This window comes from Gallinula chloropus, assembly GCF_964237585.1.
Source record: "Gallinula chloropus genome assembly, chromosome: 5".
In the NCBI taxonomy this organism is placed as follows: Eukaryota; Metazoa; Chordata; class Aves; order Gruiformes; family Rallidae; genus Gallinula; species Gallinula chloropus.
In genome coordinates this window covers 52,855,528-52,911,674 of record NC_140090.1, presented here as the reverse complement: position 1 = coordinate 52,911,674, position 56,147 = coordinate 52,855,528, and the positions used below count along the sequence as shown (strand labels likewise).

The window sequence follows — 56,147 nt, the reverse complement described above, 5'->3', positions numbered from 1 at the left end:
CTAGCTTTTCTAGCTACCTAAAAGTATGTCCAACTTACACAGCACAAAAGACCCTCTAGTTTTAAATTTCTACTGTACTATAATTATAAAATACTTAGCTACAGCTACAAGTGTTCATAGCTTCATGTTATGGAAGTGTTCTCAGGAGAAATTACTGCAATAGGCAATTCTGCAGGGGTTTGAAACTGAACACCAGAAGTGAAATTCAGGAGCTACATCATCTGCAAAGAGAAGAAAAAGCATTGAAACAAATCCAGCATTTGAAAGAGATCTGAGTTTTTCGGTTCGCACATACTAACAGCCATTTCCCTAACAACCCACTAGGGGTCGATAAAGCTGCACATCCATAACGTTCATAGTAACACGGGAGAACTCTAAATACCCTGGAACACTGATCTCAAGCATATTTATAGGTGTAACTGGAAAAACAACACACTACCACTGAAGTTAGATCTACCTGCTCATAATAGAAAGAAGCTACAGAATACAGTAACTGGTATGCTCACTGTAACACAAGTAACACTTAAAAGACTGGAATATCCAAACTTCTGGAGTTGTAGATTTAAATTTAGACTCTCAAGGATGCAACTGTCAAAGGACAGTTCCCACACTTGTGAGAGTTGTTACATAATTAAAGAATAACATACAAATAACCAAAAATAATTTACAATTCAACCCTAAAATAATGGAACAGGTAAGAAGGGAAAGACAAAGCAAAGTAAGGTTGAATCCCTAGAGTTTTGTAGGCAGAAGGCTGTGCAATACATAATGTAAAAACAACTTCGGTAACAGACCAGCTATGATAAACAGAAAATGTAACCACTACTTAGATATTTTGAATTGGAAGGAATTATTTCATCTCAGTTGGTTACACTTCTAAAGTTCAAGTCCACTGATAGCTTTTTCCATTTGTTACTACCTCAGCTACAGCCATTTCAGATGGGTACCTTTTTAATTAGGTACTCTATAGTTTAACAATATAATTTTTTCTTAATAAGGAGGTTCAAGGGAATAAAAGGTTCAAATTAATTATCCAAAATGTCTTTCACATATGTACTATAGTAGAAAGAAAGAGGTTGGATTCTGACAAAAGTCCATGCCATTTCTAAAGAACTTGCAGAATATGCAGAAATTGAGATAATCAGTCATCTCCAAACTCGGCTTCGATATCTGAGCAGCTCTTTCACCCCAATCTTTACCACCTTCTACAAGGGCTGAATACCAATCCATCAGAGACGTAAGACACCACCTTAATCCATTATTACTCTTGTCAGAAAAAAAAATTCTCAAGCATTTGTGCATCAAGTTTTAGGGAGACAGAAGTCTTAAATGAACTAATACACGTTTAGGACAAAATGAGTTGCTTAGCCACTTTCTATACCCTCAGGGTAAGATTACAAAACAGGGCTTTAAGTTCTCTTATAAGGAAAAACATTCAGCCACACTGCAAATAAGCCCGTTGAATACTTTGTTTTTTGGTGAATTCTGAGGACACTGGAATGGCAATCCAGTTGCTAAACAGACAACATTACAACAGGATGTTTCTATGCCAGCTTAAAACAAGAAATTGCAGGACCTTACAGAGATTTTGTATTCATAGAGAAACTGGTGCTGATGGTGCCATAGTGTAAAGTACTCAAAACTAAAATCAAAAAACCTGCAAATTGTCCTAGAGAATTTAATGCAAGTCTAATGCAGGACTTAACATATTGTACTAGAGCAGATTTTTGCACTTTATAGCTTAAAACCAGGAAACAACAAAGGAAAGCTTTCAGATCAATATGTATTTCATGAACTAAACATACCTTTTCAATACTTGAAGTTCAGTATAAAAGTTTAAAATTCTAGAAATGCAGTTGTATTTCACTCTATATCCAGAGACATCCCATGCAATTTCAAATGTATTCTTCCTATAATGGGAGTTGAATAATGAATCAATCAGTTAACACTTAAAGGAAAAGTCATTGAAGAATCACATTCAAGCATGGGCATTTTCTTTGTAATTCTGTATACTCCCCATATTAAAACCCTGGAAACTAACTTTAATTACTACGCACTACTAAATAATTTTCAATGGAAAGTTTTCCCATTTGTGAAAACAACAAAATGTAAATTTAAGTCCACTCCAAAAGCCCAAGCTTTCTTTTCAGTGCGTGTATATATACACACACACAGGCTCTTTATCTTTGTATACTTATAGTCTTCATAAAATCTGTTCACTATTTTAATTTTTATCCTTGAAATTAAACTGGATGAATTCTTCTTGCATTAAGATAAGAGCCGTGTGGCAAAACAAGAGTTGTGGTTTTATAAATCTAAAAAGGGAAAAGTGTAAGAAAAGGTACAATGGAGATTACAGTTATGTACAGTTATGTTTAATGACTTTCATTTGTAATGGATTAATAGGTTTTGTGTTTTGCTTTAGTTTTGCTGGCACTACAATATTAAGTAGCATGTTTGAGCGTTAGAATGTAGGAAAAAGTTGATAGGTATCTCTATCTCTGATTAAGGCAGCAAGCATGTATTACAACATGAGAAGACAGACTATTAGAATAAAGAACAGACTATTAAAAATAAAGGAACAAATAACTCTGCATTCCACAGTCTCAATGTAAGCCAATCTTAACTCAGAAGCTCATCCCACTAACCCTTATCTTCTATGAGGTGTACTATCTACTTTGACATGCATTGCAGTAGTATAAATAGGTCAGAGAAGTACTGTGCTGCTTCCACCCTTTTCTTTGAGGATTTTCATTTTGCAGACCTGGAAGGTCTTGGCACAGTCTCACCATGTACAATACAAAAGCTACTTCCTGTAACTGCAGTAGTTTGGACTCCAGTTACAGCAGGCCTGACACTGACAAATGCAATTGAAATGCTTCTGTGTTTTCTTCCAGAATAACTAATCTTTTTACACTAGTAAAAAGTACCTTACATGCTTTTTTTAGGCAAGCACCTGAGTATTTGTTTTTATAAGTATATCTTAAACCTAGGTAGCACTGACATGACAAGAATATATGAATAATGAATGACAACTTTACTACAGTACTAAAACTCCAACAATCACGAAGATCTGAGCTACTGATCACTACATAAACCCAATACTGTTAAGATCTAATACTGCACACATGTAGGGACAATCATTGTCATTTATCAACTGAATTTCTATGAAATAGATTAAATTGAATCTACAATAGGGTGATGGCTATTCCTGCTTCTCATACAAAGATGAATCTACAAAACATGGGAGCCTCTATACAAATCTAGTATAAGAACGCAGCTGAAACACTATTTCAGATTCAACAGATTAATCAGGTCAGTAGCACTAATTAAGGTACCAATAGTACTTTAAAACACTTTCTGAATAAAGAGCTCTGGTAAAGTTCCAACTATACAGTATTTTATCAGGCTCATTTTAACTATGACTTCTCTGTGTTTTTCTCATGTTTTAAGGTTAATAAGTTATACATAAATTCTGAATTTTTTTTCTTACCTTTCTAGTTCCATACCTTACTGAAGTTAGGACTTTCTTTTCTGATTCATATTGTGCAGTACAAGTATATTATACTAAAGCAACTGTTATTTAATGAATTTTTGCAACTAAAATATATTTTATTTTCAAAACCTACAATTTCGATTTTTAAACTATTTAGAGTTTAGGAATGGTAAGTGGCCTTGGCTTACTTCCTGATTCAACTAATGAGTCCACTATCAAATGACCTGCTTTGGTAATTTCCAAGTGGCTTTTTTAGGTCAAAGATGCAAAACTCCCACACCAGGAATCATCAGTAACTTATTTAGGTCTGTGAATCAGAAAAGAATAGAGTTTGTGTAAATTCTCTGTATGCAAAATTGTTTTAAGAATTTTTTCTTTGCTTCTTTAGAACATCACTTCATGAGTACTTAGTGAAGCTCTGTGCCTTGTTTTAAAGAAAAAGTCTGAAAGAACAGCTTATATTAGAGATCTTAAAAAGTGAGCATAAAACTGTCTCATATTAGCAAAATGCCACTACCACAAAAAAATCCATTTTATATTATAGTTAAATTATCTGTGGGTAGACGGGGGTTAACTACACCAAAGATAACACAAACTAAAGCTCATCAAGATATAACTGAAACCTGAATGCACATATCCATTACACCTGTTAATTATTACACCATTTCTTAATTTGTGGAAAGGTGCTCTATTCATAACAGCCAATGAAAGGCTAGCTTTTTATCTCTGAAATGGTCAGAGTCTGATTGACGGGTCAATGATCTATTAAAAAGCAGTAACTACATCAGCAAGTTCAGTTGCAGTATCTTGCACATGTAAAAGTTAAATATATCTATCACACAAAATATTATGGTACATAGCTTATTTCCCTGACCTAAAGAGTTAGACAGGAATTCCAAATTTAAAGGTTTAAAATGAACAGTCACTAACAGGTTGTTAAACTCTAGTCATTTGCAACAGAGGACAAAATTAAAAATAGCTTTAAGTATCCTCTTCCAATAGTTAAATACTCATGGAACATTGCATGATGCTACATATATGGCCTTAAACTACCCTTAAAATACTTTAGAAGTACTCATTTTTATTCCATGTTTCACTATTCCTTAGTAGTATTTATTCCCCATTGTAATCACTTTAGCATTAGGCAAAGGTAATTTAAAGAAAGTGACACTGCTTCAGCTTCACATCACTCCAGAAAATTGATGTTAGATGCTATAGTCCTGTTTAAAAGTTACATCTAAATATAGTTTCATCAAACCTTTACTTGAGATCTATATATTGAAGGTAAACCACATTAATTCCACCTCTGGGTAACAGTTTCTTTATGTCTATCACACATTACAGCTTCAAGCTATAAATACAATTGCAGAATATGACAGAGAAATGCATCAGAAGACACAGGATTAGACTTCTGCATTATATTGTTCTAACTTTTTTATCCTCCATAATCCTCATACATCCCCCAACACCAAAGGGTTTTCCTTAAAACCAGTATATTCTTTTAGCCTGCAGCTTTGCTTTGGTACAGCTTTATGATGAATATCTTATCCCAAGGTAACTTGATTGCCACAAGCTGCAAAAGCAATTATATTGACTTTGCATGCTGAAAAGATGCCCCTGTAGGTAAAGTTGGATATTATTTAAATTCTAAATTTTAATTTCTACTGTGAACTATTCCCTCCATCATTTACATACATAGTTTTACACTTCTATCTGTAGTAGAAACAAAATTAAAGGATTCTTTCACTGATCTTACAACAGAAGAAACTCAGTTTACTAATAGTCATCTTCAGAGTATTTGCTTTCTGTTCAATTCAACCTATAGGGTTAGTTGATGGTTGTTCATCCCATATGATGTCAGAGTAGAAAATTTACTAAGATACCTGCCAACCAAAGGCAAAACAGAAATAACTCTAAACAGAAAATTCTGATTACACCACACAAACCTTCTGGCACTTTTACCACACTGCTCAAATCTTCCTCCAAAATGCAATTTTATCTTTTTGAAAGACTTCTTATAGGTACCATAGCTGTACAATAACCTTAAAAGTCCTGAAGAAATAGCAAGCAGTGTAGCAATAGTTTCACACACCTAGTATCTGAAACATCTCTGGAATGAAGTGATGAACACCTTACATGTTTGCTTGCAACCTGAGCAAGAAGGGAAGGATGATCTTTATATCAACAACTCATGCTGGCACTGCAGGTGAATCAATATACCAGCAACAGCACCTATCCACCAAATCAGTAAGCAGCTTGGTCCAAATATATGTATGACGAATCCAATGGAAAGCAAAAATTGCCACAGGAAGTGATCTAGCTAAGCAAAACAATCCAGCTAAAACTATCTTATGCTCTACGTAAGAATAAGGGATGATGAAATTCCTGTAAGTGAATGGCAGCTCAATATTTAAGTGGATTGCTTCAGACCTGTATAGTGGGATCTAACAAGAAGTCGAGAACATGCACATGGGAGAAAGCACATGTACATAGGGACAACTAGGGAAATGGGTAGGATAAGTAATTACAGGTCTTATTTTTTGTTATCCTTTGTTTGGTGATGGTAACTATCACCAAATGCCTCTCACATAAATTTTAATATCAAATTTTCAAGCAAAGACTGTAGTCCTGTAGCCGACCTATTTAGTCAAAAGTAATTTTACTCCAGAATGGTTATTTGGCTCACATAACGGTTCTGGAATACTGTGTACAGTGTGGTGGTTGAAACTTGGCTAGACATCAGGTATCCACCAAGACACTATTACTCCTCTCCTCAGCAGGACAGGAAAGTGAGAAAAGTAAGATGGAAAAAACAACCCCAATCTCATGGGTCAAGATAAAGGGAGTTTAATACAGCATCAGCAAAAAGAGCACGCAGAAGCAAAGCAAAACAATTATTCTCTACTCCCCATCAGCAGGAGATGCCTGGCCACTTCCCAGCAAGCACAGACTCAGTACACACAGCAACTGCTCCATAAGACAAACAAAGAACCCACAAATACCCCCCCAAACTTCCACCCCCTACCTCTCAGCTTCTTATAGCTGAGCAGATATCATATGGTGTGGAATGTCACTTTGGTCAGTTTGGTCCAGCTGTCCTGTCTGTGTCCCCTCCCAATACCCTGCTGACCCTCAGCCTGCGGCTGGGACGGGGCGGCTAATGTCAGAGCAAGCACCTTGCTGTGTACCAGCACTCCCCAGTAACAGCCAAAACCTTGGTGCTAACAGCTGGCTAGCTACCAATACACAGCACTAGGAGGGCTGCTACAGGGAAAATTCAGTCAGACCCAATAGAGAGGCAGCTGTTGATGACCGTCGCATAGCAGGAATCCTGCTAGTCAGTATCTAAATTTATGAAAGCCACAAGCCAACATTTGCTTACAGCTGTACCCAGAATAATTAGTATAGCTATCTTCAAATGTTATCTGAATATAGCTTATTACTTACCATAAAATAATTTCTTTTAGTACCTATTAATAATGATTAGCAGCAATAATGATCTATTCAGTATTCAGTTCTTGTCACTGGCTACTACCAGAAGATTACAGTACCATTTGGCTTCAAGACAGGTACAGCTGGTTTACAAACACATGAAAGCTATATTTTTGCAGTATGTATCCATAAAACAACATGTATCCCAACTCTTTATCTGCAGCACTTTATTACATAACACCAAGTATGAAACACCTATAATTGAGACATCACAATAGAAACATTCCAAAGAACACCCACAGCATAAGCAGGTAAATTGGTAATTTAAACCAAAATCAGTGTTTTGAGAAGTTCCATAGAATCTGACCCTTTAAAAGTTAAATCAGAATACTCAATAAAAGGCTATATACACCAAGTTGTTCTTCATAATTATTCAAATTAAGAAGACAAACAATCAAATGTAACTGCTAATATTTAATGCATACCTACTTGCCTTCAGGAACAAGGAGTTGTATTCTAAAAGCAAAATATTCTCCTTGATCTGAAATAAAGGCATTTCTTCTGAATACAAGCTTGTAGCACAGAGGCATCTACTTAGCAGTTGCATCATCCATGGTAAAGGATTATTTTTTTTGGAACCAAATGATGCAAGAGCCTGAACATCAATAAAACATTTTTGAATTCAACCACTGAGATAGTCTGAATTGTTTTTGAAAATTAGAGTAAAGGTAGTAGTCTTTTGTAATGAGCTTGATAATTCTTTCCTCGCTGCCTTTGTGCCTTGCAAGATCTCCATTTAAGTAAATGCTATTTATTGATTTTTGTTTTGCAATACATAAACCCACATAATTAACGAGATGAACATAGAGCGGCTGTTACAAACAAAAGAAGTTAAAAGTTCTGAAGAACAGTGACCTTTTGAGTAGGAAAGAAAGATAAAGGTAAAAGGTCACAGATACGCAGGAGTGCTGTGCATGTTTTTAAGAACACTCATCCCCCAAACCTTTATTTCTGAGAACTATTTAAACTGCTATACCTTCTGTCAAGAAAGATTTTTCCAGGTATTTCTGCATCTTCAAAAAAAAAAAAATCACAGTATTAGAATGACATCTCAGCGTTTTTTTAGAAAAATGGTTAAGTCTGCAAAAAATATCCACAGGTACCATTACCAATGAAAACTTATTATAGAACTTAAACCTTCTGATAAACTGAGGTGATAAAACAATAAAGAACCTAAGATCAAAGTGAGGCAATTGATCAATGAGACATGATCATAATAGTCCTATTTCTATCAGACTTACTGCCTATAGATTTCATTTATTAGATAGGAAGATAAGAAACCCAAGATATCAGACTAGAACCAGCTTTTAGCTTTGGTTTTTCATTTTGTGGGGTGTGGAGGTTTTTTTGTTGGTTATTTTTAAGTCATCTTTTTTCTTAAACTGATTTCTTTTTTACCAAGCAGTAAAATACAGCTTTTTTCTAAACTGATCAACAATTCATTGAGCTTTGATTTAATGGATTTCTGCAAAAGTCTTATTTATAACAGCTAATAGATTTCAGCTCGACTTAGTAATACAAATGCCAGAACTTAGTCTTGCCAGAATGCATATTATTAATCAAGTACATCTTCCAGCACAAATCCAGTGTATTTGTCAAAAAATACTCTCATTTCAGCTCAAATTATGTGAGCTGGTGCTTTACATTACAAAAGTTATTCAAATCTGTTTTCCACAACAATTATAGACATCACTGATTAACTGGTTATAGCACACAACTATAATCAAAGGCTGTTCTCCCAGTTGCAGTTGCTTTAACAGTTTGGAAAAGATAATCTACTTCCCCATATTGTATGTGGCTTGCATGCTATGGCAAGAATATATTTACAGTATAAAGCCACCGTTTATTTTCCCACCTTGACCAAAGCCTCATTCAAAAAGATTAAGTTTCATAACAAAAAAAGGATGCTGACTGCACATTCACAGACAAAAATAGGATGTCATCAATGTTTGACAACAGTTGTAGGTAAGACTGCTTATACTATGCTACTGCAGGAGACAGGGTGTTGAAAAGGTATCATTGATAAGTTTACCAATTCATCCTACACAAGAAATCTGCTAGGATTGGTAAAATGCCTTTCACAACTTGATATGTTAGTAGTAGACTAACAAAAGCTGCACTTCCTCTTGTAGTTAAGGTAAGCAGGGTATTTTTTCATTTGTCAACAACATTAAATAATTAAAGTTAGACATCTGTTTACTAAAAAACTAACCACCTGCTTAGCACAGTCGTACTAGAAGCACACAAGTCATCACTAGACCAAGATGTGATCCAAGGCTGTGCACAAGCAGCTCCAGCAGCAGTCAGGTGGCATACAATCCCGTAAGACCTGTTTAGACCAATAGCTCAATCAGGAGTTCATTTGCCTCCATACTGTTTATTCAGGATCTCTCCAAAAGAGCAAATATTTAACTGTCCTGTAAACAGAAACAACAGTATTTTTTCACAGGATTGAACCTATAGCACCAGACCTTTCTACCTGTCCTCTACCCTGAGCTACATTCAGCACATTTTATCTACTTCTGTAGTATGCAACTACATCCTTCATGTAGTATCATTAAAGTATTGCTGGGAGGTTCAAAGAAACTGGTGATGTGTTATACTAAATAGCTGACGACCCCAGTACTTATGTATCTGAGTAAATGAAAAGCTGGCTTTGCACAAAATTTCTCTAAGTCTTATGTCTCAAAAGGAAGGTTCATAATACAAGCTTCTGATATAGGCACTGTACCCTAAACAACCCTGACAGATATTAACTACATGATAGTACTGACAAATACAGGTATCTAGTATTTTTGTGCTTAAAAGCATGAAGAAGTTTTCATGTTATATTAGGATCTTCCCCTTGCACACACTACACACACAACTGCCTCCCCCCACCCCCCCAAATACACTTTAGTCTAAACAACTGAAGATGATATGCACCTGTATCTGGAAGTTGAAAGGTTTAAGGTTTTTTTCATAGATAAAGCTCCCTTAAGGAAATATAACCTTCAGACTTGGTCCAAGCTGGCTCCACACAATAGTGAATGACACTACAAAGATCACAGATGGTTCACTGCACAGACTTGCTCTTTATTGTGGTTACAGAAGCAATGTAGCTACCAACTTTATAGAACTGTATGAATGTCAGTCAAGCAAATGCTCTCTCACAGGTATTACAGCTAAAGACTCAAGTTGTTAATTTACTGGACCACTGCAGAAAAAAAAAAAAAAAAAGATAAAAATTTCACAGTATTTTAAGCTAGTGAAAACTACAGTAAGACTTCTGGAAACACAAAGAAGGTTTAAGTCCTTTTGCACTTACCTTACAAAAAAAAAATAAGATATGATAAAGGAAGTTAGCATTAGCTTTTTAATATATAAACCTTCACATTTCAATGGTTTAGATAGATGTTAGTTTAACAACTGGTTAAGCTTTAACAGGGAACAGGTGACACTGAGTAACTATCAACACAGCTGACCAAGCCAAAGGTGCCTTTTAGATGCAAATTTCCCTATTTCAAAGAGGTACCTTTTCTCTCAGACAGAATTCTAAGTCAGCAATGCACTCACACCACCTATTCAAAATAATCTGACTGATTATACCTCAAAGCAGTAGGTTACAATTTCTATCCTACTATGTCCATAAAAGTTAAATTAAGTCACAATTGAACAGAACTTGTGAATAAAATGCTTGAGACATTCATTAAAGGCCCATACATCTATCTACCCTTTTCCATGGCAATTGAGCGGTCTGAAAACACCTCAAGCAATCAAAAAACCTAAGGTATGGTGTTAAGTCATCTCTAGTTTCTCTGCTGCTGTCAATCATAACACATAGCAACATAACCACTGATAAAAACCTTCTGTACCTATGTTCTCAGTAAAGATGCAGGATTTTCTTCACTGTTTCTATTGAAGGCCAATAGGACTATTACTGTGTACTCTCACTCAGTTATCTTTAATTTAATAACTTCTAATATCATTTTGTTATTACTTGCAGTACTACATAGTCCTCATTTAATCACAGAATACATTAAGTTCGAAGGGACCTTAAAGGTCATCTGTTCCATTGACCCTAATAGTGAAGAATTTCTTCCTAATGTCTACCCTGCTCTAGTTTATATTTATTGCTCCTCATCCTCTCACTACAAACAGCTCTTCCCTAGCTTTCCTATAGGCCCCCCCTTTTAGGTACTGGAAGGCCACTATGAAGTCTCCCCTGAGCCTTCACTTCTCCAGGCTAAACATCCCCAGCTCCCTCAGCTGCTCCTCATAGGATTTACCCTCCAGCCCCTTCACCAGCCTGGTTGCCCTTCTCTGGACTCGTTCAAGGACCTCAATGTCCTTCTTATGGTGAGGAGCCCAGAACTGGACACGGCACTCGAGGTGCAGCCTCACCAATGCCCAGTACAGGGGCACAATCACCTCCCCAGACCTACTGGCCACACTGTTTCTGATACAAGACAGGATGTTATTGGCTTTCCTGGCCACCTGGGCACACTTGCGGCTCATATTCAGTCAGCAGTCAACTAACACCCCCAGGTCCTTCTCTGCCTGACAGCTGTCTAGCTAATTTGCTGAACACACTTCTTTTGGTGCAATGCAGGATGTGACTGGCCTTCTGAGCTGCAAATGTACAGTGTTGGCTCCCGTCCAGCTTTTCATCCATCAGTACCCCCAACTCTTTTTCCACAGGGCTGCTCTCCATCACATCATTCCCCAGCCTGTATTGGTAAAGAGAATTGTGCCAACCCAAGTGCAGGACTTTGCACTTGTCCTTGTTGAACTTCATGAAGTTTGCCCAAGCCCATCTCTAGCTTGTCCATGTCCTTCTGGATGACATCCCCTGCCTCTGGCATGCCAACTGCAAGCTTGCTGATGGTGCACTCAATCCGAGTAAGTCATTGACGGAAGACATTAAACACTGGTCCCCATACAGATCCCAGAGGGTCAACACCTGTCACCCTCTCCATCTGGACATCAAGCTAGTGACCACTACCCTCTGGATGCAACCATCCAGTCAATTCCTTAGCCACCAGACAGTCCATCCATCAAACCCATTTTTCTTTAATATTGAGAGAAGGATATTGTAGTGGACCACATCAAAGGCCTTGCAACATACTAAGAGGTTGAGTCTAGCCTTATCTGCCCTACTTGAGCCAATCAGAAAAGATTTCAACATTATTTCCTCTCTCATTTTAATACTCTGCTACCCTAAGTGTCCATCCAGGTACATGCAGATACAACACGTTCACATACACCAGGAACACATGTAGAGAAAAGCACCTTTCTTCAGAGACGCTAATACTCTTGATGATCAACCTTACAATCCAACTATGTTAGCAAAACCCATGCAATAAACATGAAAGAACCACATTTTAAGTTGTGTAATTTTCAAAGCTACTGAAGTATCAAGAGTTAAGAACAGAAACTAAAGCCTTATCCATCCATTTGTCTTTATGCAAAAGCTGCTCCAAGCTGAAGTAAAAATAGAAATTGTTTCTGAGTATAGTCCGATACAATGAGGAAAGACTACAGATTCAACAAATGCTCACCTCAACTTACTGAATACTTTGTGTCCTGAAACCATACTCCTGTTTGCAAATACAATTTTTTTCTGTCTGCCATTTGTTGCAAAATCTATCCTTGATGGTTACTAGGATGGAAGCAGTATGACTGACAGTGTATACAAAGGCCAGTGTGGCTACTATTATACTAGCATAATTTTTATCTACACAACCATGTGAGCTGCTACACAAAGCTAAAAATCACAGTAGTCCTCAGAAAAGTATTTTAAAAACACTAGTTGGTAATTTTCCTATAGAACAGAAGTGGCAGTGTCAATGTTAGAACTGTAACTTTAAGAAGAGTTCCATTTAATACCCCAGTGCGCAAATAAGTTTAGTACTAAAGTAGCTCTGAATAGTCTTTTGTAGCCTGTCCTTATTCTGTCAAGAAAGACAGTTACCACTATATATGACTTACAGTACATCAGCTTCATGCACACACAGGTGAATTTTACCTTCTGTAAAAAGTGGAAAGATCATTAGAGGCAAATTATTATTAATGCAGACAGGTGATGAAATTCAGAAAACCTCCTATCCATCCCATACCAAGCTATGATTAACTCCAAATTTTACTTGCTTGTTTTAGGAAATACTGGAATATAAATTAGCTATTGTAGTATTGAGCATGTAGCAGGCAATAAGTAAATCCACATCGGTTATCCTTCCTATAAATTTCACATTAAGACCTGTTTATATGCAATTACTTTAAGATTTTAAAATCAGCAGATAAAGCAGAAAAAGCTATGACTTTAAACACATGCTTTATTACCTTTCTCCACAGATTAGTAACCTTTACAACTGACCTGAAAGGAATTAAACCAGCAGCACGGTTTCTTCTATCGTAGCTAATGTTCTGAGTTATCTGACGTCTCCTTGCAAGAACTATGACAATGCTTAAAACATAAATACAAAGCTTTATCTTGCAGCTAAAATCAATATACCATCCAAAGTGATGGTAGTTTGAGAGCCATGGGCTCATAACAAACATTAAATGAAATATGGTAACATTTCATGTTAACTATTATGAAACACCGGAGCAGAAGAAAAAAGTTAAAAATCAATAAAAATGTACAAAACCAAACTGTTAAGCTATCACATCTGTTGGTACAAATCTAAAAAGTAACAAAAGAGGTTTCAATCTATGGTATGGAAATCAGATTAAATACAGCTGAAGGAGTCTTCCCCAAAATAAAGACAGCACTCATTCATTAAGTCGAAGGTATTCAGTGACAAGTGAAAAGCAAAATATGATGCTAACTGAAAGCTTTAACAGCTGCTTGACACTGAAGTAGATTATACAGAATCACAGAATCATAGGGGTTGGAAGGGTCCTCCAGAGATCATTGGGTCCAACTCCCCTGCCAAAGCAGGCTCCCTAGGACAGGTCACAGAAGTAGGCGCCCAGACTGGTCATGAGTATCTCCAGAGAAGGAGACTCCACAGCCCCTGGGCAGCCTGTCCCAGGGCTCTGTCACCCTCACGGTGAAGAAGTTCTTCCACATATTGGTGTGGAACTTCCTGTGCTCCAACTTGAGGCCATTGCCCCTTGTCCTGTCCCCACAGACCACTGAGAAGAGGCTGGCTATTTCCCCTTGTGTCCACACTTGAGACATCTATAAACATTAATAAGATCCCCTCTTAACCTTCTTTTCTCAAGGCTGAACAGTCCCAGTTCTTTCAGCCTATCCTCATAGGGGAGATGCTCCAGTCCTTTAACCATCTTTGTTGACCTCCACTGGACTCTCTCCAGGAGATCCCTGTCTTTTTTATACTAGGGAGCCCAGAACTGGATACAATATTCCAAGTGGGGCCTTACCAGGGCAGAGTAGAGGGGAAGGATCACTTCCTTTGACCTATATATATACACAATATATTATGAACTGCACCTGCCAACACGCTGTTTAGTAGTAATCTCAGACTTTCACCACACTTCTGTACAATTCCGGTGCAATGAAAAGTTTATTTTCCACTTCAATTAGAGCGCAGCTTCCTAAGAAGGTAAGCATTATCAGATGAGAGACCATAAAAAGTGCATTGACTCAAACTTACCTTTCAAAAAAAAAATGTCACTCCTGCAGAGGGTGGGAAACCTTACTTGAGACTGAAAGAATGGTGTTTGAGCTATTCAGCTGCTCATCTTGTGTAAATCAAAACACAGTTCATCAGGGACTGAAGGTTTTCAAAGTTATCTAGGGTTTTCCAGGTTAGATTCTCAGTTTGCTCCAAGCTCCATGACAGAAATTTGCCACCACACTACATACTAATAACAGTACTCACGATAATTCAAGAGTAGTCTAATCACATTATCCAAAGGAGGAAATACTGACTTATCATATCAAGAACTAGATGTCAAGAGCAGTACCTCTGGAAGAAAGCTTGTCATTTATCTTTAAGATTAGTAGTGCTTTACAAGCAGTGATGCAATAAGGAGTTTGATCTTGACTGATTATTCTACTGTTAGGAATGATATTCTCATGCCTGAGAAGTCAGATCTCTGTCCACTGGGGTTACATTGCTGCACATGGGAAGACTAGGGAATATCTAAAATAGTGTTTGCACTCCCAACAGGCCAGTTAGAATTAAGAGCCTATGTGGTTAAAGATCTGATCTAAAGATAATCTCATCTCTAGATTGAACGGGAAAACAAAACAGGAAAAAATAAGTGCAGGCAAAGCTCAAGTTCCACTACTTTACAGAAGTTGATCTGACATTCTCGGCAAAAAGGCACAATCATATCTATGATGGCACATTCCCAAAGAACTCATGTCAACTCCAGTATCTACTTCCTTTGTTTGCTGAGTAATTTCACCTTAGTTGGCATTTTAGAAATTTTTATAATCAGATATAGTCACAGGTCAAGTTCTCTTCACCTGTCATCTAATGAAGACTTGCTGAAAGACAGATTTTTTAGACTGTAGGAAAATCCTGTAACTTATATTTTAATTATCTTCAACATAAGATGAACGTAGTTACATTAGAACCCACTCTGTTCCTAACAAGGGGAAAAACTGAGTAAATGTAATGTTGTCAGAGAGGGATATAAATTCAAGGAAAGAACTATTTTACTTATCACATAGAAATCAATCTAAGACATCCCTGTATTTCTTGAAAAAAACTAAGTTTGTCAGGAAATAAAGATTATCTGTTTAATACGAAGGAAATTCCATGAGTTCCTCATTGACAATAATTATTGACCATGCTCTGTAATTTCTGACTTATATTCATTCAAATATGAGGACCGTACCAGTTTGCATAACCAGCTTAGTTCCAAATTACAATTAATGTCTTTTTCTCTCCTATGTCTTTAAGAAGTATGGTATAAATTATCAAATGTTTTTATGCAAACTCAAGATAGGAAAGATTAAGTAATTTTCTTTGGCTCACACAGTAAGCTGAAACAAATGGAGAATGGACCTTGAGCATTTTGCACACTCCTACTTTAAACACTGCACTATCATCCCCCAATGCATAGCCCTTTGCCTTTCTGTTAAGTCACAAACCTTTTCATCTCAACTTCTCAGCTCATCTACTAAGATTTTAACATTTATCCTATTTCTATAGCTGCAATTTTCTCTTCCTGCAATGTAAGATATCTTGTGCTCCTTAGTCAAATGCTTTTATTTATTACTTTAGGTTTCAGGTGCTAACTTACCAACTTTGAATTATTTGATTATTTTACAATGATATATTAACACAGGGCATCCATTACTACTTTTTTATTTAGTTCTTGAACCTCACACACTATTTGAAAGAGGGTTTATCTTTCCTTACGTATCACGCAGAGCCTTTCCACACAACTGAGCCTTAATTTTCAAGACATTAAAAATTACTTTAAGTCCTCAAGTAATGCACTGTATTCTGATGTGATTTTAAGAATCATACTCTGAGGAAAATAGGGCGATGAGAATAACATGTTTTGCCAAATAGGGTATTTATTTTCTTTTAGTTAACAGCCCCATTAATTTCTTAGACTTCAAATAACCTTCACTGAATTAGCAATGTAATAAACAAGAATAAATTAAACCTAAAACTAAATAACGCTAATGGACTTGCACTACAAGAACAGGTTCACTGGTAGGTGAGGCGTAAAGTATACAGGGGGAACAGAACAGTGAAGGAGACTGGCTTTTTCCTTCTTTCACCTCTATTACCTTCAACAGATATTTGTCATGAGGAAGAAGCTCTCTTTCTGCTTATATAGCACAACGTTACATTTATGTAACGGCCACAACACTAGACTATAAACCTGAGAAAAACACATAGCATACATGTGTTCAAGAAAGTTTCTCTCTAGTGATAATTGTGGGCAATCTAAAAGCATATGTTATTTAGAGTTTTCCTTTACTAAATTAAAAACACACCATCTTACCTGAAAAACGGAAACAAAATCAAGCATTTACAAATTCCATCATGATTGTAACTCATTAAGTTACATGACAGCTATATAAAACTCCTTCCAAAATCAGGAAATCTGTTACCAATGATGTGCAGAGGCTCTACCTTACCAGTTTTTCAAAATAACCTTACCTTCAACCTATTGACATTCAAAGGAAAAAGCAAAGAGAAAGTAGAATTGATCATTATCTTGACATTATCTTGCCAACATCAGCAAAATTAGACCGTACTCAAGAAAAACCTAAACAGCACAATCTTCAGCTTCTTAATTAAAAGAAATGCTTATCCAAATCAGACCCTATGGCAGTGCTGACACTTTATGGTAGCAAGTGTGAACTATCCACATATCAACTGCCAATATCCCTTGAATGCCCCCTATGACACAACTAGGCCCACCCCACACTTGCTTCTTAATGTGTCCACATCAGCAATAAGAAATCCATGACAGCAAAAATGTCTCCAGAAGATATTCCAGAATAAACATAATTTGGCTGTGAGAGGCTTTCCCATAACTCCGTAAGCTGGATTCATGTCTGACACGGCTCTGCTATACATTTAACATGCCTGTCATATAGACACCTGAACACCATAAACAACCCATAATAATAATGAACTATAGCATTTCCAGAGAAAGACATTATTGACAAACCACGTTATTTAACTAGAAAACAAACCAAATGGACTGGAAAAATATGTCACTTTCTAAAAATAGTGTTTTCAAAAATTCTTCAAATGTGTTCAAGATGGGAAAATTTAATTAAAACAGAAGTATTTTATTCTGACCTATTTTCCCATTCTGAGTTTCCTCTGGGATAAGCTACATAAGTGACTTATTTCACTTATCTCTACTTCCAGTGGGCACCAAGAACAATCCTGAGATCTAAAAGATGACCAAAAAATACCATACATAGGTTTTTAGCATCCAGCATAACCAATTATTTTTTTTACATGATCCACAGCATGTTGAAAAATACCAGGCAATGCACTATTGGCCTTTTCTGATAAATAATGCCAATTTCAATTGCACCAACAAACTTGAGTGACAATTCTTAATTCCTTTGCAATGTGGGCTTCATCCCCCAACACCTTTCACAAAGGATTAAGTATTTAAGCATATTTTAACAATATGCATTTCCATAGCAGGTATTCCAAAGTTAAGTTTGCTACCAGAAATACAAACAAAAGCACTACAGGAGACTAGTATTCTCCAGTTCCTAAGAGGTTTAATGTTTGTTATTTAAACAATATGCACTTTACGTCACCAAGTTCTGATTGTCAACTGAGTAAAACAGGAAAAAACTGGAAGCCTCTGATGCTGTGATTCCAGGCTGTTACGATCACGAGGATGATTTTCAGGCAGAGCACCAAAAAGCTACCATGAGTTGTAAAAAACATTAATATCCGTTTCAAATACTTCTAGTTCACTCCTAGCAAACCATACTTCCTACTATCTGTAGTTTGCTGTGTTGATTAAAATAGAGAGTAATTCTCTAAAATATAGCATAAGTCCCAGGAAATACACTGACTGAAGTTTTTTTTTCCTTCTAACCCTATTTAAGGGTACAAAGCTTGCGGGCTCACAGTACACCCATGAAAGTATTTATGGCTCTATACCTGTCAGTTTTCCCCATAACTAGATTTTTGCATGAGCGGATTTCAAACAGATTTAACAGTTCGATGGCAATCTCAAAATATTTGGTTTGGTAAATCTATCATCTTCTTCTGTCTTTTAAACTAAAAATGAGGAAAAACTAAGCTAAAGATTACTCCACAAAGACACAAAACAGCTGCTTTAACAGCTACTCAGATACAGGAACTTAGAAAAGACTTCACATTGACCCACAAAAGCCTCTACCACTTCATGAAGGGCCATGTTGACTGAAAGGTAACTGAGATGACATTAATTTGCTACCAACTTCAGTAAGCTTCAGACCAGATCTGCAAGCTCCAGAGAAAGTACTTTTGCCCTACCCATCTGAAGTGGCAGTACAGGAAGTAAGTGGTATAGAAAAAACATATTTTATATTTCTCAGTTATATTATCTGGCAATGCCTATTAGTAATATGTGACAGTAACAGTACCAAGACATGTCACAGAAAATTTATATCTATCTACAGACCATCTAAACAAGATTGGAGAACATTATCTCCTGTATAGATGAAGAGCTTTTTATATCTCTTCTGTCACAGAGCTGAAGTAACCAGTTGGCAACCTCAGTCATCATGCACAGCAACAATATAAACAGATGGAGACACACAGTCTTTAAAGCTGATAAGCATAAGCACCACCACTTTAAGGCAATCAAATTGTATTTACTTTTGAGGTAGTTATCAGAATTTACTCAATATTTTCTGACTCACACAGCAGAATTATTAACATTTTAAAACCTCTGAAAACTGACTCTCTGACACTTGCTCTGGAACACTGGTAGAACACTTACTGAGGGTTTTTCAAGTACCTTTCACTGAGAGAATTAGGAACCTCTGAAAAGTTTACATTCCAGATAACTCATTTTAGCATTTCCTATAGGAAGACCCTACCAGGCTACACTTACCACTCCCTACTTTTACAGTGCTACAGACAGGCAAAAATATTACTATTTATACACGAGCAAGGTGCTAGCAGCTTATACTTGAGTTAAGCAAACATGATAATACTTAAAATTAATGAAAATTAATAAATCAAAATATTAAATAATCAGACCCCTGGTACCTAAGCATCTCATAACAAGGTAGTATTGGAAGCTTTAAAGTCTCAACAGGAAATAATCCAGACACCTCTTCTCCAACTCCTCAGCATTACAGAAAGCACATCTCAGATTTGCAGCATGCGCAAATCTCACCTCTGCAGCCTGTCTGGAAAACCAGCAAATTTAGGTTCATTTCTATCAAGGCAAAGGGAGCAAATAAAGAAAAACTGCTAGTCTGCTCTCCAGCTTTGGTATGGCTGAACACAGCCAAAGCTATTCATAAAGGAAAAAAGAATTCTCTCACAGACCTCAGTTAAAGGATTCTAGGTTTTTTCCAGAATTTTAAGTTCAGCTGGCTCCTCCTTAGTTTCCCAGCCAATATCTAAGTATCAATACCTTACACTGCCAGTGAAATGCCTCTGTCAGCTCTAAGTCTCTATCTGGTTGTAGAGATGACTGACAGGGAGATTTCTAGTCAGGTTTTCATTTTATAAAATTCATTTGTAACCTGTCTATATAATCAAAGTAATCTTCTGGGATTTACCTAATTCATGTGTTGCTTGCAACAGCACCTGACAGAGCCAGCCCTCTAGCAACACTGTAAAGCTAGACAACCATGCCACACTTCTCATTTCAGCCCTGTCATATTGTACACTGGCTTGGCATAAAAAGGAAAGACTATAAACAACACATATAGCACTTCAGCTCTATTTATCACTCAAATCAGAATCTAGTAACTTATTTGCAAATCTGGAATTTAAATTAGGCTCAGATTAGATTTGATTTTTTAAACTGTATTGATTTTATAAAAATACACTTATTTAAAAGACCACATGCTTTACCAACACTTTTGCCATTATTCTGAGGAATGAATGCTGGTACATTTGCCTGCAGACAGAGAAACAGACATCATCTGTTTTCAAACTCCGTATCAAAAATAATGATACATGAAGTTCTACTTTAAATCATTGTGAAGGTGGAAAATACAATCCAAAAACTAAACAATATATCAAGTTAAAGACCTGCCAAAGATTTAGATTGCTCTTTGATGGTATTTTAACATACTTTGCTACAAAATGCAGGCAGCTCTAATGCAGTAGGACTACTGAAGTCCTCCTACCCTCTATTTAACAACCCCATTCACAGGATCTCAACCAAGAGGAATATGAATAGGACTACAGTTAGTATTCCTGACAGACACCCTCTCAGCAACTATTGTACAAGATACTTCAGAAGATGCTTTGAAAGTTAAATCACGTTGTCACCCTTACCTATACTGTACGGATTTTAAATAAGAACTTATTCCAATCCATCATGTATACACACTTAAATGACCTTGCTGAAGAGCCCATGAAACATACAGACAGCTCCTACCACACAGGTACTACGAATTCTGTGTGTATCTCAGTCTTTAGATAAAGGTCTAAGAACAACATTCAGCATGAAACTTCTGGTAAAGAAGAAAAAAATTACCTTTCGATCCATCCAAGAGTTTTTTATGGTTTTTTACTCAAATGTGAATCTTTGGATGGCACCTGATATGCTACACAACAACAAAGAGGATAGTTAGTCTTTCATTACTGCAATTGCTACTTTCATACCTGCTAAAACCCTAAAGCATATGAATTTTAATTTCCTCTGACAAACAGATTTTGCTTCAACTGCCCACCACTTACCATGTAAGAATACTGAAATAGTGGCACATGACTCCTGTTCTTATTTTTCTTGAATACCACAGTGAGGCCACAGTGAGGTTACTCTTGCCTTCACAAGAGATTTTAAGCAAACAAAAATATAGTAGGGACCTGCTGAGGTTAGCAAAGTACCTATAACCTGTACACATTGCTTCATTTAAAAAAAAAAAAAGAAAGCTTTTTTCATTTACAATACTTAAAGACTAAGAATTTTAACACACTACTTGAGTTATTCTTAGCATTCAGCACACAGTTTGTTTAATATTTTGCTGAAATCCAGCCTTGCTTAGAAAAGAAAGCAACAATGGTGTTGCCACAACTGCAAATACAATTGTGTGATTCAAACTATGGAGAGATTCAATTTCTTCTCAAACTGTCACTGCCCATACTCAAATACATGCACAAAAGTGTACTGAAAACAGACCCCGATATTGCAAGCAGCCAATAATTGAGCAAACATCATAAGTTAGAGATGTATAAGTTAGAGTTGTCACTGCTGAAGGCAAGGTGAGAGCTAATAAGCATGGTAACCTCATTCCGATTTAAGCCTACACTGGAGCAAACCAGTTAATCATATTTTTCATCTATCTTTTAGACTGTGAAATAGTATTCTAAACCTAAGGAACCAGGCAAAAAGAATTAGCTGATAAGGACTAACTGCCATAACACCTTTCACCACTTTCCTTCCTACACACTTATAAAAGTTTAAGAACTTGTACATAAGTTGAGCTTTAGCTAATGAGAACCTGTGATAGAAATCAAATAATAGCTCAAAACTGATACAACCAACGAGAACACTGCAATCCTGTGAACTTAAAATGGAAAGCAACAGAAGTTCTATGTAGCAGAGACAGAAAATATGTAAATAAGTTTCTTTTTGAAACCCCGTGGAAACTGGCCTAAGAACAAGCTCCTTTCTTGCTTTTGTTTCCGTATCACTGCTATCGAGGATCTTTGTTCTCTAGGCTATGGTTACAAACCATCCTCATTACAGATAAGAGGCAACCATTGTCATTGTGACAATTTCTCAGGAATATTAGGATAGATAAATAACATGAAACCAAGATAAAATTTAACTATCAGTCGTATGAAAAGTTTATGTGCATTGAGTGCCTGTGACTAATCTGCCTGCTGACAAATATACGCAAGAGTTATATTACTTTCCCACAAGCCTTGCAGCACAGCCCTTGGATGTCCACGGTGGTTAGAGAGATTCCCACAGAGATAAAGCAACTTCCTGGTTATTCGCACTGAGGGCATCGGTCTCCCACATACCTAAAATAGAAACCAGCCTTGTAGATTCCAGATAGCAGCCAAATCCTACAGGAAGCATGCAAATAACCTACTTCTAAACCAAATCTGGCAAAACTGTTACAATACACTGTCTCTCATGCCCTGAAAGGACACATTACGCATTCTAAAATATTGTTATAGATGTACTCAAAAGCCCAAGCTACGTAACAAACACCTCCCCTTAACAGAACAAGGCCTGGTAAAAGGTGACATGCTACCGAGGTGTGAGTAGACACAACAGCTGCATTAGCAGGTAGCACAGTACCAACCTCAAGTCATGATTCCCACTTAACAAGGCAGTCAATTAAACACATGTCGATATGCTAGGCTTTCCTAACAGGCGCCTTCCAAAGTGTTCACGCAACTGTTTTTCCCAAATAACTTTGTACACACCACTATGCAGAAATACCCTTACTTGCACCTGTACTGGCGGTGTGAGAGGCCACGTTCTTTGCCCAGCTGAAGGCCAAGCCAATTCTCCTTCGGCCAGAGCCCTGTAGTGTCCCCGCCAGGCACAAACGCAGGGGAGGCGGCACTGGAGCCCAGCAAGAGGCTCGCGTTTCTGCTTTATGGGGTGCTACTCGCCCCGCGTCCTTCACCCGCAACAGCGCTTTCCCAGCGCAGGGCAAGGGAGCAGAGCACACTAAGGAGCACCGGGTCGGCAAGGGCCGGCAGAGCCCAGCTCTCCGCCTGGTAGCGGCCGTTAACGGTCACTGGCGGGAGAGGCGGCCCACAACCGCACACGAGGCGCAAGGACCTGCAACTCCGCAAGAGAGGAGAGCGATCCTTCCGGGGAGAGGCGGCGGGGCGGGGCCGCCCGCCACACGCCAGCCTACCCGGCCACCCCCTCCCGCCGCTGACCTACCGAGGCCCGCGTAGAGAGCAGCAGCGGCGGCGGCTGCAAGCGCCTACGCCCCCCTCGCAGAGCCGCAAACTGCCAGCCAAACGCTGCCCGGGGGCGGGAAGGGCTTAGTCGGGAGGGGCGGAGGGCATGCACTGCCTCCAGCGCGCATGCTCGCCACACCCCTACCGTCCCGCCCATAGCGAGACTCCCGCGCGCCGCGCCCCCTTCCTCCTCCGCGAATCCCGCCGGGGGCGGGGCGGAGAAGAAGGTGCGCAGGCGCAGTGAGGAGGCACGGCGGTCTCCTGCGCCCCTAACCCCCCCCTCCCCGCTCCCTCCCCCACCCCGAGGCCGTTTAAAGGCGAAGGCGGCGGCGCCTCGCACCTATTGTGGCTTCAGTGCCAGGACCAGCCAGCCGCTTCTCCTGTCTGCGGGCTTAGCGGAAGCGCCGGTGGCTGCCGCCATGTACCGCTACTTGGGGGAGCTGCTGGCGTCCCGCCTGGCGGCCGGCTCGGTGCTGGCGGGCGCGGAACCGGGCGGGCCGGCGGCAGCCGCCGGGGGGGCGGCAGCAGCGGCGGCATGGGGCCGGGGCCCGCGGCGACACTACTGCGAGGCGGCGAAGAAGGAGGACGATCCCAACTTCTTCAAGATGGTGGAGGGCTTCTTCGACCGCGGTGCCAGCATTGTGGAGGACAAGCTGGTGGAGGGGCTGCGCACCCGTGAGAGCATGGAGGACCGGCGCCACCGCGTCCGCGGCATCCTCCGCATCATCAAGCCCTGCAACCATGTGCTTAGCGTCTCCTTCCCCATCAAGCGCGACAACGGCGAGTGGGAGGTGATCGAGGGCTACCGGGCGCAGCACAGCCAGCACCGCACCCCCTGCAAGGGAGGTGAGACCCGCCTCCCCCCACACCCTCCACCTAGTGTCCGGGCCCGCGGAGGGACCTGCGGCCGGGCCACCGCACCCGCAGCGTGCCCTTCCCTTGGCCGGCAGCCACTCTCCCGCCGCGGGGCGGGCGGTTCCCTGAGGTACCGGGAGCCGGGGCGGGGCGGGGGTGCGACGCGACGCTTGGTTCCCCGCTGCCCGCCCGGTCTGCGGTCGTTATCGGGCGTTCCGCCGAGCGCCGTCAGCGTCGTTCCTCTGTAACTTGCGCTGTCTGAAGGGAAGGCAGGGGCAGAGCTGTTCCAACGGGTCCCGTCGGCGGTCTGCTGCCCGAGCAGCCCCACTAGTGATCTCCTGGCTAGGCGCAAGGTCTCGCTGCGGCCGGTCACGCAGCCTTGACAGCAGACACCGCTGGTCAGGCGTCAGGCAGGGTGAAGGGTGCGAGTGCAGCCCGCACAATTGCTTTCAAACCCCATTAGTGATTATTAGAAAACCTATGGAAACTCCACGCTTGAAGGCTCTGCTCTTGAGCCGGGAGCTGGAGCAGCTGTCCCTTAACACTCTGCCTGCTGTCTTCATGAAACCTGGCTGGATATGCAGGAAGAGCCAAAAGTGATTTATTTTTTCCCAGGGAAAGCTGCCTTGGTATAGGTGAGGCCAACAGCATGGCATGGCTCTGTCAGGGGACCGGGAGGGTGAATCCCACGGGAGCTGAGCAGAACTGAGCTCACAAGGGATCAGCTCTGGTCTCAGAGGAATCAAGCTCCCTTCCAGTCTAGGATAGATGGCATTTCCTTAAATAACAAATACATAAGTACTTCATAACTTAAGACAGTTAACTGTGGGAGACCATTTCGGGACTGTCTTAAACCAGAGCTTTTACAGTCTGTAAATACATCTCTCTTTCTTCTGCACACACCAGCTTTGTGGTAAATAACGATGGTTGCACAAAGCAACGTGATTTGTTACCAATGAAGACCTCTGACTTCCAGAAAAGAGTAGGAAGGGTGTTCTTGGTAATCAGTTCAGCTTGTTTGTGTGTATGACATGGGAATTTTTTTTCTTTGCAGCACAAATAGCCTGTCCTGTAAATGTGGTTCCTAATTTTCCAAAATCAAGTATATAGTCAGCATCCTGTGACAGGTTTAATTCTTTCCCAAAAGAGACTAACTCAAAATAACTTCTGGTGATTACTTCAAACAAGAGTTACAGGTATTAGGCATAGCTGTAGCTGAAGCTGGGTATGACTGAAGCCTACTCTGCGGAGCTGCTTTTTCTCAGCCATTTCTTTAACTTATTCTAAAATAACAATGGTTATTACTTCTGTTTTGTCCCTGTTTAGGTTAAGTTGCTGCTGCTTACAATGAGTATTTTTCTGTAGCCCATGTAACTCTTGAGATCCCCACGTGAATAACAAAATACAGTTCAGTGGTAAATGAAGCAACAGGATAGTATTTCATGTATGATAGCTTCTAATGTTTCACATTAGTATTGCTCAGAACTGAAAGAATGTTTTCACAATAAAGAATTCTAGATTACACTGTACACAACCAACTAACACCAGTTGGGTGATTGGATACCTTCAGTTGTAAATCCTGAACAGAATTTCTTGTTTTTCAGTAACACTTCTTATGCCTCTCTGCACTGACACTGGAGCATTTATGGAAAGTTACAACTGTACATTTCAAAGCAGTTGGAAATGACAGCTAAAGAAAATACCCTGTCTCAACACTTTGTCCTTTCCTTCCTGTGCTCCCGCCCCCACTGGGTTTAGGGAAGGAATTGCAGATGATATTTTCTTTCCACTCTTTTCAGCGTAGTGATCGTAAGTGGATTTCACCTTCTAATGCTCTCTAGGAATTTGTTCGCTATCAGATGACAGATTTGTCTTTGTAGTAAATTTAAATGGGACATGTGGTAAGAGTAGATCTACTGCTTGAAACCTGCTATGAAAAAAGGTGGGAGGAAGCAGAACATTTCTACTTAAATTGCGAAGAAAATAAATGGTAAGGATATTCCTGCCTTTATGGCATGTTGGATCTGCTGGAAATGCACCAACAACTTGAACTTTTGTGTAAAAATGATTTTTAACCTAGAATTCTAGTAGATTCCACAGGGAAAAATATGCAAAGCCCAGTGAAATGCAACTCATAGCCTGTAGTAGTATGATACGGGACAACTTGCTGAAGTGAGTGTCTCAGACACTGGGGTTCAGAGTCTGATGCATGTAATCCACACCAGCAAGACACACAGAGGGACATAAACCCACTTTTTCAACGAAGAGGTGAGATAGCATCTAGAAGGATTGCAGAACAGAGGAGTAGCAGAACATCTAGATGTTTTCAGATGCAGAATTGTGAACTTTGAATTTTGCACTTACTGAAAAGGAAATTTTGATAAGGTTCCCCAAACTATTTTTTTTTTTTTAAAGAATCCGTATCGTATACTAAGAAGGAGGTAGCTTTTAGTTACTGCTGTGTAATTGCTAGCAAGTAGGGATCTCATTCTTTTAAGGAGCATTGTACTTTATATGCTCATCTCTTATATTTCTTGAGGTTTACATGTTATAAGAATTGTAATCAAATTTGGATTTACATCTTGAAGTACATTTATAGAAACAGTATATGGTATTCCCATTTAGTACTTGCTAATACGCTGAAGGATAAGATGTTTATAAAGAACATCAAATACCATTCTGTATGAAGATTGGACAAATAATCAGAGAGCACTTTGAGATTTAAATATGGAATGCAGGAAAATATTTTTAGGTCTTTTAAAGGCAGTCTTCCTTTTGTTCCTAATTTCTTTTTATACATCCATATCAAAATACTTCATTAGTGATTGTATTAGGTCTTGCTTCAAAGCTCATTTACAGATTTAAGCATGAGCTAATGAAGAATTATACTGTAAATCAAATTAAAGAATCTTGATTTAAATGCTCTAAAAGTGGAGACAGCTCAATTACTTGAGGGAACTGAGACTAAATAAACGTTTGAATTACCTGCACTTAGCAGCACCTTCTGTTGCCACTAAATACTTTTAGCTAAACATTATAGCGATATGTTTATGTTCCTTTTGTCAGAGACATCTCTTCAATTTCTTTGCCTGCTCATTCTCTTGGATATTTCTATTCAAGAAGTACAATGCCCTCAATACCCTAACTAACAATCTAAAGCACAGTTAATAACAGTAGGAAGTCATTTAATGACTTACTCTGCTCACCTCTCTTCTCCTCAAAACAGGTGTAGAAACAACACTTAGGACATGGTGTAGAAACATTGCTTAGGACATGGTTGTCACTACATGGTAGCGTGCAGGTGATTCTTCACTGGGTCAAGAGAAGAGCCTTGCAGGGAAACTGGCACTAAGGACTGAAACATGCTTTCTTTTCAGTGTATAACTTGTGGGGGTTTCCCACCTCATTGAGATAACCCAGAAATAACATCTTGTGTTGTTATTGTTACCATCCAAGTGGAAGGCCTTGTAGTGTGTCCAGTGTGCAAGCCCAGGTTTTACAGCGTAACTCTTTGCTGGAAAGGAAATTTAGTTAGAAGCCTCCTCGTCCCATTTCAAACATGGAGATAAGCGGTTTTCTTGTGTTTTGGAGCCCAAGTTGCTTACGATCCAAACGGAGCTTTTATATGGCTGGACCAATGCTGCGTGGTGGGTGAAGTAATGCTGTGGGTCAGATCACTCTTTCCCTTGCTTATGTGGTGACTTGCGTGCTAGTGGCCAGCACTAACAGGAAACCACAGCTGCTCTTGTTCACTGCACTGACAGCTGCCTGAAGAACTAAACCAAACCAAACAAAGTACAGGAAATGAGATGGCTGAATACAGAAGGCTGTTGAAAAGTACTCTGGCCGTTCCTACTTAAAATAATGAATCATTGTAAATTTATTGGGTTCTGTGGAAGGTATAAAACTGGTTAAACTGTTTTTTTCATGTGGTTGCTGATGTATGTTTTCATTAATAGGTCAGTTCCAGAAAACAAATCTGTGAAAATACCCAATATGCAAATATGAATAAGCTTATTATGAATTACGGATAAGCATAGTAGTAGGGAAAAGATTCCATGTTTGTTAGGAAGCATTTACAGTAGGGATAAAGCTGTTAAATGGTTTTAAAACTTTTTAAAGCCTTTTTATGTTAACCAACTGTCTGACAGGTCTGTTATCAGAGAAACCAAATGAATCACAGTTGGGAAACAGCCTAACCTTTTGTTGATGCTCACCCAAATTGCCTTAGTCCAGTCTCAATGGCTCCCTCTCTTCCCAAAGGCTTAAACACCAGATTTAGTTCCAAGCTAGATTTAGTCTTTCACTTACATAGGGATTTTGAAAACTTTTGTCATATGTTACTTGAAAGTTCTCTATGTGTATATAAAGGCAGATGAATCTTTCTTTATTCAGTTGACTTGGAGGTGAATCAATCTGATTTCCTGTGTGGTGCTGCTTTGGCTAGTTAGTGGAAGAAACTAGTCCATATTGCAAAAGTTCCCTGCTTTCTGATTTAGGCTACTTTTCTTCTGTCTATCAGGACTTATCCTTCTCACTTCACATTAGTGACCATCTTTCTGTGTAAGGTGACACTTACTCATGCCATCCTTGCTGCATTTTTCCAGTTACAGAGGATGATGCAAATCCCAAAGCCCAGTCACCATATAGTCTCTTCTGTACACATTACCTTGTCTGAAACAGTATATATGTACATCACAATGGTAACCTTACTTGGAAAAGAAAAAGTTTTACCTACAAGAGTTGGACCAGTACAAGCCTATATGTTGCCTTGGCTACAATAACATTGGTTATTCCCTTTTGTAAGGAGGAGAAGTAAGAATTAGTGCTACAAGGTATCTTCACTTCAGCAGAGCTCTTTTTATCCTGAGCTCTTGTGAAAGCTCTTATGCAGTCCTTGCAGTTTCAGGGCTGTGTACTTCCCTAGAGAAGTCAGGAGCGTGGGGCACATGTGGGACAACATCAAAGAGAAAAGCAAGGAATAATTGCATGGTTTACTTTTACATGGTCCTGCAAGGTGCACAGAATTAGACTTGATGATCCTTGTGGGTCTCTTCCAACTTGAGATATTCTGTGATTCTGTGGTCCTGGGTTTGTATTGGTGGCTTTGCTTTTTAAAGCCATGTATGGAGAAAAGTCTGAGGTTGTGTCTTTGGCCCAGGGGTCTTAGAGAGTAAGACATGGAAACATACCCCAGGGATCACACAATACATGCAGCTGTAACACAGACCATTTGAAACCTGAAACAAACTGGAAGCTGGTGTAACTTCAAAGGAATATGAGAGTTTTACATTGAAAAAGGTAACTAGCCTAATTGTGGTAACACTTGCAGTGTGATAGCTAAAGCTTATATGAGTACCTTGTTTTCATAGGTTTCAGTTTTCTTATTGTAGCATACCAGACTTTACAATTAGTACATCAGTGGATATATATTTAAATTGCAAATAGAAAAAAACCCAAAAACAACAGGACAAGGAATGGGTGTCCTGTGCTTTTGCTGTCCTTTAATCTCATTGTAATTCTCAGTGAACCTGTACCAGTTTTGTGGTTTTACCTCATACTATTGCAGGAAGCAATGCTCTTGTTCTTCTGGCTGTGATTTTTTTCTCTTTCAGCTTTTTCATATAATCAGATCATACTGTTTATGCAGTAGCCAGGTTTGTCCTTGATCTTAAATAGTTGTTTTCTCTTGCTACTGTTGGCTCCTTGTCTATTTATAGAGACATCATACCTCTCTTGGCATTGGGCTTTCTGGATAAACACGTGTTGGAGGGACTGAGGAGGGGAATCTCTTCCTCTTGTTTCTTGGGTTATCCAAGCAGGTATTCCTCATTGCATGAATTCCAACAATGTCATTTTGTTAGGAAGTAGACTATTAGGCAGAGTGTGGAATTTGCTAGCTTCATGTCGGCTCTATGGTAGCTTATTGTTTTGTGGCTCTTACAGCATTTGGAGTAGCCAGGGCCAACTCGTGTGTTATTTCTGCCCTCTGCACACAGCCATGCACATGGTATTAATATCTGCATGAAAGTAGTGTTACTGCATCTCTCTCTATCAGTCCTTGTTACTACAGTGTTGAGTGCAGCTTAGTGAGCAACCAAATTCTTAAGGTAGTTCTACAGGTGAGACTCAACTTGATAACCATATTTCTAAGAGCATAAGATCAGGTGCTATGTACATACCTGGTGATATATTAAATTTGTCATATTTACATTTGAAAGAGAGGATATTACTAATGCACCAGAATTATTATTTTTACTACAGAATGTTTTCCATTTTCTTCTCTGCATGGATTGAAATAGGTTATGTGCATACATGTATAAGTATATTTCAAGTACAAGTACAGCTTACTAATCGTGCACAAGAAGTCATACACTGAAGTATTCTGAGTACCTTCATGATCACTGAACAGATACTTATGGCTATATCAGAATAGTGGGATGTGTCCATAGGGGAATCTCTCTTCTGCCCCAGGTTACAGCTGGCTAATGCTGTGTGGGAAGAGATAAATATTTTTCTCTCTTGGCAGTTAATGAACTGAATTTAGGAATGAATAATTCTTAGTACTGATTGGTGTACAGTGTTTTTGTTTTCCAGCACTGAATTGCTCATCTTGCTTTGTTAGGTTGACTGGAATTTCTTAATCTTCAGTAGTTACAAATTTGTCATTCTGATAGGGCTAAGTAGTTTACTTATAGGGAAGGCTAGATTGTTTTTCTGGATTTAGAAAAATATACTTGCTCTGAAAGAGCCTAAGGATTGATAGGAAGATCTTTTTATACCATGTTAGGCATCAGTGATTATGTAGAGTTTGATAGTAGTATAATCCCAGTCTCACTTTCTTACTTCCCAAATTAAATCTAAATGAAAATGTTACACATAATCCAGAGTTAAAACATTAAGGAACGGAGGTGTTGCCATAAATGCTAGAGCTGACACATGGATTTTGTTTGGGGATTTTGCTGAACAGTTTGCACAAGGTCAGCGTCTCCGCTGAAGCTCCTTTAGGCTCTGGATGTAATGGCAGCCTATGGACAGGGTCAGGCATGCTGCTAACCCACAGAGTCACTGCAGAATACAGCATTGCTAATTGGGAAGTTAATATGGCTGCAGTCAGTCCTAAAAGTTTTCAGAGATAATCATGAAATCTGTCTTGCTGGATGCCATATGGATAGGGTAGAATAGCTGCTGTTGATGAGCAAGCATTTTGCAAATAGAGGTGAGCAGAACAAATGCACTGTCTTAACAAGAGTTGTCATCTGTAAAGGACCCAAATTAGTTTCAAAGTTCAAAGGATGATCACATCCAGAAGAAAACACTGAAGTCAAAGCAGGACAAAAGCCTCGATTACATATTAATAATTCGGATTCAAGTCTGTTCCGTGTTTGGGGCAACTTGAGAGACTTGCTAAGATTTGCAAGATACTTAGTGCAGGAGGAGTAGTTTACCAAGTGTTTTGCTTTGAACTGTCACTATGGCAACTGTTTAGTTTGAGACTTGTTTTTGAATACTTCATGCTCATTAGTGGTGAGGGCATACGTAGATACTACCATTGAAGATCACTGCACTAGAAGATCAGGAAATAATTACACTCCCCTAAATATACGTGTTTTTTTTTTAAAGCATGCTAAAAAGGCAGTAATCATCCTTGAAAAGTTAGTGGTTCTGTGCACCATGTTTTCTAAGGAAGCATAGTAAACACACTGATCACAGAACATCCCGAAATCCATACAAAAAATCAAATCTAATAGGATGTATAACCAGTTTTCTTTGAAATCAAGATCTTTGTTACATGCCTGTTAGTACACTTCTTAGTAGAAACCTGATGATTAAAAAGACAATCTTACTGCTAATTACTGCTTTGACACTGTTTTTTAAGTGCTTGCTACCTCAATTTGGAAAAGTGAAAATTAATCTACAACATCTATCTATGAAGTTAAGATTAAATAATGAACAATTTTTACTTTGTCCAAAACAATTTTTGGACTCAGTGCAAAAAGTAATGTGGTTAAGTATAATATCTCCAAAATACAAATCATAAAATGTTTAAAGCAAAACCATTTGAATGTGATAATAAAACCTTCCCTTTATGCTGACTAGTACTGAAACAAAATTAAGATGAAAACATTTCCTCATCTAAAAGGTCTTGTGCTTAGAAAAACAAAGTCTCTCTCAGCATACTGTTTTATGTTCTTGGGGTGTGGCAAGGAAAGGGAATTCTGAACTAGAACAAGAATTTGTATGTTTTCCAGTGAAAAGTATTTTCCATGGCAATGAGTCACACTGTAACTTGAGGCTTTCTTCAAACTATTTTTTGTAGCTAGTTTGCTATGAAAGTCACAAGTTTCCAGAGACTGTGTGGGACTTGCCAGGGTTTTAAAAAAACATAAAATAATCTTGCTGCATAGCAGTGACTTTCATTTTCTTATGTATTAAGAATAACTAAAAAAACAAACCCAGTATTTTATCTGTGTATATGGTCCATTTTTAGACTCAGGCTATTGAATGTATAGTAACACTGCCAAAAGAGCCTTACAAATGCATGGCAATACTCTCCTCCTGCCAAATTAGGAAACTGTCAGACTAAATTTCACTGATGTCCAAATAGAATAGAAATTAAGTCTTTTATCTTTGTGCATCCCCTTGCAGCTGGAATGTACAGCTTCTCAGATGCCTGCTTCTCATCAGTCCTAACAGCTTAACACAAATAACTTCCCTGTCAAGAGGTGGGCCTCCTGTAGAGTAATTACAATTCTTGGAAAACAGTAACTGGCTGAATTGTGAAAAGGAACCAAATGTTATTGCATTTTAAATACCACCTACTCATGCCAGGGAAAGGAAAAATTGCCCCACCTGTCAGGGAAACTGGAATCCACACCCTAAACTATGCCTGACAGTCATGAGTGTTTTTATCAGATAAGCTGAAGCAAAGAGGCTAGTTAAGTCAGCACAACTCTCAGAACTGACTAGTCTCCCACTTAGAAAGATAAATCCAGCGGACAAGCCATTTCAATTAAAGCTGTTTAAAAGGCTAGAAAAGATGCTAAATGTTGTAAAAAATACAAAGTAGTCCAAAAAAAAAAAAAAAAAAGGACAGTTTCAGTCTTAAGTCTGAGAGTTTTCCCTATTCTGGTATATGTACCTGGGTGACAAATAGGCTTCTTTGATGAAAGCCTTTCAGTACTTGGTTAGTCTTGAGGCTTTTTCCCTAGTTCCTTTGGTATAAAAGTTTAATGTTTATTACAGTAAAGTTTATTGTAGCCCTAGACTGTAACACAAGGAAACTGGTGATGTAACTGCTTTGCACGTGTTTGAGTCTTCTGGTTAAACTGCTGCTTCTTTACCTTTTCAGATCCCATCCTCCATATGGTGTGCAAAAGAGGCTGCTCTCCCCTTTTCTGTTTCGCTTCCCCTTTTAAACTGTACAAAGTAACTATTCCTAACAATTTAGTCTCACTGCTGCTTTCCATATGTCACCAATCAACAACTTGGGTGCCTGCTGGAGTATAGCTGTCACAAAACTGCTTTGTTGCAACTTGAAGTTTGAATAAATATACGGGTTGAATAAACACACAGTGATCTAGTTCGCTGGGGGTGCAGGGGCAGAGTTCATTTCTGCCCAGCATACATCAGGGCTTCAGCAATGCTCAGATGAGACATGTCCCCAGAGTACCTGCTCAACCAAGAGGGAAAGATATCCTCAGGCAAGACAGTGCTCTCAAATGCATTTGTTCTTGCTAGGGGCTTGATGGAAGTATAACCACACCTCTCAAGGGCCAGAGTAAGACCTGTTAAGAAAGCACTTATGCTGTAACATCAACTGTTCTGTTTGGCTCTGATAGATTCTGCTTAAATCTCAAATATTACTGCCTGAATGCCCAGACATTAGCACCTTACAGCTACCTAGGTCAGAGAGTAGTTCGCTCTCGGAGGCCACCCTTCCCCATGTACACACTAACTTTAAATTCTGTTCTGCAGAGGCATAGTACTTTCTTTTACTGATTGAACTCACATGAGAAAGCAGGAGTTGGCCCTCAATTTTATTTGAGCAGCACTCAGTTCCTTTGAAACTGGGATTGTTTCCAGAGCATTCAGGAATGGCTTTCATAGCAACACAGTGCTTTAGTTTGGATAATGTATGCCGGTCTTTTTTCACTCCTGAGGACCTGAATATGGTCTTCTCTTTACATAATAGGAAATTTGTGATGCCTTGTCCTAGTACCTAAAGGACAGTCTGTGCCTGCTACAAACCACCGTGCAACTTGGCACAACCTACAGCAAAGATTTGGGGAGTAGAGGTGGGGATAATAAATTCTTCACAGCTCTGTTATATGCTCACTGATCTAGGAAAATCATAGACAGAAGGTAACCTACAGCTGTAGTGTTGGATTTTTTTCCTGTGGCCACATGACTTTGGGCACAGTGTTGGCCCTATACTAGGCTCCTGTAGTTTTGTATATGCACCCTGTGAGTTTGGTAACACAGTTTCCCACTCTGCAACTTCCTCCAGAATGTGAATTTTAACTTCAAGTTCAATCGGTTTATTGGAGAGCAACAACCCATTTTTAGAAGACTGAGAAGAGTCAGGCAGGTGACAGAACTCCCTGACTTTTTGTAATCATTTTCCACTTGGTTTTGAACTGCCTTGGTGGCTGCAACTACTGATCTTGCATCCAAGCTGCCAGCAGATCACAACAGTTTGAATTTGCATCTGGACCATGTGTCAGCCCACAGTTCTGCTGAATGACACAGAGCAGGGAGTATAGGTGTGGACTGGCTTCCATGTGGGTGCAGGATGGGTGGCCTTGTCAAACAAGCTTGCTAGGGTAGAGTTATTCCCTTAAAATGTTTTGAACAAATTTGAATCAGTGGAGTGGCTTGCTGCTCTCTTACACTGCTGTGCCTAGCAGCCAGAGCTCTAAAGCTACATGGTTTTGTTGGAACATCGCTGATGAACTGCAAGGCTCATGAGAGAAACTTGCATTACTCTAGCAAAGAGACCTTGATTATAACCTATATTGAAAAGTTACATTCAGGAACAAACTTCATCTTGTATATACAGTGAATGAAGTTCAGAGCTAAAGATCTTACAGGATACTGATGAGCTTCCTTTATCAGGCTCTTGAAAACTTTACTGCTAAGTTACCTATCAGCTTCGCTCACCTTCCTCCCAAGGAATATTCAGTATTGTTAAAATTCTTAATAGAAAATTGCTAATGTCTTGAACTTCTAAGTAAAAGATAGACATCCAAGTAGAAGAATGGGAAATTGTTCTTTAAGCCTTGAAGCAAATAAATTGATGAATTACATAACTGCATGTTATAGGTGGCTTGTCTACAATTAACATTCCCAATTTATAAATAACATGTGAAGTTGTTCAGTGAAATCCTTTTTTTTCCCATGTGTCTTTTGCAGGTATTCGTTACAGTTTGGATGTTAGTGTGGATGAAGTGAAAGCCTTAGCATCTCTAATGACGTACAAATGTGCGGTGGTTGGTAAGTGATAATTTTTCAAGCAAGGATATGATCTTCCATTTAAATCAGTACTGATGTCACTTACAGAAAAACAACTAAAGAATTAAATTAAGTTTTAGACATTAGTCTCCAACTAAAAGCTGTAGCAAGATGGGAAAAATGCATTGTGAGCAACATAATAATACATCTTTCTTCTGCTGTTACTGTAGCTACTTGAATAAAATTACATTTTCATTGGACAAGTCCAAATTTGCCTAGTTACCTCCTCCTGTAAAAGTACTAGTCTTGAACTCAAATCAAAGTATGACCAACTTGGATTAGGAGGGGGCTAGTTTATGGGGAACAGATGGAGGTTGTAAAGGATTCAGACAGAGTTGCTGTGGAGAGAGAATAATAAAATTCCTTTATGGTCATAAAGTATAATTCATACATGACTGCAATATTGTATGGGAGTTTGAGGAGAATCTGCACATTCATAGAATCATAGAATGGTTAGGGAATCATGCATTGTGTATAAGTAAACAAAATACTAATGTCTATAGAGACACTTCACGTAGGACTTCCAAAGTAAAATTGAGCTAAATCAGTAAAATATAACATAACTTATTGTTTCTACAAGTGCCAAGTACAAAAACTTGAAGCATAGAAAATTTAAATCATGAACTTGAGTTTTAGTGACCTTTTTCAAGCTGCCTTTGAAAGACTTGCAATTATAGGAGTCCCTAGGTGATATCATAGCTTACACTTATAGAGCCCTAAATGTGGCAAGACCAAATTCACTGCTAAAATCACAGATATAATTCCTCACACATAACTACTGATGCATTCTGCCTTTATTGTGAAAAAGTAAAATGATTTTCCTTTGCATTCTTGTAGATGTGCCATTTGGTGGGGCAAAGGCTGGTGTCAAGATCAATCCCAAGAACTACACAGTAAGCTTAATCATAGATAAAAATTTGGTTACCTGCAGTATTGAAGCCAGCCAATTAAATAAGCTCTTCTAAGGGCATTATTGACCACTTAAAACTTCCTGCCACTTCTGCCTCTTTTAAGGCTGAATTTAGCTCATGCATGCAATAGGTAGGAAAAGATTTGTTAAAAGATGTTTACTATTTTTTTTTCTTCAAGTCAGAAGAATACAAGTAATTTGGAACCTGATTTTTAAAAATTTGATACTGTTAATAAAGGCTTAAATTAGTCTTAGAAAAAAGTTTTGTTTATTTGGACAAATAGTTTTATGCTCCATTAAACCTTTCTATGCAGTGTTCCAGTGTGAATAATAACTAACCTGGCTTATAAAAAGCTTCCTGTAGGCTTGCCTTTTTGCCCTAATTAAAATAACTTGTACAGAAAGGAATACTAGAATACATAACAGATATTCTAAGCTGGAAACTCCTGTCAGGATTTGTGTGAAGTCATTCTGTGGTGTTGGTTATACAACTGGCAGGCGGCTCTTGCTGTCGCTGGTTATAAATCTCTTACAGAGGATATCAGATTTGTTTGCTGGAAATCTCTGCTACAAGCACAGGTGGCTCTTTCTGTGCCACACTCCTGACTTGTGGATCAGAATGTACAGAAAGAAAGTCGAATGTTTCCTTCTGCTGCCTGAATACCAAGGGTCTGTGAGGGAGTGGCATATAAATTATATAAATACATTGATCATCCTTTCTTCTAATAGAAAAGAGTGTCTTTATATATGGGCATAACTTCTAGCAAATATTCATAAACACTAATGATTTCTTGTGATATTTATTGCACTCTGTTTATAGGACAATGAGTTGGAAAAGATCACAAGAAGGTTTACCATGGAGCTGGCAAAAAAGGGCTTTATAGGTATGTTGTGTAATTTTACTATTAAAATTTAGGAATCTAATTTATGGTGCATTGGCAGTGTCCACTATGACATATCCTTAAATAATCCTGGTTTTGAGATCCGTAAATAATTTGAGTATAGACCTTTCAGCAAAGAGCCACAAAGAATTGAGTCATTCCATCTTAGTGCATTTTAAAGGGAACTTTTTTCTGTTCTATGAAAAAACACAAAAGCAGAGCTCACAGGATCCAGAATGAATCACATTTCTCTTAGAGGTGGATTGTAAAATTGTGACCAAGTTTATTGCAATTTTGATCTCTGATACCAAGCTCTTCACTGTTACTGTTTCCTGTAGTTTCAGTTGAGGCTTTTGGCAGATATCTGAGGAAACAGAGGAAGGAAATAGAAGATCCACCCCAGAGAAAGTTGATTTGGTTCACCCAAGGCAACCACAGGAAGCAAGAGAAACATAGGCAAGAAGCATAGGTGCCTGTTGTAACAGAACCTCAGCTTCTGTAATGTTAGTAGGTGTTTCATTCAGACTCACAACCCTTTCTTCACTGGAGAAAGCTGAATGTTACTACCTTGACTTGTAATGAAATGGAGGATGTTTACCTGGAGGCTGTTCTTATTCCAGTGAATAGTGAGCCATGTAACAAGTTAAAAGCCTGTTACATGTCCTGAAGTCTAACTTTCCCTAGGAACATGTATCCATTTATCTGAATTTTCTTGCTCTTCAGACAGAGTGTTTCTTATCTAAATTAAAGTTGTATGTAAACACACCTATTGAAGTTATATGGGACTAGGGTAATACTGTACACTATGCTAGCTATTGTTATTGTTAGCTTAATGACAACTAAAATGGTTTGATTAAATTTATTTTCCTTTTTGGCTCTGTGGTTAGTGCTGTACAACTTTCACAAAACTTTTAAAAACACTTAGAAAAAAGGTAGACACAGTTGTGTTTAAAATCTTGCTGAGCAAGTCCCTCTGATCTTAAATAGGTTGGGAAAATGCTATTTTTAGTCAGCTAGAAAAAACAGAATTTGCTTTTATTGTAACAGATGCATGAAAGCTCTTTAAAAGGTTTATTTCATCAGGAAGGATATAATGTCTCTTTTTTGAACTGAGGGGCAAAATCAAATTCATGTGCTACAGTGCAATGGCTAGGAACAGCCTATCGTCAGTTTTCAGATTTACCCAGGAACAAAAAGAAAATCTAATGCAAAAAAATAAAGCCAATTAACATAATGGTATATAGAAATCATACCGACATAGTGCCCCTCCAGTTGTTACAGCAATGATCATTAAAATCATATGAAAATGCTTTATTGCATTATCTTGCTCTCTTTATTGACAAACTGACCTTCATTGTACTGAATGGCTTGTGTGAAAGGTTGGAGGCTTTTGACAGCATTGGAAAAATCAGTAATATGGCACCTAAAACTGAACAATCCAGAAGAATCTGTTCCTTGCATAATAAAATGAAGATTAAACAGGAAAACAGGTCTTCTCTGCCAAGCCCTGCACAGTTCCCAAGGGAATAATGGTTGAAGATATGTTCATGTTTGATTCTTTAGAGCATTTTTCACTGTTGCCAACAGGACCTGGTGTTGATGTGCCTGCTCCTGATATGAGCACAGGGGAGAGGGAGATGTCCTGGATTGCTGACACCTATGCCAGTACCATAGGACACTATGTAAGTTTTGAACAGAGGCTTTAAAGCAGAATAGCTTTCTTGGTCTTTTTATCTAGAAATTTATTACCCTGCTGCTCAATCATATAATTTTATTTACTTATGTGGATCTAAATATATCCTTGCAAACTCTAAAAACTTATATGGTGTGAGGTTTTTAGGGTACAGTTAAGGAAAAATAACTTTAGGGCTAATGTTTTTATATTTGGTTTGAATTAAGTTTATCTGATGTAATACTGATTGCAACTGTTCAGCAAGAAGAAAATAAACTCCTACTTAATCTAGATTTGCTTTCTATTTCTACCATTTCCCTCTGTTTTTTATTAGTAGTATAATTCCTAATTTGAAGTTGTTTAAACAATTAGGTCAGAGTAGTTGGTAGTCTTAAAATACTGAAATCTTGCCATTTCAGACTGCCGAATTTACCAATGTTATTAAATAAATGCTCTGGTTTTGTGCACTCAAGAGACCAGTAAATTAAGTTTGCATTATTGGTATAAGCTAGAAAAGTATTAAAGTTGTCCATCGTCCCCTAAAAATAACAGGTAATCAGTGTAGATTTCAGCAAATTCTCCAAAATCTAACGCAAAAGGAGAGTGATACAATTTGTTGCCCAGAAGGCAATAAAAAAATAAGTTTAGGTTTTGAAAAGTTAGCTTTTTAATATAGTCCTTAATTTGACCTTTGTCTTTATGCTGCTTACTGTGTTATTTTTACCTATTTTGACTGTACCAGACACATGACTGTTGACCAGAAGCTTTTGCTGTATACTTTTGACAGTTTGAGCTAAAGAAAAACATGTTGTGGATGACTAATTATTGAAGGCTCTACTTGTCTATTCAACCCAGCCTTTATAAAATTTCTTTCACATGTTGTGTCTGCTACTCTCACAGGTTATACTTTGCTAAGGAGTTGTTATAGCTTCATATTAGTGTGTTAATATGCTAAGCTATTGTGTATTTCCCCATCCAAGTTCCTTTTGAATTGAAGAGACTTCTCTTTCTGCAGTCCCATGCAACAGTACCTCAGAAATAGAACTAGGTGTACACCTTTATTAGTAAGTCATTCCAGCCACCCCAACAGACATTTCTCTAGCACATCTGTTCAAGACACGCATGGATTTTGTGAGTCAGTCTCTTGGCAGAGTACTTCTCTTGTCCTGTCTGATGCCTTAAGCAATAGGAAAAGGGGATGGCACAGGTTATTCTAGATCTGAAATATAGTCTAAGGCATCTTATGGGGGAAGGAAAGGGAATGCTCAAGGAACAGGCTGTGGCATGCTAATTAGTTAAATTGGTTTTACAGACTAGCTTGTTAGATAGGCATATCAGTGTAAAGCATTACTTTTTGTTATTCACATATATCAACAGACATATTGTAAATAAAACTTTTCACAGGATAAAAAGCCGAAATTATTACTTCAAAGAGACTTCCACATGCAGAGTGGCAATAACTTAAAACTCCCCCTGCCATCTTCCAGTGTTTATGAAAACTACCACCTCCAAGCATTTTAAGTCTTACTGTTTAATTCATTGTGCTGCAAAGCATATTTCACTGTGATAAAACAACATTGCTGCGTTACAACTGACACAGAAGGCTCACAGCATACAACGGGCTTTAAGATTTGCTGTATTTGTTCATAGTTCACAATAGTTTTTAATAGGTGGGAAACTGAACATTGATACAGAAGATTCTTAGATGGCTGAATTTCTTATTATTTCACTTTCTCACCTCAGCTGGTTGTATAGTCCTACATATACACAAACATCAGTGACAAACAAAACCAACAACTACTCAGAATAAAAGTACCATTTGAATTATGCTGCACCACCTTCTTGTATTCCTAGGCTCTCTCTGCATGGCAGTATCTTATTCCTGAGTAAAAATAACTGAGGACTTAGGTAAATTTTTCTGAAAAGTGAATTAAAGTATTCAAATAAGTAAATATTAGCTCAATTTACATAATTTTGTTTGATTGCCTGTTTTTTACACGGAAGAGAGAATGTTAGCAGTATTGGAGCTTGTAAGCTATTGCAGAGAATGACCACGTGTAAAGAAGGGAGGTGGGAACTTTAGCAAGGCTGCAAAAAGTGGAATAATCTATCAAAACCAGTTTGTATAGGAGGATGTTTCACCTGACTGTCTAGTTGAGACACCAAGAACAAAACCAAAGATGATTAAGGAACTACCAAATACGTAGAAGTGGCCATAGAGGAAGGAGGGAAGGGAACTGAGAGCAGAAAATGGCCATTGAACAACAATGAAACCATACTTGAGAAAACAGATGGAAGCTATATGAGGGACTACATTCAGTAGAGTGGAAAGGTGAGAGGGATCTGTCTGGGAAATCTACACACCTGATAAGTCAGTATGGTCACATACAAATATGTTCAGGGAGCCTGAAGTGGAAAGGAAAAGTCAAATAACAGGGAAGTCTTCTCAAAACCTAACACACAGAGCCAGCAAGCTGGAGGGACAAGGAGGGTATTATTACAGTGTGGAAAGGGGTTAAGAAATGACAAAGTGTCTGAACTTGACCAGCAAAGTTTGTATACTATTAGTACCAATACAGAAGTTGTCAATGCTTGCCATAAGCCATTTTACAAGCTTCTCATTAAAAGCCCTGTTGTTTTATGTCCCAAGATATGTTAAACATTTTTTTGATTGACTTAACACCAACTTTTTTAGGACTTTGACATCAACACTGATTTGTATATGTGACTTCAAGATCTGAACCTGCCCTCACCTCATGCTCTGTTTTCTTGCCAAACCATGCAAATCTTTAATAACTAGCATGTTAACTGTTCCAGAAAATCCATCCTAAGTTGCTGGATTACTCAATTATATATGGCTAAAGTTTTTGATTAAATTAATCCTTTCCGTTCTTCAGTGCTTTCCTGACACATCCAACTGACTTTTGAGACATAGGGAGGGACTTAAATACATTCTGAGTATGATGGGAGACTGTATTTCTTTAAGTATCTATAAAACATACTTCCACCTTTGTGAATGAATGAAGGCTAAAATGTAGCTTCAATCTGAAACACAATGAAAACCTAAAAATACATCACATGCCAGGGCAAGTTGTTCCCGGCAAACCACCACAGACCTTGTTTATGGTGGGTATGCCACCAGAGGGAGCGTACAGCTTAGTGACAGCAATGCAGGGATATTTTGGGAAACTGAATTAGGAATGTTGTGTCAAACTACTTTTACTGTTTTTAAAGAGGGGTTGTCTTTGACTTTATATGGTTAACTCACTGTCATTTTCAAATAATAAATAGTTGCATTTCCATTATGTCTCTAATTGTCTCCTGCCATTCTGCCCCCATCTGCTTTTGTCTGCTGCTTTCCTTCCTCTCCCCAAGCATCTTGCAGTCATGCCACAGGAATGCAAATGTGTTTGGCACAAGTGATGGAGAGGAGGGAGCCTCCCAGTGAATATGTGGCTAGTGGAATAGAAATTCATCTGGCTGCTGGCAGACTCATTTCAGTGGATTCCCTTTCATCCTTACTCTTACACTTATGTTGGGTGCCAAGCCACTGTGTGACTGGGTTCCCAGAGTGTGGAGAGCATGGGAACCAGTACTGATAGAAAAGTCTAGTTCAGAATAAATTCTTTCAAATTATTAATTTCAACTTGGAAAAAAAAACCCCAAACCCTTTATTTTAAAATATTTTATCTTGACTAGCTAACATATGGAAAATTTAATTTTCTTACCACCTTAATTAATGATAGGGACTTGAGTGTATGCATTTCTTTTCTGAATAAAAATAGTAAACACTTACCTAACTTCTCCCATATGATCTTCCTATTGTAGATTGTTCTCTGAGATCAAACATCACTGTGTTTTGACATCAGGAAGGTTTCAGGCCAGTATTAGTGCTTCTAAAAAACTGAATTTGGTATAAAGGAACACTAAACACACTGTAAAGATGATCACACACCTTTAGTCCAAGAATATCCCTGAGCTCTTTAAAAGATTACAATGTCGGGAACAACGATGGAAGTTATGGTTGTAATAGGAGCCAATTTTGAGAAACACATCCCTTAAAGCTTTCTGATTTGTCAAAGGGCTGCTCTTTGCCAACAGTCAAACTTAAATGTCATAGAAACATTGCAGAGCATATTCAATATCACAAAACTTTTCCATCATCTACAGGAGTACTTCTGAGAAGCTCTTCACAACCAACCTAGAATGGAAATCGTCTCTCTAAGCTAAATGTATATAAAATATATCATGTTCTGCCTCTCATAATTGCTGTTTTCCCCTTATCTTTAAAGTGTACAAAACTTGTTCTAGCTGTTCTTTGATGATTCCATAGCTCATAAGCCCTTCACTGTTTCACAGGATATTAATGCACATGCGTGTGTAACTGGTAAACCCATCAGCCAGGGTGGGATCCATGGGCGTATATCTGCAACTGGTCGTGGTCTCTTCCATGGGATTGAAAATTTCATCAATGAAGCATCATACATGAGCATATTAGGAATGACTCCTGGATTTGGGGATAAAACATTTGCTGTTCAGGTAACTTTATTCTTTTGACTGCAGGGAAACAGCAGTAAACAAGCTTCCAATAGAGCTGCTTTTAAAAAGGCCTGCAGCACTAAATCCTGTTAGGATTTTATGACTTCCAAGTTAACCTTTACTCTCAAACTTTAGAAACACTTTTCAAGCAACACAAACGCCCTTTATTTTTTTACTTTTTTTAAGTAACTGAACTTTTGATTGCACTTTGCAGACACAAAGCTGAATCTGTAACAAAGTCTCTAAATATAAACTGCAAGGAACAAAGTGAAATACTATTACAGGAGTTCTTTAAGGCAATACACACTATTTGTTTAAGGCAATACACATTTTTCACCAAGCTGTTGCATTGTTTCTGCCTACACAAAATTTGTTGCCCTGATTTGTAACCAAAAAATTTAGGGAGGGAAGGAATTGGGGGCTATGTTCTTCCACTATGGTATGAGCAGTTGGAAAAGTAGAAAACAATCTCTAAATTTATAGGGTTGAATGCATGTTTTTAGGGTTTGTGAGACTTCAGGATTTATGTAGTTGCAGGTTTTGGATTCAGTAATACATGTTGTTCTTAAAATTTTGAAGAAATAAGTTGTTCTGTTCAGCTTTGAACAGTAAATGAAGGATTTGAGAGATTGCTGTGTTTCATTGTTTCTAATATGAGCGCACTGGTTGTTAGTATTAGCAGGGTAATTGTAACCTCCAAGTTGTCCTCTAGTTAACCAGTGGGCTGAAACAAACTATGCCCTGCATGGACCCAGCAGCACACTCCTCTCCCTGCACTTTGGCATTTTCATGCCTGACAAAGGGCTAACCAAAAAGCACTTAAGCGTAACTTAGACTGAAAACATGGCCAAAAGAATAGCTGAAGATTCCTTTAGGAAAATGAAGATACAGCATTACAAAGAAAACCAGTGCATAACAAACTGTTTTACTGAAGTTTTTACCAACACATTCCTAAATCTAATCAGAGCTATGTTATACAGAAATTTAATATTCGGGATTTTTTTTCTGACATAGCATTTTACTACAAACTTTTGACATGGATCATGGGAATTTAGTCTGCTACTTCCTTATTGTTGAATAATGGCCTGGAAGTAGGTTTTCTACACCTGTAGGGATGTAAAACGTGCTAATTAAATGCAAGATTGCCTAAATTTAATTTCTGTTTTGTAAAGAACCATTTCAGAAAAGTACTAAAAGTTACATAGCTTCCTACTAGTTTGTATGTTTACTGTGAAGATTTGTATTGCTGTTTAATGCTTTGCATTCTAGAATGGTTTTACACTTTAAAGCCTTCCATATCCAAATTACATTAAAATATTCCTGACCTGCAAGGGTTAGTCAAAATCTTCAAATGGTCATACAAAAATCTGTGAATCCCTCTAAGACAGTGGTAGTTATAAAATGCATACACATAATGTTCCCATGTTGATAAATGTCAGTTTTGACACTGGCAGCATTAATGCTTCCCTTCTCTATTTCCACTATTAAAACCTTAGCACAACTGTACATTGCTACAATACAGAATTTCTTCAGCCACGTTCAGACCAGAATGCAAGTAGATTTTTTTTCCATCTCTCCTGTACACATCATCTAGTGCCAAGGCATGTCCATAGATTAAGAATTATTTAAAGCTATTCAAAGCTATGTAAGCCTTATCAGTAATTATCGTTTTAGTTGAAGGATTAACTACTTCTTCCTTTCTCTTTCTACATTCAGGGATTTGGTAATGTGGGTTTGCATTCTATGAGATACTTGCATCGTTTTGGAGCAAAGTGTGTTGCTGTTGGAGAGTTTAATGGCTCTATCTGGAATCCAGATGGGATTGACCCAAAGGAACTAGAAGATTATAAATTGGTATGAAACTTATCTGAGCAGAAATAGTTTCATTTTTGTTAGCTTTGCAAGCCTATAGGATTACTGTAGACTGGTGTTAATTTGTGATATTTAAATCGTACTGCAATTAGTACTTACAAAATGGCTTAACTGGCTTTTTCCTTGTCCCCAGTAGGAATACAAGTGGTACTTTTTTTACCCTTTGGCCTGACTTTCAGAAAAAATGGCAATGACTTTCATGTCTGCAGGCTGTTTTTTTGTTTCAGAATTCAAGTTCATAATTATTTCTTATTTCTTATAACTAAACTAGGAAGGATGTCTCAAGGAGCCAGGGCAAGGAGACTCCTGAAGGATTCTTGACTGAGAATCACAAATGCATGGGCATTTATGACTTTGAAGTGCTCTTCTGCTGCTTCTTACCTATTGGATGCTTCTGAAAAATTGAAAGCCTCTTTGGCAGTGTGACTTGAATATGTAGCTTATAGTGAAAACCAGATGTGGTCTTTTTATTTCTGTTTCAAGTGAAGCAGTTGAGAGCACTAAAAAACTTCTATTTAGAGTTTAAGGGGTTTACTTGATATGTTGTCTTTTACGTAGGGAGTGTTCAAATACCTATCACTCACTTTCTCAAAAGAATGAAAAGATTCTGTCACTAAACAAAGGCTGTTATTGTGGTACTGAATTTTAAAATGCTACTTGTAAATCTTACATGATGCATCTTATGCTGCATGTAGCAGACTGGTGGGTCATTTCAGGTGTTTGAGAACTATCACACTTGCTATATATTTTAAGAGTTGAGAGGGAGTGTTTTTATTAAATACTCCAGAGGGTTATCAGTGTCTTTGGCCAGAAAGTAGTTATGCCTAAATCATAGGAATTTTGACTGTTCTCCAAGCTTTGTAGTTTGCTTTCTATGCCTAATCGAAGTAAAGATACAAATTATTGTATGTGCTGTTTCTCTAGTACTGTTGCTTCTCCTTTGTCTTTTGAAAGTTAGAAGGGGGGAAAACAGTCATACAAATACCCACACTGAAAACATCTTGGCTTGTTTCCTTCAAACAGCAACACGGGACAATTATGGGCTTCCCTAAAGCACAGACACTTGAGGGCAGTATTCTGGAAACAGACTGTGACATTCTCATCCCTGCTGCCAGCGAGAAACAGTTGACTAAGGCCAATGCTCACAAGGTTAAAGCAAAAGTAAGTTGGAGAGTTAAAATGCAAATGAAAAATAGGAAGCCTGTTAAATACTAGTACTCAACAATTATCATGGATGGAAACATATACCTCTGAGTTACTCTGATGTGATTCCTTTCAGATTATTGCTGAAGGTGCTAATGGGCCTACGACTCCTGAAGCTGACAAAATCTTCTTGGAGCGAAATATCATGGTTATACCTGTAAGATTCTATTATGACCTTTGATTTTCACTACAAGGGTAATATTTCTGTAATTGTAGCAAGACATCACTTATTGAAGGTTTTTATTAATAGCTATTCATTCTCTTAAGAGTGTTTTTTAAACAACTGATGTCTAGGAAATGAGTGTTACAGAATCACAGAATCGTAGGGGTTGGAAGGGACCTCCAGAGATCACAGAGTCCAACCCCTCTGCCAAAGCAGGTTCCCTGGGACAGGTCGCACAGGGAGGCATCCAGATGGGTCGTGAGTATCTCTAGAGAAGGAGACTCCACACCCCCTGGGCAGCCTGTCCCAGGCTCCATCACCCTGACTGTGAAAAAGTTCAGAACTTCCTGTGCTCCAACTTGAGGCCATTGCCCCTTGTCCTGTCCCCACCAACCACTGAGAAGAGGCTGGCCATTTCTCCTTGTGTCTCACACTTGAGATATTTATAAACATTAATAAGATCCCCTCTTAGTCTTCTTTTTTGAAGGCTGAACAGCCCCAGTTCTTTCAGCCTGTCCTTCTAAGGGTGATGCTCCAGTCCTCTAATCATCTTCGTAACCCTCTCTAGAAGATCCCTGTCTTTTTTATACTAGAGAGCCCAGAACTGGATACAATACTCCAGGTAGGGCCTGACCAGGGCAGAGTGTCAGTGTTATCTAAGTAGTTACTACCAATCTTAACTATTTCACTGCAACTGTAAATGACTAAAGATAGCTATTACATGAAGACTGCATATTTGAAAGAGAGAACAAACCACAGTTAGTTCCCGTAGCTTTTAATTCTGGAGTATTAGCTGACATCTGCTCAACTAAATAGTTTGCCAATTTGATTGTAAATGCAATATCTCTGTGTGATGCTCGAACAGAACTCTGTATCATAGACTGATTAGAGTAAATCTTGTCTATAGTGATAATTTGAAAGAATAAGTCCTAAAGAATAACTTATTCCCAGAGAAAGGGTGTCCTGATCAAGTGACATGGCTAGAAGTAATGGTTGATCTTGAGCCTTTTCTCACTGAGCCCAAGAAAGCCCTAATTTTCTTGACGAAAAACATCTGCTGAAATAGTCAAACACACCTGAATTTCATGTGTCTAAAGTCAAATCCTTTTTTGAACCAGTAGAAGCAATCCCTGGACTGCAGAAGGGGATAAACGCTGTCATGTAAATATAACTCAGTCTTATATACTGTAGTTTAATTGTTTGTACATAATACTTCTGCTTTCTTAATGCAATAAAGCTTTCTTTGTCATATGGTCACAATTCTGGACATTTGCTCTTTCTGTGCAGGATCTTTACCTGAACGCTGGTGGGGTAACAGTATCCTACTTTGAGTGGCTGAAGAACTTGAACCACGTCAGCTATGGCCGCTTGACTTTCAAATACGAAAGGGATTCAAACTACCACTTGCTCAGTAAGTGCTCTGTTCCACTTTTGCTCACTCTTTAATTAATGGATTGAACTAGCAAACACCAGATGTGGGAGACATGAATACAGAACTCTTACATTCACCTCAATTTCCCATGAGTCTATTATTTCTCCATACTGAAGAGCAGGAAAGATTTCACAGGTTTACTGACTCAGAACTCTGATAAGTCAAATGCTTTTTTTTTTTTTAGTTTATCTTAATTCATAAAGAGACAGTTTCCTCCATTTAGTGAAAATACTGAACTCAAGCCACTTACATGAAATACTTATTACTTCCTAAAATGTCTTTCAGCTGTATACTTGGTGTTTGACAAGTGTTGAAAGTTTGAGCAGGTAACATTGTTCTGCCCATGCAACAGTAGAGGATTTCTATAAAGGGCAATAATATAATTGGTACAGGCACTTTAAAAATCTGCTTATGGCCTAGAGCTCGAAGTGCTCTCCTAGAGCACTCGGATCATTCTGTATTTCCCATTTTCTGGGCCAGAATACAGATTGCACGGAGAAAGGAAGCTTAATGGAGAACTGCAGGATATTGCTCCATTTTCAACAATATTCTGTAGAAAACATCTGGGGATCTTAGGGCATTAATAAAATATAGAACCTGAATTTTTTAATAATACTTTTTCTCATAAATGATACCTTTTGGGGTGTTTCTAAAGTGGTTGATGGTTATGGCAATTCTAATTTACATCCCTTTCTTAACTTCAATGTTGTGTCATCTGAAACTGATGTCGTTTAAGAAACCCTACTAATTAAATTTCAGGAATTAGATTAAATAAGTTTCAATTCAAAATACCAAAGCACTTCTCACATCATAAGGAAACAACTAAATTTCCACATGGGCTTTTTTCTTAGCAAAGTGCAATAGGAGATAAATGATTGCTTTAATATCAAGAAATACTTTGTCTCATGCTATCTATCAAGTTTGGAAAGTTAACCCAGATTTCTCTATCAGCTTTATGAGGTTAGCAAAGTGGGATCAGTAAATCTACAGTTTGCCACGTGACTGTAGTATGGCAGTAATGCTATTAACACTGGTGACGTTCACTTGCAAGAACTTAAAAATCAACATCTTTCCCCTTTATTAGAAAACAAAAATAAGATGACTCCCTTTGTCTCTGGTCCCTGAAGTCTGCATCTTATGCCACTGCATGCTGAAAATCCTGGAGTCAGCTGCCTTGTTGGGGAGCACATTCCTTTCCTTGGCAGTTTATCTTGCCTCTGCTTTTTTTCTTTCAAGTGTCTGTCCAGGAAAGCTTGGAAAGAAAATTTGGGAAACATGGTGGAACTATTCCAGTCGTGCCTACAGCAGAATTTCAAGATAGGATATCGGTAAGTAGTTGCTGTTGTGTTTTGGTTTTGTTGGGGTTGGTTTTGTTTAGCTGTTTGTTGGGGGGGGATGGGGGTCCTGTTTTTTGGTTTGGTGGCTTTTTTTACTGTTGCTCTAACTGTATTCTAGTATAACAACTGCAGTCTAAATTTTACCACTGTAGCTACTAAGACGTTTTCATCCCAAGCAAGGCATTAGTTATAGTTAGCCTGATGGCCAAACAAAGAAAACAAGCAAATGATCTGAACAGTTCAGGAATACTAGAAGTTATTTTTAATTTCTTTTACTTGAGCCCTTACAAAATACGTTTGATACTGTTAAAAAGCTACAGTTTTAGCACAGATGCATTTTGTATTTGTAACTAGTGCTACATTGCATGTTGCTGTTCCTGTATTGGAGCTTTTCGGAGCAACAGACTGGGTCTATTGCTTAGACAACCCATGTGAGGGGTTTTTACCTGTAGAGGGCAGGGAATGAGTCTTTTTGCAGGCTAGTAAGGAGAACTTAAACCCCTGTGGTTTTACCTAATACTTTTTGTTTCCTATTAAACACTTGGTATTTCTGTTGGTTAACTTGGTTAATCTAAGTACATAGATTCCATAATTTCTTTGAACCCTATATATCAACATTTACAGACATTTTATAGTGGGAAATACTGCCTCAAACATTACCAGAACTTGTTTTGGAGATCTTGTTGATACAGTTTACCTAAATATCCAAACAACTTTTAAAAAGATCCCATAACACAGAGTCTTTCTGAAACTTCAGGATAACATATAGACAAGAGCTGGATGAAAAATTACACAATGCTGCTCTAAGACTAAATCAATGGTCAAAATGTGTCATTAAATTCATTAAAATTCATTATCTAATATGTAGCAATACATGGTGGGGAATTTTTTTTATAAAATGATGGCTAGTGAGATCGTTTCCATTCAAATGAAAGATCTGGCGGTAATGACAGAACACAAGCTTAGAAACCCATAGAAATAATAAAGTAAATCCAACCTCAGAAGTTTTTCTGATGAGAAAAGAAGATGACTGACTAATGGTGCTACAATACAAGTCCAGAGTGTGTTTACTTTCCGAGTGCTGCATGTAGGCTAGGTCTCTGTGTCTTTAAACATTGTAGATGTGGAAGTAGTTCAGAGCAAGATCACAAGAATAATTAAAGATACAGAATTATCTCATACATGGAACAATGAACTAACTTAGGCCCTACTGACCTGAACACTGGGGTGAAGACAGTAGCCTATAGACTGAGTGTTGTGAAAATGGGTGGGTGAGGATAGATTGTCCACTGGAAGGGGTGAAAGCCAACAAGATGTATTCAACCAAAGCCAGCAGAGTGAAGTGTAGAATGAAGAATGGGGGTGGTTAACAGCAGGCAAGTTAAGATGTGCCAAGGGATGAAAGCTGAAAGGGTTGGTCAATTTGGGGTTTTTTTTAATGCAAGCTCAGGAGGTGGAGTAAATGGCAGAGGGGGAGCAGAATCCAGAAATCCAGTGAGTTGTGAAAAACATCAGGCAGTGCTTCCTCAGTAATAAATCAATAGAAATGCATATAAACCTGGGCCACTGTCAAACGATAGAAATAGACTTTAGCATGATCCAGTGTGATGCGAGCATTTTCATAACTGTTAAGCTGAATGAATAGCACGATAGATAAGATCTGTCCTTTGAAGAGATTGCTTAAACACAAGCCATGCAAACTGGCACAGTAATTTCTACATCCAGCCCAAAATGGTATTTGAGGGAAAACATGTATTTTGTGAAGCCAGGTCTCAAATTATTAGTAAATTAACAGTGGTCAGGATAATGGAATATTGAAGTTGATAGTCATCCTTATTCAGGCTATTTTCAATTTATGTTCTGTGTATTTAAACTTCAGTGGGAACAAAGGTGTTCTGGGGGTTGCTCAGGGCTATTACAATGTTGAGTATATGAACTGGAGATCCGTGCTCTTCCTAAAACTTGACTGTCTTCAAAACAATTGCCAGTAGCTTCTATGGGTTATTAACTCTTTGTGTTTTAACATTTACTGTGTGTTCTGAAGACTGAAAACAGTAGTTAAAACATCAGTAAATACAACTAGCATCGTACACCTAGGCATATAAAACCTAGGCATATAAAAGACTTCAGTGCTTACATCTGAGGTTTTAGAATTGAATTAGCTCTTCAAGTAACACAAAAAAAGTGATTTAGATTCTTACACCAGTTATTAGAAGAAAATGAGTGAGCAAGCTTGAGTAATTATGGTCATCCAACATGTTATTGTCCTCAATACAGGACTAGTACAGTTTGTGTTTTGGATTAAACCCTAATTTTATTCTGTGTTGTTGCAGGGTGCATCTGAGAAAGACATTGTCCACTCTGGGTTGGCTTATACAATGGAGCGTTCTGCTCGGGTAAGTAAATGATTAAATAAAGGTGAATAAAGTAAATTAGTAAATAAAGGAAAAAGCTTACATGCCTTTGCAACAATTTAGTGGGTTTTACAGAACTTCTTTGCAGTTGAAGGACTAGATACACAGATGATGATAATGGAAGTCACTGGGAGTACAGGGTATTTCTGCTCTGTGCCAGGAGAGTAAAGAACAGAAAATAATAGATGAAACCCAAAAGTATTTTCAAGTAGAGGCTGTAAGAATTAGAAACTTTTTAGTTATCCCCTTGTGCCTGACTAATCTGGGACACGTACCTAAGAGTGCTTTACCATCGGCAGTTTGAGATTAATCCCTTTGTGCACTATGTTTAGCTAGTGGGGCAAATACTTCATGAGACATCTTGTCACTTCCTGTATCTGAGGTACACATAGATCCAACTCCTGAAAAGGGACCCTGCAGTAATCTGAGAGGCCTTCCTCCCTTTCCAATCTCAATTTTAAGGAGAATTTAGAATTGTTTTAAGGACAAGTGTTAGAATTGATCTACAAAGGATCAGAGCTCTGATACAAGTCTTACAGCTCTTACACTAATTTGTATCCTCCAAGCAAAATCTAGTGCAGTTCTTGTGGAGAAAGTTGCAGAAATCACATACAACCTCTTCTGTTTCAGCAAATCATGCGTACTGCCATGAAGTACAACCTGGGTCTGGACCTGAGAACAGCTGCCTACGTCAATGCAATTGAGAAAGTCTTCAAAGTGTACAATGAGGCTGGCCTGACCTTTACATAAACAGCTCCTTCACATATCCCATCCCTCTTGCTGTTAATGTATCTTCCCTTTTCTTGAGAAAGCTTATCACAAGTTTACATGTAACCACAAAATTCTTTTCTTCTGACATTATAGTGGATTCTATTCTCAATTAGTTTCAGTCCAAACTTTTTTTTTTTACAATAAAAATCCATGGATTAGGAAATTGTATACAACTATGTATCTGAAGATAAGTCATCTGCACTTGTGGGGGCCATTCTGGGTATTTTGCCTACAAAACAAAATGGTACATTTTATGTATGAAAGAGTGGTCTTGCCACCTGAGCCACTTCTCAGACTTCAGATCAGATACTGTACTAGATGAGCACTTTGCTCATTATTACTTCATGCACTTTTGTTTAATGATGTAATTTTGGCTTTGGCACTTTCAGTAAGGCCTTGTATGATCAATGCTGTGGCATTGTCAACGGAAGAATGGGCCTCCAGCAGGGATTAACTTTGATAGGAGTCTAATTTTTATTTGTAGTAAAGCTTCAGGCCTGATTCTCTTTAGGCAATGTTTCTTCTTTAACTGCTGCTGTTGTAGGACTGCCTTTTACTGCTTTTCAAGCTAGTTTGACTATCACCATGGAGTATGTAGAGGTGACAGATGAATATTTTTATAAGCTGAAACTATCAAGCAACTCTAATTACATTTTTAATCAAGTATCTACATAATTATTCTGACTATAGGTTGTTTTTTTTTTTAAAGGGGTAGTCTGAAGTCAGTAAGCAATCATACTTAGTTTTTTTGGAATGCTTTTTCTAGTCTTTATCTTTCAGAGGCTTTCTGAACATTAGATACTGCCTCAGTGAACAACTAAAGTGAAACTGAACCTAGAAATCATTGGCCAAACTACAGAGGAGCTTGAATGCTGCTATACACTTAATCCACTGTTACAACACACACAGCCTTTTTTTTTTTCCCTTTCCCATAAGGTGGTCTTGAAAGTTTTGAACATAAGAATACAACAAAATGGACCTCAACACAACATTGGATCAAGCACAGTTTTAGAAGTGTAAGGCTTTTGTCCAGTGGAATCCCCTTAAAGTGCCAGATGTTATTTATGTAATGAATATGAATGTTTTTTTAAAAGACAACTAGTTCCTCCCAGAAACTCATGCTTTTTTTTCTAACTACTTTGTAACTGCATGACATAACCTTAAAAGAAGAGCAGTTATTAAAAAAAGTTGACCTTTCCAAACCTACTATGCTGGTGTATTACTGGTTTATATTTCATTAAATAGCTTTCTGTAGTTACAGGCAGTCTGTGAGTCTTCACATCCAACTTCTTTATTCTTTTCATGCCTACTGCTAAGATGCTGCCTCGGAGTTATCCTATGGAGCTCACTAATACAGATCTTGGTCTCTTGAACTTGCCTGTCAACAAGACTCTTGAAGTTGAATTTATTTGGTAAATTGTTTCAGGCCCTTACTGTGTCCTCCCAAATTTGTGTGAAGAACTATAGTAGTTAGCATTGAGCAATAAACCTGTGTGATGCATTTAACTAGTGGCTTACTCCATCATAGATGCTGATATCCAGGGACATAAAAGAACTCCTAATCACTTAAGTGCAGTGTGTATATAAATGCACACACACTGGCATTTATTTTTTTCAAAAGATGACAATCCTTTGAGCATGAATGAATTACTATGATCAAGGTGTGGATCTCTATAAACACAAGATATGTATCTTGGATCAAACTTTTCAGTGCAGTTTTTATGTAAACATTTATTAGATAATACTGAAACAAAAATTGTAGCAATTAAACTCTGACAAATTGTAACCTATTTCTACTGAACCTCAGATGCTAAAACTCACAAATAAATATATAATTGTATTACTGACAGGAGAAAGTATCTTAAAAGCTGAGTTGCATTATTTGGCAGCAGAACTGTTGAAAGCAGAGTGCAGTAGCAGTGAAGAGACTTCGATAATTTATTGTTCTCCCTCTATTCCTCCATTATTTCCTCTCTAGCTCATAAAGCACTTATTTGACTCTACAGACTCAAAAAATGGGACCTTTTCAGTGTTGTAGCATATGAAAAGCTGGCATAGACAACTAAGTGGGCGATCTTCAACATCCTTCTCAGTTATAAGGAAGAGAGCCAAGAGCTGTGCAATTCCTGAGTTCTTCAATTCATTAGCATCTCATTCTTGCACACCCATTCATTAACAATTCCTTTTCCCAGGACAAGGTGAAAGACAGTAGACCTACACCCAGGTACAACTTTACCAAACACAGAGACAAGCCCTTAAGGCTGCCTGATTTTTCATTGTTTGCAGTGGTTGATGACCTGATGCTAACAGGGTCAGTGTTGGAGACATGGAGGCATGAATCAGCTTATCCAAAGGCTGCTGTAAGTAGAACTCTGGGTACTTTCTGTTAAAGACCCTGAGATTCCTAGGTCTTTCTTGGGACCCTGAGATTCTCAATGCTGGGAATCTCACTTGCAGCATATCTCCTGATTTACCCTTTCCCTTGCAGCTAAATACAAGAACCAAACTACCTGTAAAGACAGACTACCCATCATAGATAGCTTGTTCCAAAATGGTCTTGTACATTAAACCTACACTGGTGCCAAGCATTTGTGATCACACAGTTCAAGACCTGGGAACAGCACTAGAGAGAACAAAACTGTAAAATTTTACACAGTGGCTTTGAGTTAATGCAGTTTTAGAAGCTCAGATGTAAAGCAGCTCGAGCCTTTCCCTAAACCCAGCCCAGAAAGCAGTCACTCTGGGATGCAAGTTATTCATATAACTACCCTGGGTTTTTTTAACTGGTATCAAACCAAGCTTCTTGCAAAATGCTCCACCTCCTCCCTAACTACACACATACACATAAATACAAGTTTTATCTTCCAACTAAGAACGTTGTCACTGCTCATACCTGCTTACATGCCACTAGACAGTCGCTAAGTTACCAGACACAGAACCAGACAGTAACTAAAGTTAGATTTAAGCACAGATTTATTTTTTTGAACCTGCACTGAAATACACTTACTACATAGAGTAAAACACATCACAGAATCACTAGGTTGACCTTTGAGTCCAACCATTCCCATCCTAAGCTAAACCATATCCC

The 56,147-nt window shown here is 38.3% G+C and overlaps 1 protein-coding gene across 1 annotated transcript; it reads left to right on the top strand.

Annotated features, from left to right (window-relative positions):
- Positions 1-23,876: 23,876 nt before the first annotated feature.
- GLUD1 (glutamate dehydrogenase 1) lies at positions 23,877-54,918 on the top strand. The gene is made up of 13 exons (XM_084265563.1): positions 23,877-24,342; positions 35,767-35,847; positions 36,703-36,758; positions 37,596-37,659; positions 39,244-39,338; positions 43,688-43,867; positions 45,584-45,721; positions 46,763-46,900; positions 47,019-47,099; positions 48,393-48,516; positions 49,774-49,865; positions 52,208-52,270; positions 52,919-54,918. Exons 1-13 carry the CDS (start codon positions 23,916-23,918, stop codon positions 53,036-53,038), a joined length of 1,659 nt encoding a protein of 552 aa, XP_084121689.1. The 5' UTR covers positions 23,877-23,915; the 3' UTR covers positions 53,039-54,918.
- The last annotated feature ends 1,229 nt before the right edge of the window (positions 54,919-56,147 follow it).

What these genes read in the sequence shown, in the direction of transcription:
- GLUD1 (XM_084265563.1), top strand. Translation starts at nt 23,916, where the DNA reads ATGTACCGCTACTTGGGGGAGCTGCTGGCGTCCCGCCTGGCGGCCGGC. An exon ending in CCGCACCCCCTGCAAGGGAG is followed by an intron (nt 24,343 to 35,766) that starts GTGAGACCCGCC and finishes TGTCTTTTGCAG; the next exon opens with GTATTCGTTACAGTTTGGAT. An exon ending in CAATGGAGCGTTCTGCTCGG is followed by an intron (nt 52,271 to 52,918) that starts GTAAGTAAATGA and finishes CTTCTGTTTCAG; the next exon opens with CAAATCATGCGTACTGCCAT.